This window comes from Pocillopora verrucosa, chromosome 1, assembly GCF_036669915.1.
Source record: "Pocillopora verrucosa isolate sample1 chromosome 1, ASM3666991v2, whole genome shotgun sequence".
Classification (NCBI taxonomy): Eukaryota; Metazoa; Cnidaria; class Anthozoa; order Scleractinia; family Pocilloporidae; genus Pocillopora; species Pocillopora verrucosa.
Window position 1 is genome coordinate 445,742 of NC_089312.1, and position 60,582 is coordinate 506,323.

A 60,582-nucleotide genomic window follows, 5' to 3' on the forward strand; every position below is an offset into this window, starting at 1 on the left:
CCAATTCTTTGTGAAATTTTTTTACACAGTCTGTCAACATAAGTGTTCATTGATAAATCGTGGTCAATGTCTATACCAAGAAGTTTAGCTGAGGGTACTTGTTCCAATGATACACCATTCATAGTTTTAAGAGATAAATTATAACCATCTGGTAGTTTCTTCCCAAGGCGTTTGCCTGTGACCAGTAGTGTTTTAGTCTTTTTTTCATTGAGAGGAAGTTTATTGGTGTGCGTCCAGCATTCAATTTCCTTCAAAGAAGCAGCTAGTGAATCTTGTAGAGAATCAACCGCTGAGATATCTGCCGATAATGTCAGTGTGGTGTCATCAGCATAGAGATCCAGGTCAGCACCATTAACATGTAGAGGCAAATCATTGATATAAATGACAAAAAGTAAAGGGCCAAGGATACTACCCTGTGGAACACCATGCCTCACAAGAGTAGAGTCAGATGTCACATTATCAATAGCAATAAATTGATGTCTATCAGTCAAGTATGAACTAAACCATTTACTTGCAACTGGAGTTAAACCATAGGCATTCAGCTTTTGCAAAAGAATTTCACGGTCAACCATATCAAAAGCTTTCCTGTAATCAACTAAAAGAAGACCGCTGACTTGATCATTGTCTAGATTAAATAACAAATTGTCTATGACTCGTATAAGAGCAGTGTCTGTTCCATGGTGTTTCCGAAAACCTGACTGTAAAGGGTACAATAGATTGTTTTCACATAAGTAATTATAGAGATGATCGTGTATATGACGTTCCAGAATCTTTGACAAAACAGGTAATATCGAAATGGGTCGATAATTGTCAGGATCCTCACGGTCCCCAGATTTAAACAACGGAATGACTTTCGCTATCTTCCAACAATCAGGGAATACACCAGAATTAATTGAAATATTCAAGATTTGAGTAATTGAATAAGCAATAGCTGGTCCTGCTATTTTCAGATATCTTGCACTTATCTTGTCAATACCCATAGCTTTGTTTGTTTTAAGTCCTAACAGAGCACCCAGCACAAAATCTTTGGTAACAGGAGGAATATTGAAAAGAACATCCGGATCTTTTCTTGAACAAACAAAGTTTTCAACCTTTGAATTGCAATAAGGTACATTAGGTAGTAGATTCCTCAGTGAATCAGCAATTGAAGTGAAGTGATCATTAAACTTTTCGGCCAAAACAACATTTGGCGTCTCAACTGATTTTGATACATCGCCCATTAGTGATTTTATGGTTTTCCACATCTTTTTAGAGTTTCCCTTGTTGTTGTTGAAACAGGTATTATAGTATTTATATTTCGCACTGCGAATCATGTTTACAACTTTATTCCTCGCGATTTTGAAGCAGTTCCAATCCGTGACACAACGACTTTGCCTTGCTTTACGTAGTAAAGAATCCCTTCTGCGAAGCGCTTGTAAAATATTCACAGTCATCCGAAACGAAACGAAATAAATAAATCCACGAATAAAGGTCCCCGGAGAAAAACGAATACGAAATATAGCTGAAGGTAACTAGAAGCACACAAGGGAAACTTGCAAACGCCGCACTCAAACCCACATCGGCGCCCGCCCAAGGAAATGAGCATTTGCAAATATAAAAATACGAACAAACTAAAGGTTAATCTATTAATGGTGACATGGACAAGCCCTTGAGATAAACCACGAATAGACCAGGGTTAGTTATTCACAGGGTGGATGACGCGATCTAATGGATAAATCGCTAAAACGCGTTGCGGTATCCACCGGATAGAGACTTATCCAGGGCAGTAGTGTTATCCACCCTTCCAACAACCGGGGCCAGGTTCATCATAAAAAAGCTCATACTAACTACAGAAATCATTGACGAGAAATGAGCATATTATGGCTGCTTCTAACGATATGCTTTGCTTTAGCTATAAGTCGGTCTGGGTTGATGCTATTGAAGGTATGAAAAAAATGTTTCTTTGATGTCGTCATACTTTAAGTGCCTAAGACACATTTTCCCCCGCATTTCTGGTTGATAGCTGTATTTAAATTAGAAATAATCGACCTTAGCGCTTAGTGAGTTCTCCTTGACCATTTTTTTGTGCATCGAAAGTACAATTTGGCGGCCAAAAAGTGTAACATAGCTATGATGTAGAAAACTGTGAAGACACGTCGACAATCATAGTGGAGAAAGGAGAAGTCTAAAAGAAAGGATGAACAGATTGGGTGGCCGGGGCCCCAAGTGATATTAGCTACAAGATTAATACACAAATGCCGAATATTTCTATACACTGCTTTCCAAAGGATATAGCTGTATAGCCAAAATGGACGCGTTTTGACCATCAAAATCGAGGCGATTTTACTCTTCAATGTCGTCGACCTTCTGCTCCGAAGGCACCTGTTACGAAGACATGTCACTAGTCAAATCAAGAGAAGATAACCAATGAATTCAGCTAAAAGGAATGCTGATTAAGGAGCCTGTTCCCACGTCGCACACGATTGTTCGTCATCCTCTTCGGCCGACATTTCGCAAGCCAAGAATGATGAACTCCTTATTGTTGTTTATTTAACGCTCTTGAGATGCAATCCTACTCCTTGTCTTTTCGCATAACAACATTTGCGCTTTTTTTTATCTTATAAAAATTCCACCAGATGTAGTTTCATCGTATTTTAATGACAGAATTACATCATTTGTAATGGAGTTCAAAACCTTTCCTGAGCTGACCGATATCCTGTTGCGTGAACAGTGCGAAACCTCTGGCGGATACTGGCATAAACACAAGCTCGAAAGGGGCCGTGTATTCTCCGAAAATCCATCCCACGAGCCATCAATCCTTCCCGCCCTCAAGAAACTAAAAGTAGCAACAGTAAATAAAGAAACACAAATCTTATTGAATTAGATGGTAGCGAATTCAAGTGCTGTGTGAAAGTCGATGCGTACGAAGTATTCATTTATAATACTAATGTCAGTTATTTCCTTGGAGCAGAATGGGTCATACGGCAATGCTGCACTAAAACTAAAGTAGTTTTTCTCTATTAAGAGACGTATTTGAGATTAACTTGAATCAGGTGACTATAAACTCACTCGTTTTCCGTTCGATTTGACTGGCTCAACGATAGCCTCTGTCTTTGCAATCTCTGAGGAAACCGAGGAGCAACTTGCAGTGACTTCTCGGTGAAAAATCATCGTGCCTCCTGATACATCTGATTCTTTCGTCAAAAGTTTAGCTTTCTAAGGAAATCTCTCTACAGCAGTGAAACTCTAGGGCACTGACCGGGGGTAACCTTCGCCGCCTAAGTTGCGGAATGAAATGTTATGGCAACAGAAACGAACACAGCTACCTATTCTTAACACAGATTTCGCCACGGAAAACAAAAACACAAACGCAGAAAACTAAACATTCAATGACGAGAATTTTTTGTTCTAATCTTGACCGAAACACCGCAGGCGAGAAACCGTCTTTCTCAGTCTTCGTCGAAATCTTTATTTGATGCGCGCGGTTCTCCTTTGTAGGGCTGAACCGCACTCGCAACTTCCATTTCTTCCGTACTGCTTGAGTACGATGTATCACGACTCTCGGTAGAGCTTTCTGAAGGTAGTTTTACATCTCTATCGGACGCTATATCAAGAGTATTTCAAGAGTATTTCAACACTGACTGATGTAAAATTACTAGAGATGTGAGAGGTTTGTAAATGTCAACTGAGAGTTTTCACAGTTTTCTACGTCATCACCTGCTAATTCGTTACCAGTCCATAGGACACTTTTAAGACAAAAAAAGAGCACTTTAGGGCCCGAAAAAACCGAGTTTTAAGTTTTTTGAAATTTTTCTTCTATCGGAATTGGTTTGCACATATGATAAGCTAAGTATTTAATTATTTACTTCGCAAAAAAATTTCGTTTCATAGGCACTTTAAGGTAATGTTTTGTCACCCCACGATAGAAACCATCTTATCCCTTGTTTTTTACTTTCATCTCAGTGCGTTTTAGTGAGTAGTGATGGTCTCGGAAAGTAATCCAGTTGACTCCTTCAGCAGAATATTGGCCATTCAAATATAATCCGTTTAGATTGGACCAATGGCATTCGTTGTACCACCAGGCCCCTTTAAAGAGTTGGGCACAGCTTGCACTAGATAGATCACTATCTTGATCTTTCGTGGAAAACTGCATTTGGCTGGAATAAGAATAAAACTTATGTTGCCTTCTTTCATTTCTGTTTAGCCATTGAGGAAAGAGATTTTCTCGTAAAACTTAGAAAACGAATTCTAATTAAGGGTACTTCTTTGACAAATTGCTTTAAAAAAAGAATAAAGAGACGCGAGGGAGACAGATAAAGAGGTAGATTTATAATACAATATCATGGAGTAGAATAGAATAGGATAGAATAGATTACAGTAGTTTAGGATAGGGCACAATAGGATTGAATATAATAATATCCTCAGTGAAAATAAGTTTTTTTTGCCAGGGAAATTAAAGCCACGAAAAATTTCAAGTGCGTGTTGGCTGTTCTTAATGTTAGATGACAAAGTTTTGACCATGGGTGCTATAATTTTGTCTAAATACATTCAACCCAACACATTCAACACCAATGTACTTGCTTAACTATTTATGTTACCTATGATACATGAAGGAATCTCCCGCTGTGCCATTGTATTCTTCGAGAGTGAGTCTGTAATTATCGGCTTCGTGTGCCACCTTAAATGTATTGTACTCAGCGTATGTGATGTTCCCCTCAAAGTCCTCCAAGTCAACTCTCAACATGACGTCATTAGCACTCGTCAAACGGTGAAGATTGTCGTTTCCGAGCCAGAACTCGCCGCTTAAACTTCCGAACCCCTCTTTGTAAGCTTTCCAGTCGCGATAGAAGTCAACGGAGCCGTCCATACGTCTCTGGAAGACGGTCCAGCCTCCACCGTCCGTGGTCATGTCACACAACACTCGTATTGGTTTACCACCATCTGGATTGATGGTGTACACGCCATTGGAAGTGAAACCATCTTTAAGTAGTTGGGTGCAGCTTTTTGCTTCTGTTTTTTATAGGAAAAATAAAGAATTTATAGAGCTCAAATTCATCATTTGACCAGAGTGACTAAACTATACTGAGTCATTTTATTTGATCCAAATAAGGATACAATATAAGATCTCACGCACGCACTCAGTCAATATAAAGTGGCAAACTAGTGAAAGCGATAGACATGATACTCACCGCATGGTTCTCCAGTATATCTAGAAGGATCACGACATTTGCATTCTGCAGTGTTGTCTTTATAGTTGGGAACACAGATCTCGTTTTCTTCACAAAGGGAAGAGCTGACCTCACAATCACTCTGTAAACACCAAAAACGCCTAATTACTTTTATTATAATATAGGTTTCCTATAAATTGATTAATTGGTAGACCTTTAAAATTCCACGGGTTTCATATTCTCAGATTGAATTAGATCATAAGATACCACAGCGGCGAACACTCAGGGTTTTAAAATAACTGAGGGTAATATGCTACTTTTGCTATGATATCTCCTACTGGCTAGATGTTCTCTAGTCTTTTCGGATAAGGACGATCGAGTATCACGGAATTGTTCTGAAATCTGCCAACCGGTGGGCTTTAAAGAAATTGGGGATCACTTCTCTGTCGCAAGAGGGGGAAAAATAGTGTCAGTAGAACACCTTAAGACCATCAGGCGTCTCTTTAACGTAGTCTCTCAATTACTTTTACTTATGTTTTTGTATCATATATATTCAAATAGATAGTACATAGATAATCTTAATCCTAATTTTTTCCTCAGGTGGAACGTTATTGGCCCAACCTCTGTTTCTTGCTTTTTTAGAATAAATCATTAGTTTTTGTCTTGTTGCGTTTGATTCGTTTACTTCGAATTTTTTATGATCTGTTTCTTTATTTGCCAACAAGTGAACCGATAAAGTACTCTTTTATTTTGAAATTTTTGTCACCAAAACAACTCATAATTCTCACGTACTGTCAGGGATTGAACGAAAGATTTAGTTCAGACGACAGGTCTTGAATCCTTCAAGAAAGAACTAGTTTACATGGCTTCATAATCAAAACAAACCTTTATTTATTTCATTTTATTTATCACGATTTTTTTGTGTTAAAGTTCTCCCATAAGTATTTTTTTACAGAAAGAGGTAGGGTAGTGAAGGAAGAATTCAAGGAACAATTTAGTTAAAACTTTTCTTTAACGAAATCACGCTCATATTTGTCACATCAGTGTCGTTAAAGAGAAATCTTTCTTTAAAAAAATTAAAGTCATATTCAGTATTGGAAATGGATTATACAATAAAACTTTAATGGCCTCACAGAAAAACAATCTTTTCATAACAAACTTGCTGATAAAAAAACCCATGTGACTGTTTTATCTCTCACAGAATCAAGTTGACATTTCTTATCAAAAATGAAAAAGATAACTCGTGCTTGAACTTACGAGTTCGACGAAATATTTTAATATAAAGGAACTTTACATGGAATTTTGTTCCGTAAAATATATTCGAACGAATCTATTTCTTTCACTAAGAGACGAGAACATGAAGGATATATGGTTTTAATAACAAGGTTGGTTACACTTAGTTTTACGCGTTACATCATATCTTTTCCGTCATTAAAAGTGAGAACGTTTAAGTTTTGTCTTTTATCCGTAGTTATTAAGAACCCTGAAACACTCAAAAGTTTACACATCATGTCAGCATACTCTTAAAGAGTTTGTTCTATTTGCTTACCTGCTTCATTCTAGAAAAACTAGATCTAAAGTTTCTTACCTTCACTCCTCGGTAGAGGAATTTATTGTCCTCGGTGAAATTCTTGAAGCTAGCAAAGCGATCGGAGTCGCTTAGTTGACATTTAAACTTCTTGTTGTTGTTTATTGTGGATCCAAAGTTGTATGACACACATGAAATTTCGTTGACGCAATGTAGTCGACAAGAACTCTCTGAATCCACCTGTATTTCTGTGATGACACTTCCATTGAGGCGTCGACCTCTTATTTCTCGGGCAAAGTTAACGGCTTGGAAGACGGGTGTCATCATTCGAGGGTCTCCGTTTGTAAAAGCAACCGTTAGAGACCCTAGAAGGAGTTGAAGCAGATACATACTTCGGAATCTTTCACTTGCATGCCTCGGCATCTTTCAGTTTTTTTTGTTTATCTCAAGTTTTTGGTTTTCAACTTCACGGTATTAATTATTAATCTTCACCTTGTTGACGTTTCAATGGATAGAAAATAAAAACAATCAAGTAAACAAAACTTGTAGAGTCACTGTGTGAAATCGAAAGCATTCCTACAGCTGGCGTTGGCATCTTCCAACAATATGTTTTGGTTGTTGCAATTGTATGTTTTTAGTTTTAGTGTTTTTATTGTATTTTTTTGTAATTGTATTTAGTAAATTTTAGAGTAGGAAGCATATGCAGGATAATAAATTATTTAATGGAGCTAGGGCCCTAAGCCATCATCCGTTAAATGAAATTCTGCCGAAGCCTAAACCCCAGCAATATAATTAACATCGCAAGGTTTGCCTCCGCCCAAAGATTAACACAGAACGTTTCATGAACACACTTGTGAATGGACTAATTTTTAAACACAACCTATTATAATTGCATAATTTTGGCCGTAGCATATTATGGTAATTATCATTACACAGTTTCTCGTTTATGTAACATAGGATATGTATCCTTTATGTTATGGTTTATTAAAACTTCAAAGACTTCAAAGAGTAGGGTTTTTACGGAGATTCAGAAACACGGACATTACGACAACTTTGATTTAAAGAAAAATCAAACTTTGATTTAATTTTAGAGCTTTGACTCCAACAGCCTGCTATCAGGTCTTCATTAAAAGAGCGTTTCTTCGCCTGCGGGAAAGTATGAGCCCTTGAGCAATGCGAGTCAGCGAGAGGGTCTTGCACTAACTATTAGTTTCAGACCCCTAGCAAACCTCTCCCGACTCGTCTCAAATCTTCCTGCGGGCGGAGAAACGCGCTTCCTGCAGCGCTAATAATTGGGAGGCGCAGCTCGAAGGCTATGACTCTAGTGTTCCCGTAAACGTTTCGTTGCCTCCAGTAACATCGACTTCCTCAACAAAAATTTACGAAAGAAGTTAGTGCTAGTCATTGACTGAATTATTTTTCTCGGGATCCGTTTGTGTTGTTCTCATTAATTAGGTCTTATTTATGCAGCTTAGTTATTTCGATCAGCCAGTAATGCAAAACGATAATTAACAAAAGAAATTACTATGTAGAGATCTCTGGCCGGATTAAAATCCAGGTTGTTCGAACATGATAAAACGACAAGAAAGGATATGTTGGAGGACATTTCAAATCTTCGGCCAATTACTGAGAAGCGAAGAAGATAAAAGACTTTAGGGTTTTTTCATATCATACCTTTTTTTTACTCCTACGAGATTCCATGTTACAATCATCACGGTTTACTAGTGATACTAAATTTAGTTTTCAACTCTGAAGGTCGTATTTCAAATTTATTAAACATTGGTTATACAACAATTTTGTATCAAGAGTGTAGACATACAACTTTCGTCAGTTAAAGTAAACGAGATTAAAGCACAATCAAAATACACTCTCAGGGGAGGGCTGGCGAGTAGGGAGGCAGAGCTGATCTCCGCTCCAATGGTAAACAAACATCGTGTGGGCTTAAACGGATACAAAGTGGATCCAAGAATTTTTATTGGGAGGGTGACAACTTTGATTCAGAGAACACCGAGTATTGTTTGAACTGGAGCCCTAACAATTTTAACACATACTTTAAGAAATTAAAATTCTTCATACTTCTAGTTGAGTAGTAGTAATGTGTAATCTCGTCGTTAAAAGAATTTTGGTTAAAGACAGGTAGTAAACTTACTCACGGGTTTAGGGATGAAAGGGGGGGGGAAGGAGAGAGGTGTGGAGGCCCTAGACCCTCCCCCCCCAAGTTGTCACTGAAGATTCAGCTAAATTCGAATTTTATGTCTGCTTCCTGCCTATCTTCGTTGTCTCTATCTATAAAAACTCTCACATTTAAGGTCGTGTTCCTTAAGACTTGGGCGTGAGTTTAAGCCTATCCACAACTTGATACTTTGTTTAAAAATCTAATTCGGTGACAAACACTAACTGAATAAACGAAATAAATAAATCCACGAATAAAGGTCCCCGGAGAAAACGAATACGAAATATAGCTGAAGGTAACTAGAAGCACACAAGGGAAACTTGCAAACGCCGCACTCAAACCCACATCGGCGCCCGCCCAAGAGATGAGCATTTGCAAATATAAAAATACGAACAAACTAAAGGTTAATCTAATAATGGTGACATGGACAAGCCCTTGAGATAAACCACGAATAGACCAGGGTTAGTTATTCACAGGGTGGATAACGCGATCTAATGGATAAATCGCTAAAACGCGTTGCGGCATCCACCGGATAGAGACTTATCCAGTGCAGTAGTGTTATCCACCCTTCCAACAACCGGGGCCAGGTTTACCATAAAAAAGCTCATACTAACTACGGAAATCATTGACGAGAAATGAGCATCTTGTGGCTGCTCCTAACGATATGCTTTGCTTTAGCTATAAGTCGGTCTGGGTTGAAGCTATTGAAGATATGAAAAAAAGTTTCTTGTCGTCATACTTTAAGTGCCTAAGACACATTTCCCCCCGCATTTCTGGTTGATAGCTGTATTTAAAATTAGAAATAATCGACCTTATCGCTTAGTGAGTTCTCTTTGACCATTTTTTTGTGCATCGAAAGTACAATTTGGCGGCCAAAAAGTGTAACATAGCTATGACGTAGAAAACTGTGAAGACACGTTGACAATCATGGTGGAGAAAGGAGAAGTCTAAAAGAAAGGATGAACAGATTGGGTGGCCGGGGCCCCAAATGATGTTAGCTACAAGATTAATACACAAATGCCGAATATTTTGCTTTCCAAAGGATATAGCTGTATGGCCAAAATGGACGCGTTTTGACCGTCAAAATCGAGGCGATTTTACTCTTCAATGTCGTCGGCCTTATGCTCCGAAGGCGCCTGTTACGAACACATGTCACTGGTCAAATCAAGAGAAGATAACCAATGAATTCAGCCCGACGATAGCCTTTGTCTTTGCAATCTCTGAGGAAACTGAGGAGCAACTTGCAGTGACTTCTCGGTGAAAAATCATCGTGCCTCCTGATACATCTGATTCTTTCGTCAAAAGTTTGGCTTACTAAGGAAATCTCTCTACAGCAGTGAAACTCTAGGGCACTGACCGGGCGTAACCTTCGCCGCCTAAGGTGCGGAATAAAATGTTATGGCAACAGAAACGAACACAGCTACCCATTCTTAACACAGATTTCGCCATGGAAAAAAAACTCAAACGCAGAAAACTAAACATTCAGTGACGGGAATTTTTTGTTCTAATCTTGACCGAAACACCGCAGGCGAGAAACCGTCTTTCTCAGTTTTCGTCGAAATCTTTATTTGATGCACGCGGTTCTCCTTTGTAGGGCTGAACCGCACTCGCAACTTCCATTTCTTCCCTACTGCTTGAGTACGATGTATCACGACTCTCGGTAGAGCTTTCTGAAGGTAGTTTTACATCTCTATCGGACACTATTTCAAGAGTATTTCAAGAGTATTTCAACACTGACTGATGTAAAATTACTAGAGATGTGAGAGGTTTGTAAGTGTCAACTGAGAGTTTTCACAGTTTTCTACGTCATCACCTGCTAATTCGTTACCAGTCCATAGGACACTTTTAAGACAAAAAAAGAGCACTTTAGGGCCCGAAAAAACCGAGTTTTAAGTTTTTTGAAATTTTTCTTCTATCAGAATCGGTTTGCACATATGATAAGCTAAGTATTTACACAAAAAAATTTCGTTTCATAGGCACTTTGAGATAATGTTTTGTCACCCCACGACAGAAACCATCTTATCCCTTGGTTTTTACTTTCATCTCAGTGCGTTTTAGTGAGTAGTGATGGCCTCTTAACGTGCCCCAGTTGACTCCATCAGCATAAGAGGCATGTTTGCCATTCAAATACAATCCGTTTAGATTGGACCAATGGCATCCGTTGTACCACCAGGCCCCTTTGTAGTGTTGGGCACAGCTTATATCCTTTAGATCATTATCTTGATCTTTCGTGGAAAACTGCATATCGCTGGAATAAGAAAAAAACTTATGTGGCCTTCTTTCATTTCTGTTTAGCCGTTGAGGAAAGAGATTTTTCCGTAAAACTTAGAAAACGAATTTTAATTAAGGGTACTACTTTGACAAATTGCTTTAAAGAAAGAATTAAGAGACTCGAGGGAGACAGATAAAGAGGTAGATTTGTAATACAATATCATAGAGTAGAATAGAATAGGATAGAATATAATACAGTAGTTTAGGATAGGGACAATAGTTAACAAATAAAGAAGCCTTGGCTGTGCTCTGTTCTGTTATAAAGCACGCAGGAAGCGGCTAGAGCACGAAAGAAGTGTAGGGAGAAACACGAGACATAGGTATAATAATATCCTCAGTGAAAATAAGTTTTTTTTGCCAGGGAAATTAAAGCCACGAAAAATTTCAAGTGCGTGTTGGCTGTCCTTAATGTTAGATGACAAAGTTTTGACCATAGGTGCTATAATTTTGTCTAAATACATTCAACCCAACACATTCAACACCAATGTATTTACTTAACTATTTATGTTACCTATGATACATGAAGGAATCTCCCGCTGTGCCATTGTATTCTTCGAGAGTGAGTCTGTAATTATCGGCTTCGTCTGCCACCTTAAATGTATTGTACTCAGCGAATGTGATGTTCCCCTCAAAGTCCTCCAAGTCAACTCTCAACATGACGTCATTGGCATTCGTCAAACGGTGAAGATTGTCGTTTCCGAGCCAGAACTCGCTGCTTAAACTTCCGAACCCCTCTTTGTAAGCTTTCCAGTCGCGATAGAAGTCAACGGAGCCGTCCATACGTCTCTGGAAAACGGTCCAACCTCCACCGTCTGTGGTCATGTCACACAACACTCGTATTGGTTTACCGCCATCTGGATTGATGGTGTACACGCCATTGGAGGTGAAACCAACTTTAAGTAGTTGGGTGCAGCTTTTTGCTTCTGTTTTTAGAAGAAAAAGAGATAATTAATAGAGCTCAAATTCATTAATTGATCAGGGTGGATAAGCTGTACTGAGTCATTTTGCTTGATCCAAATTGGGATACTTAAGACTTCACGCACGCACTCAGTCAATATAAATTGGCAAACTAGTGAGAGCGTTAGACATGATACTCACTGCATGGTTTTCCCGTATATCCAGAAGCATAACGACATTTACATTCTGCAGTGTTCTCTTTATAGTTGGGAACACAAATCTCGTTTTCTGCACAAAGGGAAGAGGTGACTTCACAATCGCTCTGTCAATACAAAAGCACCTGATTACTTATATTAAAATAAAGGTATCCTATTAATTGATTGATAGACTTTTAAAATTGTACGTGTTTCATATTCTCAGATTTAATCAGATCATAAGCTTCCAGACAGGCCAACATTAAGTTCCTTGACCAGACTAACCCTCAGGGATTTAAAATAACTGAGGGCAATGCGTTACCCTTGCTCTGATATCTTCAAATAGTTAGACGTTCTAGTCTTTTCAGATAAGGACGATCGAGTATCATTGAATTGTTGTTGAATCTGACCACCGGTGGGCTTAAAAGAAACTGGGGATCACTTCTCTGTCGCAAGAGAGGGAAAAATATCAGTAGAACAGCTTTAGACCGCGAGGCTCAAATTGTTTACAAGCACCTACATATCGCCATAACTTTTTCTGAAGTGAAGTTAAATCAACCAGGCAAACTTAATATTTTCGCTGCGTACTTTTTGGCTTGTTATGAATTGCACCCGCAGTGCATTTATAGCAGACAATTCGTTGAATAAGATAACTAAATATATTTCTTGTTTTCACGACTGACCTACACAAATCAAGACCAACGGATGTCCTTTTTAGACCTTCCGAAAACATTCGATTTCGTACCCCAAGGACGATTGCTGCCTTAGCTAAAATGGCATGGAATAGATAGACCTCGGTTGTTGTAGAAATCTCCTTGGGTGCCCAAAACGTGTCGTGGTGCGTGGCACTTACTCTTCCTAGACCCGAGTGTTATCCGGTGTTCTCCGTGGCACGATCCCTGTTCTTATTCTCTTCTTAATATGCGTCAATGAAATATCATCAAACATCTCCAACACTAATAAGTTAGTGTCCGCTGATGACACTAAGATATGAAAGGAACTGGAAAACGTAGAAAAAGAAAAACAGGAGCCACAATTCGATATCGATGAGCTAGCAGCATGGACTAAAAAATGGAATCTGCACTTCAATTTTGACAAGTTAGAAGTACTAGCGAATAGTCCACAGGCAGAACAAATCCTTGCCAACTTACATGTCGATTTCAAGTCTTACAACCTTTAAAAGTACTAAAAACCTACAATTGGCGACAGTATTGTTGACACATTGACTCCCCCGACCCCTAGCCCTTATTACTTCAATCTAATCCCTTTAGTCCTTGTTAAGGGGGAGGGGGTCTTTTGAATGATTTAGGGTATGGTAGAAACTGGAGTGTTACTCTGCACATAAATAGACTCTGAACTCTTCAAAATGATTTTTCAACTAATTTTGACGTGGATTGTTAGCGTTGTGATCGCCTTGGACCTGAAGCGAACGTAATTATACTCTAGTAATGAAAGCCGAAAAACGTATTAGGTTTAATTTTGTTAAAAGACAAAAGTGGCGTCTGGTAAGAATTTTCATTAAAGGTGATTTTTGACTTATTTGAGCGTGAAAATAAATGGAAATAATATATCTGCGTAAGCCATTCAGTAAACCTTGAAGTAAGATCGTTGATCGTTTCTTATTCCTTTTGGCGGGCAGTTTGATTGCCTTTTCCATATTAAGATCGTAAACTTGACATGGAGAAAGCTGTTTTTGCGTAAACTGCGGTTTGCGACTAGATATCAGTATATTTCTATTATGTTGCTAAAAGATGATTGATTGCTAAGAAAATGACTCTACTTTATAAAAAATTGATCCTGTACAGGAGTTTCCTGGAAATAACCTTTCTTTATACTTTTATCCATTTAATAATCTCGTTTTTAGGCTAAATCCATGTTGTATTTTCAATCAGGAAAATAGTTTTCAGTTTTTAATTAAGCACGTTCGACACCTCTTTTTCTTAGACGTGACTTAAAGTGTAAACATGTAGTTCTTTTCATCTTCCGCACTGAATTTGTAATTAGATAACTTATGCGGCTAGCACGTAGCTCGTTTAGGGGCAGTATCTTGGGTACGCCCTTTCTTCTCCGAATTTTGTCTTTATTCTGCTGTTATGCAACAGCCTTCAAAGACTATTTTCTCTTACGATATCTTTTAAGTATGATTTTAGTTGTTACTAAGTTTATTATAATTTTTATATTGTCAATCTTATTATTATTTTTTTTTTTAAGAATAAGAAATTTAAGTAAGAAAGACATTTCGTAAAACGTAAACATCGCGAAGGTATCTACTTAGTATGCGAACTCCGCTCTGCGTAGCTTAGCGTGATTCGCTAAGTGTGTAAGCATGACGAAGGAGAGAGATTGACAGCTCGGTATAAGTGTCACCTTTATAAGCGGTGACCCACACTTTCCTTGAGAGATCGGAGTTAGTCCCTGTTGCAATAACTTGAGTAGTAAGAGTGAATAAAGAAAGGGACAACAAAATAACGAGTGTTAGGAACTAATTTCTAACAATTTACAGAAACTTGGGTTCTTCGAATCCGGGCAACCCTTTATTTATTTATACGATTTTTATGTTTTAAAGATCCTCCACAAATATTTTTTTCTTAGAAAGAGGTGGGATAGTGAAGGAAGAGGAAGAATTCACAGAACATTTCAGTTAAAACATTTCGTTCAAAAAAAATCATGCGCATTTGTCACATCAGGCTCTTTCTTTAGCAAAATTAGTCGTAGTCACGATACCAAATGGATTATACGATGAAATTTTAAATTTTAATGGCCTCACAGATGAAATGTTTTCCAGTCATAATAAGCTTACTCATAAATCATGCATGTGGACTGTTTCCCAAGAAATGAATACATTTTACAGAAATTCAAACAATTGAAAACATTCTTTGTGTGCTGCAGATGTTTATCTCTCACATTAATAGAATCAAGTCGAAACTTCCTATCAAAAATGAAAAGGATAAATCGAACTTGATCTTACGAGATCGACGAAATGTTAAGAACTTTGTAAGAATTTTCGTCCCATATTCCCATTCTCTTTCCAATTATTTTCAGAATGATATTCGAACGAACCCTCCTCTTTCAATATAAGACAAGAACGTCAAAGATATGTGGTTTTAGTAACACAGTTGGTTACACAGTCTTTGTTTCATTAAAAGTGAGGAAATTTAGATGTTTAGAACCCTGAAACACTCCAAAATTTACACATCACGTCAGGATACATTTTAAAAAGCTTATTCTACAGGGTATATAATGCTTACCTACTTCATTCTAGAAAAACTAGATCTAAAGTTTCTTACCTTCACTCCTCGGTAGAGAAATTTGTTGTCTTCGGTGAAATTCTTAAAACTAGCAAAGCGATCGGAGTCGCTTAGTTGACATTTAAACTTCTTGTTGTTTATTGTGGATCCAAAGTTGTATGACACACATGAGCTTTCTTTAACACAGTGTAGTCGACAAGAACTCTCTGAATCCACCTGTATTTCTGTAATAACACTTCCATTAAGGCGTCGACCTCTTATTTCTCTGGCAAAGTTAACGGCTTGGAAGACAGTTGTCATTATTCGAGGGTCTCCGTATGCAAAAGAAATCGCTAAAGACACTAGAAGCAGTTCAAGCCGATACATACTTCGGAATCTTTCACTTAGATGCCTCGGCATCTTTCAGTATTAGATGTTTATCGCAATTTTTCGGTTTTTAACTCCACGGTATTAATTATTAATCTTGAACTTGTTGAAATTTCAATGGATAGAAAATAAAAACAATGAAGTAAACAAAACTCGTCATTGTAGCGTCACTGTGTGAAATGAAAAGTGTCCCTATAGCCGGCGTTGGCAGCTTCCAATAATATGTTTTGGTAGTTGCAATTTTATGTTTTTAGGTTTTTAGTGTTTTTATTGTATTTTTTTTGCATTTGTATTTAGTGAATTTTAGATTTGGGTTTTTATGGAAATTTAGACACGAACCTCAAGACAACTTAATTTAATTTTAATTTTTTGACTCTAAGCCTGCGACCAGGTCCTCTTTATAAGAGCGTTTCTTCGCCAGGGGGAAAGTATGAGCCCTTGAGCAGTGCGAGGCAGCGGTAGGGTCTTGCACCAACTGCTGGTTCCAGACCGCCAGCAAACCTCTCCTGACTCGTCTCAAATCTTCGGCCAATTGTTGAGGTGCGAAAAGGGTAAAAGACTTTAGGATTATTTTCATATCATACCTTTTTTTACTCCTACGAGATTCCATGTCACAATCATCACGGTTTACTTGCGCTAAATTTAGGTTTCATCTTTGAAGGTCGTATTTCAAGTTTATTAAACATTGGTCATACAATAATTTTGTTTCAAGAATGTAGACATACAGATTTTGTCAGTGAAAGAAGAAAGTAAACGAGATTAAAGCAAAATCAAGAATACACTCTGGCGAGGAGGGAGGCGGAGCTGATCCCCGCTCCAATGGTAAACAATTGTCCTGGGGGCTTAAAAGATACAAAGCGGATCTAGGAATTTTTATTGGTAGGGTTACAACTCTGATTCAGAAAACACAAAGTTGCGTCTAAACCGGAGCCTAAATAATTTTAACACATATTTTAAGAAATTTAAATTCTTAATACTTCTAGTTGAGCGGTAGTAATATATAATCCCGTCGTTAAAAGAACTTTGGTCATTAACGCATTAAGACATATTTTAAGAAATATAAATTCTTAATGATTGTAGTTGAGTAGTAGTAATATATAATCCCGTCGTTCAAAGAATTTTGGTGAAAACATGTAGTAAACTTTCTCACGGGTTAGATGGGGATGGAGGGAAGGGAGAGGTGTGGAGTCCCCAGACCCCCCCCCCCCAAGTTGTCACTGAAGATTCAGCTAAATTTAAATATCATGTCTGCATCTGCCTATCTTCGTTGTCTCTATTTATAAAAACTCTCACATTTACGGGATTGTTCCTTAAAACTTGTGTGTGAGTTAAGGCCTATCCACAACTTGATGCTTTGTTTAAAAATCTAATTCAGTGACATACACTAAATGAATAGATGAAGTAAATAAATCCACGAACAAAGGTCCCAGGAGAAATACGAATATGAAATATAACTGAAAGTAACTAGAAGCATACAAGGGAAACTTGCAAACGCGAAACCCACATTAGCGCCCGCCTAAGGAAATGAGCATTTGCAAATAAAAATTAAGAACAAACTAAATGCTAATCTAATAATGGTGACATGTACAAACCCTTGAGACCACGAATAGACCAGGGTTAGTTATTTACAGGGTGGATAACGCTATCTAATGGATAAATCGCTAAAACGTATTGCGGTATCCAATGGAGAGACATATTTGAGATAACTTGAATCAGGCGACTATAAACTCACTTGTTTTCCGTTAGATTTGACCGGCTCGATGATAGCCTCTGTTTTTGCAATCTCCGAGGAAAGGAGCAACTTGCAGTGGCTTCTCGGTGAAAAATCATCGTGCCTCTTGATACATCTGATTCTTTCGTCAAAAGTTTGGCTTACAGAGGAAATTTCTCTACAGCAGCGAAAATCTAGAGCACTTACCGAGGGGAACCTTCGCCGCACGTGGTGCGAAGGAATGAAATTTCATGGTAACAGAAACGAACACAGCTACCCATTCTTAACACAGATTTCGCCTTGGAAAACAAAACACAACAAACTAAACATTCAGTAACGAGAATTCATTTGCTACGCGCGGTTCACCTTCGTTGGGCTGAACCGTACTTGCAACTTCCATTCCTTCCCTACTACCTGAGTACGATGTGTCACAACTCTCGGTAGAGCTTTCTGAAGGTAGTTTTACATCGCTATCAGACACTATTTCAAGAGTATTTCAACAATATTTTAACGCTGACTGATATAAAATTACCAGAGATGTGAGAGATTTGTAAGTGTCAACTGCGAGTTTTCACAGTTTTCTACGTCATCACCCGCTAATTCGTTACCAATCCACGGGACACTTTTAAGACAAAAAAGAGCACTTGAGGGCCCGAAAAAACCGAGTTTTAAGTTTTTTGAAATTTTCCTTCTATCGGAGTGGGTTTGTACATATGATAAGCTAAGTATTTATGCAAAAAAAATTTCCGTGTCATAGGCATTTTAAGATCATGTTTTAAGGTCATCCCGCGATAAAAACCATCTTATCCCTTAGTTTTTACTCTCATCTCAGTGCGTTTTAGTGAGTAATAATTGTTCCTGAAAGTAACCCAGTTGACTCCTTCAGGAAAATTTTGGCCATTCAAATACAATCCGTTTAGGTGGGACTTATGGCAGCTTTTATACCACCAGGCCCCTTTGTAGCGTTGGGCACAGCTTGTAACCTTTAGATCATTATCTTGATCTTTCGTGGAAAACTGCATATGGCTGAAATAAGAATAAAACTTATGTTGCCTTGTTTCATTTCTGTTTAGCAATTGAGGAAAGAGATTTTCTCCTAAAACTTACAAAACTAATTCTGCTAAAGGGAACTACTTTGACAAATTGTTTGAAAGAAAGAATCAAAAGACGCGAGAGAGACAGAGATAAAGAGGTAGATTTATTAATCATAGAGTGGAATAGTTTAGGATAGAATGAAATACAGTAGTTTAGGATAGGACACAGTAGGATAAGATATAGCAGAAAGAAATATGAAAAGGTAACAAGAGTATAGAATAGAAAGGAATATGATAGAAAAGGTTATAATTGCATAGAATCGAAAAAATATAAAAGAAAAGGTCAGAATAGTATGAAATAGAAAGAAATGTGAAAAGGTAAGAATATTATAGAATATAAAGGAATACGGTAGAAAAGGTTAGAATAGTATAGAATAGAAAGGAATATAAAAAAAGTAAGAATAGTATAGAATAGAAATAAATATGAAAAGGTAAGAAGAGCATAGAATAGAAAGGAATATAAAAGAAAAGGTAAGAATCGTATAGAATAGAAAGAAATATGAAAAGGTTAGAATAGCATAGAATAGAAAGGAATATAAAAGAAAAGGTTAGAATAGTATAGAACAGAAAGGAATATTAAAGAAAAGGTAAAATAATATAGAATAGAAAGAAATATGAAAAGGTAACAAGAGTATAGAATAGAAAGGAATATGATAGAAAAGGTTATAATTGCATAGAATCGAAAGAAATACAAAAAAAAGGTAAGAATAGTATAGAATAGCAAGAAATATGAAAAGGTAAGAATACTATAGAATAGAAAGGAATACGGTAGAAAAGGTTAGAATAGTATAGAATAGAAAGGAATGAAATATAAATATCTAAGGGTGAAACAGAATAGACAAGGATGTAATACGTTAGAATGGGATAGGACTCAAAAGAATAGGATTAGGAAGAAGAATATGGTAGAAGTGATCAGAATAAAAAGGAATAAAAGGTAATAGGATAGAACAGAATAAAATAGGAAAGAATAAGATAGATTAGACTGAATCAAAAGTAAAAAAGCCTGGAATAGAAAAGAATGGGATTAGTATAGAATACGGTTGATCAAGATAGAATAGGAGAGAATAGAAAAGATTATACTTAAAAAAAATGTAATATAATAGGATCGGATGGAATAGAATTGAATAGAATAAAATCGAATAAAATCGAATAAAATAGAGTAAAATAGAATAGAATTTAACGGGGTAAAATAAGAAAAGAAGAGGACAAGCTCAGAACACAATTGAATATGATGGAATAGGATAAAATAGGATAGAATATGATAGAATAGAATAGACAGTATCTCTTTACTCTAATGTTTGTGCCAATCAAATGCTATTCATAACGTGCCCCTCTCCTGACTGATAATAGATACACTCTCTGTCAAAACGAATATCTCTCTTACTTGTGTGGTTTCATAGAGTCCCCAGCCGTGCCCTTGTATCCTTCAACTAAAAGCCTGTACTTATCAACTTCGTCTGCTATCTTAAAAGTCGTGTATTCAGCGTACTTGATGCTCCCATCAAAATCTTCAAGCTCAACGCTCAACATGACGTCATCAGCAGCTGTCAAACGGTGAAGATTGTCGTTTCCGAGCCAGAACTCGCCGCTCAAACTTCCGAACCCCTCTTTGTAATAGTTCCAGTCACGAAAGAAGTCAACAGAGCCGTCCAAACGTCTCTGAAAAACGGTCCAGCCTCCACCGTCCGTGGTCATGTCACACAACACTCGTATTGGTTTACCACCATCTGGATTGATTGTGTACACGCCGTTAGAAGTGAAACCATCTTTAAGTAGTTGGGTGCAGCTTTTTGCTTCTGATTTTGTGAGAAGAAGAAATAATTAATAGAGCTCAAATTCAGTATTTGACCAGAGTGGATAAGCTGTACTGAGTCATTTTACTTCATCTAAATTGGGGTACTTACTATTTTATGCACGCACTCGGTCAATATAAAGTGGTAAAGTAATGAAAGCGTTGGACATGATACTTACCACATGGTTCTCCAGTATATCCAGAAGCATAACGACATTTGCATTCTGCAGTGTTGTCTTTATCGTTGGGAGCACAGATCTCGTTTTCTGCACAAAGGAAAGAGCTGACCTCACAATGGCTCTGTTAAAACAAAAGCACCTGATTACTTTTATAAAAATAAAGGTATCCTATGAATTGATTGATTGATAGACTTTTAAAATTGCACCTGTATTATTTTCTTAGATGGAATCATAAGCTTCCAGAGCAGCCAACAGTAAGTTCAGTGACCAACACTTTAGGGTTTTAAAATAAGTGAGGGGAATGTGCTGCCTTTGCAAATGATTAGACGTTCTAGTCTTCTTGGATAATTAAGGGCGATCAAGTGTAACCGATTTGTTCTGAAATCTACTGTCTTGGCTTGTTACGGATGGCACTTGCCGTGCATTTACACCAGAGAATGTGCTGAATAAGAAAATTAAAAGGTTTTTCCTTGTTTTAACCACTGAGCGACATCAAGACCAACAGATATCATTTTTTTTTTTTACCTTTTGAAAAGCATCGATTCCGTAACCCACGAACGATTGCTGCTTAAGCTTAAATACCACGAGATTGATCGACCCCTTCTGTTTTAGTTTTAAAATTTCTTTACTGGCCGGCTGCAACGAGTCGAGGTGCGTGACACCCACTCTTTTTGGACCCGAGTGCTATCTGGTGTTCCCCGTGACACAATCTTTGGTCCTATTCTCCTCTTAATATGCGTCGATGACTTATCGTCAAACATCTCTACTACAACTAAAGATGTTCGCTGATGACGCTAAGATATAACAGGAACTGGAAAACACAGAAAAGGACTAACAGGAGCAACCACTCGATATCGATGAGGTAGCAGCAAGAAATTGAATCTACAACAAGTACGAGGTACTGCGAAACAGGCAGAACATAGCCCCACTAACTTACATGCTGATTTCAAGTGTTAACAGTACTAGAGACCTGGGCGTTGTGATCACGTCGAGCTGTCATGGAGCGAACAACGAGTAATATTCTCAATAAGGAGCGACTCCTAAAGGCAGTACAGTTACTATCTTTAGCATACTTACTTAAGCCCACTACAGTCTATATCTTAGCTCACGACTGACACAAACTCACAGTTGTTTCCAAAGTTCGTTGAAATGAACAATTTTCAACGGTAGCTCTCTATCGGTATAGCTTTTTAAATACTGAGTTGGTCACTCCCGACAACAACAACAACAACAACAACAACAACAACTTGTACAACTATTACCTCACGCCTGAGTTCTCATATACCTCTAAAAATTAACAATTTAGGGCGAGTGCAATTTGTGGTCTTTAAAAAAATTTACAAGTGCTTATTTATCCCAAAGCGCACGAGAAAAATTATGCGATTACGTATTAATAACATACATAAAAAATACGAGATAGCCTAGCAGAAGCAAAGCGCGTACATCGAGTGCAAAAATAATTTATTCAAACCTTACGTTCGGTCAAAACAACTGCGTACGATCAAAACAATAATATACAATAATATTTCACAACCCTTAGGCGCAAAAAAGCTCAAAGTTCGGCTAAACAGTTCAAGGAGTTGTCAAGTCTGTTTGCAAATCACTTTCGATGAAATGGAATCGCCGTCTGTGAGGTTTAACCATGTTTGTTTTTAATTTAGGCGTAGAATCGCTCGAGCAAGGTGTTAAGCTGGGTCGCCTCGTAATTTTCAATCTCCTCGGCAATTCCCTTCTCTAAACACCACTTTTTTCCAAAGCGTCAACCAACTATTGTTGTTGTGGTGGCGAAAGAAAACCTTCTTGAAACGCCAGTCATTGTTTCGCTCGCAAATTTCAGCGTATCCAGATGTTGCGACATCCAAGGCTCGCATTTGATTCGCTATCTGTAAGTTTCTTTGATTATTGACCAATCAGAATGTCTGGTTTGTTACTTCTTTGCAATGAATTAACCCTCTTCTGCATTGAATTACCTGAAAGCTGCATTTATCTTAACCAATCAGAACTGAGTAATATTTCCATGTATATTTTTACGTACTGTAATAAAAATCAAACACAGCTAACACTCGTATAGTATATATAGTTTCGTGTTCAAAAACCCGAACAGAACAAAACAGGAATGATGAAAAATAAAGCCAAACTGGCATAAATGTTAAAATTCATAGCAATCATGCCGGTGTCAGAGCGACTGCGATCATGCTGAGGTCCATCAAGAAGCGGAGAGAAACACTTTCTCTTTCGTGCCCTAGCCGCTTCCTGCGTGCTTTACAACAGAACAAAGCACAGCGAAGGCTTCTCTATTTGTTAATAAAAAAGTATTCCAGAACATTCCGGAAGTTTACAACACAACTATTTTGGTAGTATTACTTCATTAACATGTCACCCATCGGAATGTTCTAGAAAGTTCCATGGTATGCGTGCCAGCATGACTAAGAACTAGAAATCTATCTTACAGCTATTATCCATAACAAGAGAAGCAAGCATTTCAATTAAAACATAGTTTTTCATTGATGGCATTTTTTGAAAACATTAGATTAAGAAGATAAATCAGTCATCAGTACGCAATATTACTTCAAAATGTCCCTCAAAGGTGTAGAGTAACGTTTTCTCTTCTTCGCCAATATCGAATCAACACATTCATTTTCAAATCGAAACAGGTGCTTCAAGATAAAATTAAACTGGCTAAGATCTCGTTTCTGAGCCATCAAATTTACAGGCTCAATGAAAAGTTAAATTTTAACTCGTAGCCTTTCGAAATCAGACAATGATAAAAAAATTTTTACAGGAATTCTAGAATTGTATTTCTCTACAATTACCAAACGCACCATATAAACATCTGCGTCGTTCCTTAAATCAAATATAATATCCTCTTTGGAATGAGTTAAAGGACTTGCAAATTGCGATAAATTACCTACCTTTATGCCTCTATGAAGAACTTGGGGGTCTTCAGTAAAATTGCTCAGTCCAGTAAACCGACCACAATCGCTCAGTTGACATTTAATGTCAGCATACACTTTTAGAGAGTTTATTCTGTAGGCAATATAATGCTTACCTGCTCCATTTTAGAAAAGTTATATCTAAAATTTCTTACCTTCACTCCTCGGTAGAGAAATGTGTTGTCTGCGGTGAAATTCTTGAAGCTAGCAAAGCGATCGGAGTCACTTAGTTGACATTTAAACATCTTCTTGTTTTCACCGGGTCCAAAGTTGTATGACCGACATGAACTTTCTTCCACACAATGTAGTCGACAAGAACTCTCAGAATCCACTTCAATTTCCTTGATAACACTTCCATAAAGCCGTCCTCCTTTTATTTCTCTGGCAAAGTTAACGGCTTTGTAGTGGGATGTTGTCAATCGACTTTCTCCGTTTGTTAAAGTAATCACCAAGAAAGTTATAAGGAGTGTTGAGTACATGTTTTCGCGAGAAATGTTGTCAATTATAGTGATCTTTAGGGTTTTAGCTCTTTTTCATTAATTATTAACACAAAACCTTGGTGCAAGTAGAAAAACATCATATTGATTGATTTAAATGCTCTAACTGGCATGATAGGGCAACATTTATGAGGGAATGAATTCAAATCTTAAGAATAAATTCTGTGGTAATATATTAAAAAAATATATAGAGGGAATATTGGAACTATTTGAAACCACACACACGCACACGCACGCAGGTGAAGTTGATAAAATTTGAAACGAAAACTTAATTCAAACAGCAATCTTTTACAAAACGTTTCTGCCGATTAATAATTAATTTTGCAAGTGATGATAGGAATATCAGAGGAGAAGTAGAAAAGTATTAAAGGTGAATCGACGACATACAAACAAAGGCTATAAAAGGTGCAACATGATAAAGTATGGGTTGCCAGCTTGAACAGAATTTAGTTTAAATTATATAAGTAAAGGCTCTAACGGTATTTCCTCACTACAAACGGTTAAAAGTTAGATGTGATCTGAAGAGCGGGTAACCGAACAAACAGGAACCCCAGCTAAAACCTTTGGTACATCAGAATGACGTCTTAAGATAGGTCTCCATAAGAGGTGGGAAGACTCTCAAAACGAATCACACTGGTTAAGAACTATGAAATCTCTCAGACATTACATCATAAGGCGATTCAGTGGAATCAGAGATAAGTAGATTGGTACAATTTGGAGTAAATGACACGAAAATGACAATCTAATCTTAACGTAATTTATTGCAATCAAGTTTTACAGAAATCTGTGTTTAAATAACTACCGCTGCGCATTGCTAGAATTTCTGTAAAGTTTGATGGTGATACAACCCACAAAATAATAAGAACTAAACCATTGCTAATTATAGAGGTGTCTCCATCCTATTGAGTGTTAGAATAGACCTTTTTACAGTTCCCAGCGCCGTATTGGAAATGTAACCGCGCACACGTGAGAACGAGGCTGGGTTGACTCGCGTTGAATCTCTGTGAGAGCTTTTGGTGAAATTCGTACGTGAGTAGTAAAATTGTTCGATTTTTAAGGAAAATGGATGGTCCTAGCCGAAATCTCGATAAAGCTAATTTTTCTCCCAAAAAGAAAGGAAAGCAGTGTGCCGCTTTTGGTTGTTCAAATACATTTTATGGCCCCAATGGTTTGCCTACGAGCTTTCACTTCAAGTTTATGCACGGAGGCATGTATTTTTGCTAAGTATTTATCGTTCTATACTTATTCTCTGTGAATTATGGATGAGGATAACTATTGTTACAAAATAAGTAAAAATTTTCTAGTAGGTACCTAAATTGTTTTAAGTTCGGTAGAGTTTTTTTTATTCTGGCAGCAAGTCAAGAAGTTCAGTGCTGCTCACCTGTTTACTACATGGCTTGCCTAAAACACTCCTAGCAGAGAAACTCTTGGAAAGTAATTGCTTTTAACAAAATAACCACGACACTGTAGCTTCAGAGTTTTCACTTATTATGACAGACCCAGAAAACTGACCCAAATTTGGTAGCAATTGTGACAAAAGCAGTTTTCAGTAGTTGTTGTTTTTGTTTTTTATGATAGGATAGTAATCCACTATAGATGCCACATGGAACTCTCAAAAAATATTTTGTGTGCTTTATGTATCAATCAATTTGATGCTTCAAATTGAAAAAAAGGAAAAGTGAGTTTCTCCAACTAAAAGAGTTCTCGACACAAAGATGAACTATAGCACTAAATTTTATTATTCACAAAATTGTCCTCATGATAAAAAGTTTGATAGAAGTCTCGCAAAAAATAATTTCTCATACATTTCGATGGTCTGAAAGATTCTCTTTCAAACAAATCTTATGGTAACTATAACAGGATAAAATAAATATCTTGATTTGGATATATTTCTCAATCTTTTAAGTATCTTCTTTACATCTCAAAATTATATCATAACATTGGTTAACACAATGCAGTAAGAACTAGTATAGCAAACCTTTGCGTCAGAAAGCCTCTGAGTGCTAAGAATGGGAATATTAATTCACTGAATGTTTATCACTGACAGAAACTTAAGTGTGCGTAAAGGACTAGCATTGTTGAGATCAGTAGCTGAGAGGAAACATTTCTGTTCTCTTCCTTTAACCCTTAAATACCCAAGATCTGATTGTCAATTCTCCCTTCTAGTTGCTACACATATACTTGTAAATAAGTCATGAGAATTTGATGTAAGATCAAGATAATTTTTGCCTGATAACTTTCAGTATTAACATTATCTGTTTGCTGGATAGTGTTTGGAGAAGTTACATGAATCAGTCACTTCTGTGAGTTTTTAAATTGTCTAATATTTTGGTCTGATTCTTTCAATGAACCTAATAAATTACCATGAGTCGCGAACTGAAATGGTTTTCAATGTATCACGAGCATAAGTTGTCCTGGGCCAGATGGGTATGAAAATATTATGACATCTGTTAGTAACAGTTTTCCTCGTGGGTTGATAGAAACAAGGGTTATAATGAAGTGGTTCTACAGGCTCTATTGTATAGTTTCCCATAAGATAAAATGTACAAATGGCAAACTAAAAGACATCTTGGTGAACAAAATGGGAACAACTTTAACTGAAGAATATGATACAACAACAAGTACCACACCAACAACAGCAGCAATAACAAATCTCCTCTACCTAGAGGGCTGCAGCCTTTGCCTCGCTTTCTAAGCCATACTGAACAGCTTCTGTGGTACTTCCTGTAATGCGTTCCTCTCAACACGATGTGGCGATATTCTCGTGAAACAACGGGGTAATCGTAAAGCTGACTGAAATTCATCTCAGGTAAATTACGGAGATTGCTCACCATCCAAGGGCTGAAATCCTTACCATAGTTACTTCGTATCTGAAGTCGCTCTGGTTTTGTTCTAGGTCCTGGACATCTGTAAGAAGTTCTCGGTTTTCTCCACTACTCGATGGAAGGACGTGTCATGTCAGCAAAGCATAAACTTTCAACACTAAGTCGGCTCTAATTCAGCCCGTCGATTTTAAATTATATTTAAAATCTCCCTGAGATCTCTTGCTTCGAGTTTCTGGATGTCGTCTAACGACGAAATTTTTATATCGTTGTGTTAAAGAACTATTTTGAAGGGAGAAATCGCATTGAAAAGTGCATTAGATCGTGAAATGTCAGCAGATCAGCTGTTTGAAAGAACCGCCGGGTCAACCCCAGCCTCGTTATCGTGTGTGCGCGGTTACTAATCCAATATGGCGCCGGGAACTGTAAAAAGGTCTATTGTTTAGTCTCACAGGTTAACTGTCTCAAGTTGCAAGTTCGCAAGTTAATTACAAGTTCCACTGCTCGCAGTTAACTAAAACTAGTCGAGACGAGCCGTGGTTGAACGCATAACAGAATTAGGCCTCGATCTTCAAAGCCTCCCGACACATGTAGGTGAGGCGGACCAAAGTGGCCAGGTATTCTGGAGTTTAGCCGAAATTTACATTACAGTAGCTAGCAAGTATCTTAGATATAAAAGAGTCTTAATGACAGAATAATTTATTTAACATTTTTATTACCATTGATTACAACAAATAAGCGATTGACTAACTATACACCTTACATGAAAAAGAAGAGAGATCTCCGTTAACTTAATCGACCAATATCTCGGTCTTGTTGAGTGAAATTTGAGTCAAGATATCTTGTATTGTGTTGAATCGAATATTTCTTACGTCAAATGCAATGGTATTTTCTAACAGAAAACCTTTAAACCTCCTTTTAAATCTAAAGAAAGCGACAAAACTTTTAACTTTTTCCACAGGTGTTAGAGAGCACTTAGTCAGTGACAGTGCCTCTCACATTTTCAAGCATCTGAAAGATTCTGCACATTGTCGCTCTTTGTGTTCAGCAGATAACTTCCATGTTTCAGATCACGCCTCTACCGGTTTTCAACTCAAGATAAAAGAGGCTATTCATATTCAAAGAGAACAACCATCCTTGAATCAACAATTACCCCATGTAAATCTAAAGCTATCCTTTTAGTTATCACACTTTCATGCTTTACCTCTTTTCTTGTTGTCATTATTTATCATAATTAGCATTGTTCTATTTATTATATTTCAACTTCCAACGCTTTGTACATGAATTAACTGAAGATGACAAAAGCTTCTGTCGAAACATGTTTTACAGACTTAAAAGTTTTGTTGCTTTCTTTCAATTCTTGACTTGCCTGTTAATATCAAGATCCTTTTAAATCATCATTATATAAAACAGAGCCCGTGCCGGCGTGATCTTGTGAGCTACTCCATAAACTAGATCGACCAAGACAATCCGCTAAATTTCCAACTGAGTATCGAAAGTGATCTTTAATTGCTTAAGTTTTGCCTTACGCCGTTATGTGATTGGTCTAGATTTCTCGCTTGTGTTTTCTTGCTCTTCAAGCAGTTTGCTTTATACATCTGGCTCGTAACGTTAACGTAATTACATCCCTTGTGAAAGTTTATATTTGCAGATATAAGTAAAAGTTGTTGACAATTGCTAAAAGCAGAGGGTGATATTCTCAAATTCTGTGGCTATATAATCTATCAAATGTTACTTTATTATTAGTGCGAGCTGAGTAACTCTAGATACCCTATACTCCAGCCTTTCGACACTTCAAGTTGCACGTGAGAAGCCATTTACGCTAATTCAGGGTTACAAATTCAACTTGGTTGTGCATTTCTTCTTGTGAAACCATTCATTCGTTATCTTGAAGTTATGTGGGGTTGTTGTCATCATGCCAGGCAAAATTGAACATGATGAAATGTGATCAAGAACTACGACTAAGGCTATTTTGCGAAACAAAAAAAAACGAGACGAAGCCAAGCGAGATATAGAAAAACTAAAAGGAGTAATGCAGATATATTTTGTAGTAAGGTAAAGATAACTTTCACGAGGATTTTGGAGTAATCGTTAATAAACAAGAGGGTTTGTTTTTTCAATTGGCAGAGTAATTTAAGAAGAGTTATTATTTTGCGAAATCGACTAGTAGTCCATTTCGCAAAATAGTATCTCGCCTAAAATTACTATTGGCGAAATATATCTAAGTACGGTTTAAGAAATAAGAGGAGACCAAAATCTTTGGTGGTATACTAATTTGTTTTGTTTAGATGTATTTTTGTGACATGAATAAGGGGTCACGTTGTCACCGCAAAGTGAAAATAGTCGATTCCGCAGAATAGTAACTCTTTTGAAATTACAACTTTGCGAAATGAATAAAAATCCTTCTTATCAAATGACGATTACTCCATAATCCTTGTGAAAGCTATCTTTACCTAATTAGAAAATATTTCAGTCTGCATTATTCTTTTCGTTTCGTTATATCTCGCCTGATTTCGTTTCGTTTCGCAAAATAGAATAAGCCCAAGAAAACCTGCAGAGCTGCTAAGGCAAAATAAAAATCTACTCTGATCCCTGGCCTGCATGCTTCATTGGGTTTTTAACGATCCGGCCCTGATGTGGATGTCTTTAATGAGCTGTTTTGTATCCCTGTAGTAATCCCCCTCAGTTTTACTTTTGATTCAAGTGCTTAATTCAGAGTGTTGCCTAATTTTCACTCTTTTCAAAAACTGTTTCTGAACTGATGAACGCTAATACCTTCAAGACTAAAAAGGACATAGCTTTGTCACACCACTGGCAAATGATTGTGCTGGTTTAAATAAACGACGTTAATATAAACGACATTTTCCTAAACAGTAACTCCATGATTCCTATGACTTTTCAGTATCAGAGGAAACTTCACTTTTAAAGAATGTCAAGAGAGAAGCAGAGTAAAGCGTGCTTGATACTTTCTTAAAACCTCTTTGGTTGATCATTAATTCGGCCCAAAACAAAGAGAGAGAACACAACACTTTCAAAACTAATGAAGTTCTCTACTATTTACGGTACCTATGATTTACGAAGGAATCTCCCGCTGTGCCAACAAAAGTGTTAACAAAAGAAAGCACTTTGAAGAGATCTCTGAGCGGATTTAAATCCAGGTTGTTCGAAAATGATGAGACGACAAGAAATGATGTGTTAGAGGACATTTCAAACTCTTTGGCAAATTATTTAGATGCGAAAAGGGTAAAAGACTTTAGGATTATTATCATATCATATCTGTTTTCAGTCTTACCAGATTTCATCTTACAATTATCTCGATTTACGAGTACTAAATTTAGGTTTCAACTTTCAAGTTCGTGTTTCAAGTTTATTTTACATCGCGTATACAATAATTTTGTATCAAGAATGTAGACATACAGCTTTCGCTAGTAAAAGAAGAAAATAAACGAGATTAAAGCAAAATCTAGTGGTAAACAAACTTCTCGTGGGCTTAAAAGATACAAAGCGTATCCAGGAATTTTTGATTGGGTGGGTTACAACTTTGATTCAGAGAACACAGAGTCTGGTTTTAAACTGGAGCCCTAATAATTAAACACGTATTTTAAGAAATTCCGTCATTGAAATAATTTTGGTGAAAAACATTTAGTAAAATTACTCACTGGTTTGATGGGGAGAGGTGGGAGAGGTGGGAGAGGTGGGAGAGGTGGGAGAGGTGGGGAGTCTCCAGACCCTCCCCACTCGAGTTGTCACTGAAGATTCAGCTAAATTTGAATTTGATGTCTGCTCCCTGTCCATCTTCGTTGTCTCTATACATAAAAACTTGCACATGCAAGGTTTTGTTCCTTAAGACTTGTGCGTGAGTTTAAGCCTATCCACAACTTGATGCTTTCTTTAAAAATCTAATTTGGTGACAAACACTACATGAATAAATGAAATAAATAAAGTCACGAATAAAGGTCCCCTGAGAAAAACGAATACGAAATATAAGTGAAAATAATTAGAAGCACATGAGGGAAACTTGCAAACGCCCGCCTAAGGAAATGAGAATTTGCAAATATAAAAATACGAATACAAATTAAAGGTTAATCTAATAATGGTGACCTGGACAAGCCCTTGAGATTAACCACGAATAGACCAGGCTTAGTTATTCACAGGGCGGATAACGCTATCCAACGGATAAATCGTTAAAATGTACTTTAGTATCTACCGGATAGAGATTAATCCAGTTGATATCGTTCTCCACCCTTCGAACAACCGGGGCCAGGTTCGCCATAAAGAACTCATACTAACTACGGTACTTATTGACAATAAGTGAGGATGTTATGGTTGCTTCTAGCGATAGACTTTGCTACTGCTATAAGTCGGCTGGATTGATCCTACTGAAGTAATAAAAAAAAAAAGATTCTTTGATGTCGTCATACTTAGAATCATGTTTTGTTACCCCGCGATATAAACCATCTTATCCCTTGGCTTTTACTTTCATCTCGGTGCGTTTTAGTGAGTAGTGATGGCCTCTCAACGTGCCCCAGTTGACTCCATCAGCATGAGAGGCATGTTGGCCATTCAAATACAATCCGTTTAGATTGGACGCATGGCAGCTTTTGTACCACCAGGCCCCTTTGTAGAGTTGGGCACAGCTTGCAGAATGTGGATCACTATCTTGATCTTTCGTGGAAAACTGCATATGGCTGGAATAAGAATAAAACTTATGTTGCCTTCTTTCATTTCTGTTTAGCCATCGAGGAAAAAGATTTTCTCTTAATACTTATAAAACCAATTCTGCTTAAGGGAACTACTTTGACAAATTGCTTTAAAGAAAGAATAAAGAAACGCGAGAGAGACAGAGATAAGGAGGTAGATTTATGATACAGTATAGAGCAGAATACAGTAGTTTAGGATAGGACGCAATAAAATAGAATATAATGATATCCTTAGTGAAAATAAGTTTGTTTTGGCCAAGGAAATTAAAGTCACAAAACGTTTCAAGTACGTGTTGGCTGTCCTTAATGTAAGATGGTAAAGTTTTGACCATAGGTATTATAATTTTATCTAAATAGCTGAAAATAAGTTGGGTGGGACAACTGCCTATAGAAGCTTATCACGAAGCTACGCCAGGAAATCGTAAGTTACCTTGTTCCTTTTCCTCCTATTAGTAAAGATCTAGCATTCCGTTTAGCCATTCTTATTGTAGCCATATCCATTTCATTAGCCGTTACCTTCATTCCAAAGTTACTCCTAAGGGTTTTCGCACCAATTTTCAGGCATCTTCTTTTCCTCATTCTAATAAATGTCGTCACCAAATTCAGTGCGCCCATAACGCTTTTTCACGCTAGGTGATATTATGAGAATTACAATCCGTGCTATGTGCTAAAAACATAACGAACTCAATGAAAAAATTCTACATTGCCGCTTTGAACTTTCCAAAATGTGTCCAGCTGTTTTAGTACAATCTGTTTGTGCCAAAATTCAGGATGCCATTTCTAAACCTTTTTAACCATTTTCACCAAATTAAGGCCCAAAAACTCGACCAACTTATCGGTCCTCAAAATACTAGCGACTCATCGCCTGAAAGCCTCAAAACTGCAATTAGCATTCCAGAAAAATTACCAATTTCGGATTAAAAAAAATCAGTTCGCAGTTAGAGGTTAAATTTTGTTCCCATTTTTAAAAAAATCGACGAATTTTCAGTCAAGCAAGACCTTAAAAAATCCTTCGCCGCGTTTAATTGAAAGCTATTTTTTCACGACAAAGAGGATGATTTTTCGAACAAAGATTCTTTCGAAACACTTCAGATTCGAAAGTCTAAATGGACTCCCCCAGAGGTCCAATTCACATCTTTAGATTTTTTCATCAAAAAATATCGCCACGATATTAAAAGACTCAAATAATCGTAACACCAAATTTCCAACCTTTCTTCAAAAGAGTGGTCGACATTAAGAAGACTAAAAAACTCAAAGACATAGTTATTAAAGCGGCCAACACAGGCTGTGCAGTCTTTGTTCGGCTGACCGACCTCTACCAAAAAGAAGCTTTGCGTCAACTTTCTGACACCTCTTTTTATGCCAAGTTGACAAAGATCTCACTTCGATCAATCAAAAATTTGTGAAAAACACTATTAACAATCTTCTAACTAAACAAGAATTGCTCGCCACTGCAAAAAATCTTACCATCAACACTCCTAGAACTTCATGTATTTACTTTTTACCTCAAATCCACAAACCTTACCACCCAGGCCGACCGACCCATCGTTTTTTCCTGCAGTTGTCGAACGAACTTATTTCCAGCTATTTAGATAAAATTATGGCATGTACGTCAAAACTTTACTATCTTACATAAAGGACAGCCAACACGCACTTGAAGTTTTCGTGACTTTAACTTCCTTAGCCAAAACAAACTTATTTTTACTATGGATATTACATCTCTTTGTAGTCATTCCCAACAATGGAGGTCTCGGAGCCCTCAAATATTTTTTCGATCAACGCATTGTTAAGGAACCTAGCTCTGAAACACTACTCCGTCTAACCGAACTAGTACTTATACTCAATTACTTTTCACTCGATGGCAACTAGTCCAAACAAACTGATGGCGTAGCCGGCATGGATACAACTATGGTACCTAGCTAAGCCAATCTTTTCGTAGGTTTTATCGAACACCAATTTTTTTTAGTCAATACCACGGCCCCACTGAACCTGAACTTTACGACCGCTACATTGATAGCTACATCGGTGCTACCTCTTCTACCAGAGAGGAGCTCACTTAATTTGTAATCGTCGTCAATTCCTTTCATCCAGTTCTTAAATATACTTGGGAAGTTTCCGCACTTCTTTGGCTATTTTAAACACCATAATTTCAATTGAAGGCAACGTTCTATGCACTAGTGTTTACTAGCAAGATATAGGTACTTGTTATATTAATCTTCGCATCCACCACACGTCAAGAATTTCATACCGTGCCCAACAAATCGATCGACAGTCAGCATTAAAAACGGCTGAGAAGGAAAACACCGATTGCATTCCATTCACTCTCACATTTCACCCTCACAACCACGCAGTCAAATCTATCATTCTTAAAAAAGTTTCAATTAGTCCAAAACCATTCAGAGACTGGTACTGTCTTTTCGCAACCTCCACTAATTTCATTCAAACGTTACAAAAACATGGGCAACTTTTTTTGGTCAAAGGTTCATCTGAAACCAAAGACCAACCTGAAACTTTCAAATGTGCTCGCTCACAATGCAAAAACTGTCCTTTCATTCATAACGTAGAGAAAATGACGGGACCTAAGGGAGCCATTAAGATCACTGATCACTTAACGTGCACCTCCGGCAGGTCATTAACTGCATAACTTGCACTTATTGCAAAAGTTATACGTTGGTGAAACAGGAAGACGATTCGGTGACCGATTCCGAGAACACCTTCGCGACGTAGAAAGAAATGACCCTGACGCATCCAAACCAGTCGCTAGACAGTTTAATCTCCCTAATCATTCTAGGCAGCATATGGCAGTTTGCGGCCTTTCCCTACATGTAGGCAGTTCGGAAAGCCGCAAAACTGTAGAACAAAAAGTTATCTTTCAAATCGGCATTCTTAATCTCCAGGGTATCGACGAGCGCTTTTCATTCAACTGACTTATTTTTGTTTTCTCGTTACGGAGGAAAGCGCGCGTGATCTTCGACCAATGAGAGTCTTCCCGTTTACGCTTCGCCGCTAATATCAGAGATCTATAATATTTTCGCCACTGCGAGAACAATAGGCATTCTACCCAATGACCTCTACAATTCCTATATCTTTCATTTTCAGAGGGAACTTCACTCTTAAAGAATATCAAGAGAGAATATAAGAGTTAAGCGTGCATGAGACATTCAACACCAATGCATTTCTTAACTATTTATGTTACCTATGACCCATGAAGGAATCTCCCGCTGTGCCTTTGTATTCTCTGAGAGTGAGTTTGTACTTATCAGCCTCGTCTGCCACCTTAAATGTCTTGTACTCGGCGTATGTGATATTCCCCTCAAAGTCCTCCAAGTCAACTCTCAACATGACGTCATTAGCATTCGTCAAACGGTGAAGATTGTCGTTTCCGAGCCAGAACTCGCCGCTCAAACTTCCGAACCCCTCTTTGTAAGCTTTCCAGTCACGATAGAAGTCAACGGAACCGTCCATACGTCTCTGGAAAACGGTCCAACCTCCACCGTCCGTGGTCATGTCACACAACACTGGTATTGGCTTACTGCCATCTGGATTGATGGTGTACACGCCATTGGAAGTGAAACCATCTTTAAGTAGTTGAGCGCAGCATTTCGCTTCTGTTTTTAGAAGTAAAAGAAATAATTAAAAAGAGCTCAAATTAATTAATTGACCAGGGTAGATTAGCTGTACTGAGTCATTTTACTTGATCCAAATTGGGATATTTTAGACTTAACGCATGCTGTCAGTCAATATAAAGTGGCAAACTAGTGAAAGCGTTAGACATGATACTCACCGCATGGTTTTCCCGTATATCCAGAAGCATAACGACATTTGCATTCTGCAGTGTTTTCTTTATAGTTGGGAACACAGATCTCGTTTTCGGCACAAAGGAAAGAGCTGACCTCACAATCACTCTGTTAAAACAAAAGCACCTGATTACTTATATTAAAATACAGATACCCTATGAATTGATTGACTGATAGACTTTTAAAATTGCATGTGTTTCATATTCTCAGATTGAATCAGATCATAAGCTTCCAGAGAGGCCAACATTAAGTTCCCTGACCAGACTAACTGTCAGGGTTTTAAAATAACTGAGGGCAATGCGTTACCTTTGATCCGATAACTCCAAACAGTTAGACTTTTTATTCTTCTCAGATAAGGACGATCGAGTATCATTGAATTGTTCTGAAATCTGCCCACCGGTGGGCTTAAAAGAAACTGGGGATCATTTCTCTGTCGCAAGAGAGGGGAAAATATCAATAGAACGGCTTCAGACCGCGAGGCTCAAGTTGTTTAAAAGCACCTGCATATCGACATCATTTTTTCTGAAGTAAAGTTAAATCAACCAGGCAAACTTAATGTTTTCGCTGCGTACTTTCTGGCTTGTTATAGATTGCACCCGCAGTGCATTTACAGCAGACAATGTGTTGAATAAGATAACTAAATATATTTCTTGTTTTAACGACTGACCGGCACCCAGACACAAATCAAGACCAACGGATGTCATTTTAAGACCTTCCGAAAGCATTCGATTTCGTACCCCATGAACGATTGCTGCCTTAGCCAAAATGGCATGGAATAGATAGACCTCAGTCTTCTATCTTGGTGTAGGAATCTCTCTGGCTGCCCAAAACGTGTCATGGTGCGTGGCACTTACCCTTCCTGGACCCAAGTGTTATTTGGTGTCTCCGTGGCACGATCCTTGTTCCTATTCTCTTCTTAATATGCGTCAATGAAATATCATCAAACATTTCCAACACTATTAAATTAGTGTCCGCTGATGACACTTAGATATGAAAGGAACTGGAAAACGTAGAAAAAGAAAAACAGAAGCCACAACTCGATATCGATAAGCTAGCAGCATAGACTAAAAAATGGAATCTGCGCTGCAATTTTAACAAGTTAGAAGTAATGGCGAATAGCGCACAGACAGAACAAATCCTTGCCAACTTACACGTCGATTTCAAGTCTTACAACCTTTAACAGTACTAAAGACCTACAATCTGCGACAGTATTTTTGACTCATTGACTCCTCCAATCTTTTATTACTTCAATTTAATCCCTTTAGTCCTTGTCAAGCGAGAGGGGATCTTGTGTTAAGTGTAAAATTTACTATAACACTCGTTCTGTTGACTTTTTCTTAATTCTTTCCTTTTACACTAGTTGTCACAACGCGGACTAGCTCTGATCTCTCGAGGAAAGTGAGGGTCACCGTCCCAACTTTCTATAAATTATTGGAAAATAGTTCCTAACACTCGTTATTTTGTTGTCCCTTTCTTTATTCCCTCTTACTACTCAAGTTATTACAACGGGGACTAGCTCCGATCTCTCAAGGAAAGTGTGAGTCACCGCTTATAAAGGTGGCACTTGCAGAGCTGTCAATCTCTAACCTTCGTCGTACTTTTACACTTAAATAGCGAATAACGTTGGGTTACGTAGGACACGGTTGGGCTTTCCGAATTCCGAGCAAACCTTTCTTCAATTTCATTTCATTTATCACGATTTTTTATGATTTTAGATATATGAAATTCGTATATTTGCATTGCGGTAAAGAAAAGAATTTAAGTGATCCTTGCAGCTAAGAACACTAGTGAACTAGTAGTTGAAAATAGGACCTGAAAAAATTCAGGTCCGTACGGGATTTGAACCCATGACCTTTGCGATACCGGTGCAGCGCTCTACCAACTGAGCTAGCTTTTCAGGTCCTATTTTCAACTACTAGTTCAATGGTGTTCTTAGCTGCGAGGATCTCTTAAACTCGTTTCTTCACCGCAGTGCAAATATATAAATTTCATATATCTAAAATCATTATTCATCACTTGGATGGTTTATTTGGACCCAACATATAGACCAGCTCCCAGTTGGCTTGTTAGCTCAGTTGGTAGAGCGCTGCTCCGGTATTGCACAGATCCTTGGTTCAAATCCCGTACGGATCTGAATTTTTTCAGGTCCTACTTTCAACCACAAGTTCGGTTGTGTTCTTAGCTGCGAGGATCTCTTAAATTAATTACGATTTTTTATGTTTGAAAGATCCCCCATAAGTATTTTTTTTGTTAGAAAGAGGTTGGCTAGTGAAGGAAGAAGAAGAATTCAAGGAACATTTCAGTCAAAACGTTTCGTTCAAAAAAATCATGCGCATTTGTCACATCGGCGTTGTTAAAGATATCTCTTTCTTGAGCAAAAGTCAAATGGATTATACAATGAAGTTTTATATTTTAATGGCTTCAAAGATGAAATATTTTTCAGTCATAATAAGCCTGCTCATAAAGCATGCATATGGACTGTTTCCCATGAATTGAATATATTTTCAAATTCAAATAATTGAAAACATTCTTTGTATGCTGCAGATGTTTATCTCTCACATTAATAGAATCAAGTCGAAACTTCTTATCAAAACTGAAAAGGATAAATCGAACTTGATCTTACGAGATTGACGAAATGTTAAGAACTTTGTAAGAATTTTCGTCCCATTTTTTTCCATTCTCTTTCCAATTCTTTTCAGAATGATATTCGAACGAACCCTCACCTTTCAATTTGAGACAAGAATATCAAGGATATGTGGTTTTAATAACACAGTTGGTTACACTGTCTTTGTTTCATTAAATGTAAGGAAATTTGAGTTCTTTCCTATAATTTGAAGTGGTTTAGAACCCCACTCAAAGTCACGTCAGCATACATTTTAAAAAAGTTTATTCTACAGGGTATATAATGCTTATCTACTTCATTCTAAAAAAACTAGATATAAAGTTTCTTACCTTCACTCCTCGGTAGAGAAATTTATTGTCTTCGGTGAAATTCTTAAAGCTAGCAAAGCGATCGGAGTCGCTTAGTTGACATTTAAACTTCTTGTTGTTTATTGTGGATCCAAAGTTGTATGACACACATGAGCTTTCTTTCACGCAATGTAATCGACAAGAACTCTCTGAATCCACCTGTATTTCTCTAATAACACTTCCATTAAGGCGTCGACCTCTTATTTCTCTGGCAAAGTTAACGGCTTGGAAGACAGGTGTCATCATTCGAGGGTCTCCGTATGTAAAAGCAATCGTTAGAGACACTAGAAGCAGTTTAAGCAGATACATACTTCGGAATATCTCAGTTAGATTCCTCGGCATCTTTCAATGTTTGATGTTTATCGCAATTTTTTCGGTTTTCAACTTCACGGTATTAATTATTAATCTTTAACTTGTCGAAATTTCAGTGGATAGAAATTAAAATCAATAAAGTAAACAAGACTCGTTATTGTTGAGTCACTGTGTAAAATCAAAAGCGTTCCTATAACCGGCGTTGGCAGCTCCCGATAAGTTTTTTTTGGTAGTTGCAATTGTATGTTTGAATTTTAGAGTCAAGTTTTTACAGAAATTTAGACACGTACCCTGGGACAACTTTGATATAATTTTAGTGTTTTGACTGCGATCAGGTCTTCATTATAGGAGCCTCCAATCAGCACGTGCGTTTGTTCCCGCGGGAAAGTGTGAGCCCTTGAGCAACGCGAGTCGGCGAGAGGGTCTTGCACCAACCATTGGTTCCAGACCTCTGGCAAACCTCTCCCGACTCGTCTCAGATCTTCCCGCGGGCGGAGAAACGCGCTACCTGCAGCGCTAATGATTGGGGCGTGCTGCTCGCAGGCTATGACTCTAATGTTCTCGTAAACGTTCCTTCGCCTCCAGTAACATCGACTTCCATAACAAACGTTTAGAAAATAAGTTAGTGCTAACCGTTTTTCTCGGGGTCTTTTTGTGTTGGTCTCAGTAATTGGGTCTTATTTATGCAGCTTAATTATTTCGAGAGCCAGTAATGCAAAATGATAATTAACAAAAGAAGCATTATGGATAGATCTCTGGACGGATTTAAATCTAGTTTATTAGGACATGATAAAACGACAAGAAATGATGTGTTGGAGGACATTTCAATCTCTTTGGCCACTTTGTTAAGATGCGAAAAGGGTAAAAGATTTTAGGATCATTTTCACATCATATCTGTTTTCAGTCATACCAGATTTCATCTTAGAATTATCTCGATTTATAGATGCTAACTTTAGGTTTCAACTTTGAAGTTTATATTTCAAGTTTATAAAACATTGCTTATACAATAATTTTGTATCAAGAAAGTAGACTTACAGCTTTTTCCAGTAAAAGATAAAAATAAATGAGATTAAAGCAAAATCAAGAATACATTGTCAGGGGAGGGCTGGGGAGGAGGGAGGCGGAGCTGATCCCCGCTCTAATGGTAAACAAACGTCCTGTGGGCTTAAAACTTACAAAGCGGATCCGGGAATTTTTGATTGGGTGGGTTACAACACATTGATTCGGAAAACAGAGTCTAAACTGGAGCTCAAATAATTTAACACATGTTTAATGAAACTTGAACTCTTAATTAATACTTCTAGTCCAGCAGTGGTAATATGTGATCCCGTCGTTAAAAGAATTTTGGTTAAAGACATGGAATAAACTTACTCACGGGTTTTATAGGGAGGGGGGGGGAGGTGTGGAGTCCCTAGACCGTCCCCTCCCCGAGTTGTCGCTGAAGACTCAACTAAATTTAAATTTGATGTCTGCTCCCTGCCCATCTTCGTTGTCTCGCTATATAAAAAGTTGTACATTTAAGGTTTTTTTTCCGTAAGACTTGCGCGTGAGTTTAAGCCTATCCACAACTGGATACTTTCTTTGAAAATCTAATTCGGTGACAAACACTAAATGAATAAATGAAATGAGTAAATCCACGGATAAAAGCCCCCGTATAAATACGAATACGAAATATAAGTGAAAGTAACTAGAAGCACATAAGGGAAACTTGCTAACGCGACACTCAAACCCACATCAGCGCCCGACCAAGGAAATGAGCATTTGCAAATATAAAAATAGGAACAAACTAAAGGTTAATCTAATAATGGTGACATGGACAAGCCCTGGAGATAAACCACAAATAGATCAGGCTTACTTATTCACAGGGCGGATAACGCTGTCCAACGGATAAATCGCTAAAAACGTTTTGCGCTATCTACCGGATAGAGATTTATCCAGTGAATAGTGTTCTGCACCCATCGAACAACCGGGGCCAGGTTCAACATAAAAACCTCATACACATCACTATCTTGATCTTTTGCGGAAAACTGCATATGGCTGTAATAAGAATATAACTTGTGTTGCCTTCTCTCATTTCTGTTTAGCCAATGAGGAATGAAATTTTCACTTAAAACTCAGAAAACCAATTCTGCTTAAAGGAACTACTTTGACAAGTTGCTTTAAAGAAGGAATCAAGAGACGCGAGAGAGACAGAGATAAAGAGGTAGATTTATAATATAATATCGTAGAGTAGAATAAAATAGAATAGAATAGAATACAGTAGTTTATGATAAGGCACAATAGGATAGAATATAATGATATCCTCAGAGAAAATAAGTTTGTTTTGGCCAAGGAAATTAAAGTCACGAAAAGTTTCAAGTACGTGTTGGCTGTTCTTAATATAAGATGGTAACGTTTTGACCACAGGTGCTATAATTTTATTTGAATAGCTGAAAATAAGTTGGGTGGGACAACTACCTATAGAAACTTACGAAGGAACTACGCCAGGAAATCGTAAGTTACCTTGTTCCTTTTCCTCCTATTTGAAAAGATCTAGCATACCGTTTAGCCATTCTTATTGTAGCCATATCCATTTCATTGTCCGTTGCCTTCATTCCAAAGTTATTCCTTATGGTTTTCGCTCCAATTTTCACGTATCTTCTTTTTTTCAATGTCGTCACCAAATTCAGTGCACCCACAATGCTTTTTCACGCCAGGTGATATTATGAGAATCACATTCAGAGCAATGTGCCAAACAAACGAACAAATTCTAAATTGCCGCTCTAAACTTTCCGAAATGTGTCCAGCTGTTTTAGAACAATCTATTTGTGGAAAAATTCAGGATGCCAGCTCTAAACTTTTTAACCATTTGTACCAAATTAAGGTCCATAAACTCGACCAACTTATCGGTCCTCAAAATACTAGCGACTCATCGCCTGAAAGGCTCAAAACAGCAATTGACATTTCAGAAAAATTACCACTTTCAGATTCAGAATAATCAGTTCTCAGTAAGCGCTTAAATTTTGTTCTCATTTCCAAAAAAACCGTGTCAGATCTATAATCTTTTCGCCACTGCAAGTAAATGTCGCGAGAACAATAAACATTCTGCCCAATGACCTCCACGATTCCTATGACTGTCAACCTCAGAGGCAACTTCACTTTTAACTTAAAGAATATCAAGAGAGAAGATAAGACTAAGTTAAGAAAATTCGGCCCAAGACAAAGAGAGAATGAAACACATTCAACACCCATGTATTTCTTGACTATTTACGATACCTATGATACATGAAGGAATCTCCCGCGGTGCCATCGTATTCTCCGAGAGTGAGTCTGTACTTATCAGCCTCGTCTGCCACCTTAAATGTCTTGTACTCGGCGTATGTGATGTTCCCCTCAAAGTCCTCCAAGTCAACTCTCAACATGAAGTCATTAGCATCCGTCAAACGGTGAAGATTGTCATTTCCGAGCCAGAACTCGCCGCTCAAACTTCCGAACCCCTCTTTGTAAGATTTCCAGTCACGAAAGAAGTCAACAGAGCCGTCCAAACGTCTCTGAAAAACGGTCCAGCCTCCACCGTCCTTGGTCATGTCACACAACGCTCGTATTGGTTTACCACCATCTGGATTGATTGTGTACACGCCGTTAGAAGTGAAACCATCCTTAAGTAGTTGGGCGCAGCTTTTTGCTTCTGATTTTTTAAGAAGAAGAAATAATTAATAGAGCTCAAATTCAGTATTTGACCAGAGTGGATAAGCTGTACTGAGTCATTTTACTTCATCTAAATTGGGGTACTTAATATTTCATGCACACACTCGGTCAATATAAAGTGGCAAAGTAATGAAAGCTTAGACATGATACTTACCACATGGTTCTCCAGTATATCCAGAAGCATAACGACATTTGCATTCTGCAGTGTTGTCTTTATCGTTGGAAGCACAGATCTCGTTTTCTGCACAAAGGAAAGAGCTGACCTCACAATGGCTCTGTTAAAACAAAAGTATCTGATTACTTTTATAAAAATAAATGTATCCTATGAATTGATTGATTGATAGACTTTTAAAATTGCACCTGTTTTATTTTCTTAGATGGAATCATAAGCTTCCAGAGCAGCCAACAGTAAGTTCAGTGACCAACACTTTAGGGTTTTAAAATATGTGAGGGGGAATGTGCTGCCTTTGCAAATGATAAGACGTTCTAGTCTTCTTGGATAATCAAGGGCGATCAAGTGTAACCGATTTGTTCTGAAATCTACTGCCTTGGCTTGTTACGGATGGCACTTGCTGTGCATTTACACCAGAGAATGTGCTGAATAAGAAAATTAAAGGTTTTTCCTTGCTTTAAACACTGAGCGACATCAAGACCAACAGATATCATTTTTTTTTTACCTTTTGAAAAGCATCGATTCCGTAACCCACGAACGATTGCTGCTTAAGCTTAAATACCACGAGATTGATCGACCCCTTCTGTTTTAGTTTTATAATTTCTTTACTGGCCGGAAGCAACGAGTCGAGGTGCGTGACACCCACTCTTTTTGGACCCGAGTGCTATCTGGTGTTCCCCGTGACACAATCTTTGGTCCTATTCTCCTCTTAATATGCGTCGATGACTTATCGTCAAACATCTCTACTACAACTAAAGATGTTCGCTGATGACGCTAAGATATAACAGGAACTGGAAAACACAGAAAAGGACTAACAGGAGCAACCACTCGATATCGATGAGGTAGCAGCAAGAAATTGAATCTACAACAAGTACGAGGTACTGCGAAACAGGCAGAACATAGCCCCACTAACTTACATGCTGATTTCAAGTGTTAACAGTACTAGAGACCTGGGCGTTGTGATCACGTCGAGCTGTCATGGAGCGAACAACGAGTAATATTCTCAATAAGGAGCGACTCCTAAAGGCAGTACAGTTACTATCTTTAGCATACTTACTTAAGCCCACTACAGTCTATATCTTAGCTCACGACTGACACAAACTCACAGTTGTTTCCAAAGTTCGTTGAAATGAACAATTTTCAACGGTAGCTCTCTATCGGTATAGCTTTTTAAATACTGAGTTGGTCACTCCCGACAACAACAACAACAACAACAACAACAACAACAACTTGTACAACTATTACCTCACGCCTGAGTTCTCATATACCTCTAAAAATTAACAATTTAGGGCGAGTGCAATTTGTGGTCTTTAAAAAAATTTACAAGTGCTTATTTATCCCAAAGCGCACGAGAAAAATTATGCGATTACGTATTAATAACATACATAAAAAATACGAGATAGCCTAGCAGAAGCAAAGCGCGTACATCGAGTGCAAAAATAATTTATTCAAACCTTACGTTCGGTCAAAACAACTGCGTACGATCAAAACAATAATATACAATAATATTTCACAACCCTTAGGCGCAAAAAAGCTCAAAGTTCGGCTAAACAGTTCAAGGAGTTGTCAAGTCTGTTTGCAAATCACTTTCGATGAAATGGAATCGCCGTCTGTTAGGTTTAACCATGTTTGTTTTTAATTTAGGCGTAGAATCGCTCGAGCAAGGTGTTAAGCTGGGTCGCCTCGTAATTTTCAATCTCCTCGGCAATTCCCTTCTCTAAACACCACTTTTTTCCAAAGCGTCAACCAACTATTGTTGTTGTGGTGGCGAAAGAAAACCTTCTTGAAACGCCAGTCATTGTTTCGCTCGCAAATTTCAGCGTATCCAGATGTTGCGACATCCAAGGCTCGCATTTGATTCGCTATCTGTAAGTTTCTTTGATTATTGACCAATCAGAATGTCTGGTTTGTTACTTCTTTGCAATGAATTAACCCTCTTCTGCATTGAATTACCTGAAAGCTGCATTTATCTTAACCAATCAGAACTGAGTAATATTTCCATGTATATTTTTACGTACTGTAATAAAAATCAAACACAGCTAACACTCGTATAGTATATATAGTTTCGTGTTCAAAAACCCGAACAGAACAAAACAGGAATGATGAAAAATAAAGCCAAACTGGCATAAATGTTAAAATTCATAGCAATCATGCCGGTGTCAGAGCGACTGCGATCATGCTGAGGTCCATCAAGAAGCGGAGAGAAACACTTTCTCTTTCGTGCCCTAGCCGCTTCCTGCGTGCTTTACAACAGAACAAAGCACAGCGAAGGCTTCTCTATTTGTTAATAAAAAAGTATTCCAGAACATTCCGGAAGTTTACAACACAACTATTTTGGTAGTATTACTTCATTAACATGTCACCCATCGGAATGTTCTAGAAAGTTCCATGGTATGCGTGCCAGCATGACTAAGAACTAGAAATCTATCTTACAGCTATTATCCATAACAAGAGAAGCAAGCATTTCAATTAAAACATAGTTTTTCATTGATGGCATTTTTTGAAAACATTAGATTAAGAAGATAAATCAGTCATCAGTACGCAATATTACTTCAAAATGTCCCTCAAAGGTGTAGAGTAACGTTTTCTCTTCTTCGCCAATATCGAATCAACACATTCATTTTCAAATCGAAACAGGTGCTTCAAGATAAAATTAAACTGGCTAAGATCTCGTTTCTGAGCCATCAAATTTACAGGCTCAATGAAAAGTTAAATTTTAACTCGTAGCCTTTCGAAATCAGACAATGATAAAAAAAATTTTAAAGGAATTCTAGAATTGTATTTCTCTACAATTACCAAACGCACCATATAAACATCTGCGTCGTTCCTTAAATCAAATATAATATCCTCTTTGGAATGAGTTAAAGGACTTGCAAATTGCGATAAATTACCTACCTTTATGCCTCTATGAAGAACTTGGGGGTCTTCAGTAAAATTGCTCAGTCCAGTAAACCGACCACAATCGCTCAGTTGACATTTAATGTCAGCATACACTTTTAGAGAGTTTATTCTGTAGGCAATATAATGCTTACCTGCTCCATTTTAGAAAAGTTATATCTAAAATTTCTTACCTTCACTCCTCGGTAGAGAAATGTGTTGTCTGCGGTGAAATTCTTGAAGCTAGCAAAGCGATCGGAGTCACTTAGTTGACATTTAAACATCTTCTTGTTTTCACCGGGTCCAAAGTTGTATGACCGACATGAACTTTCTTCCACACAATGTAGTCGACAAGAACTCTCAGAATCCACTTCAATTTCCTTGATAACACTTCCATAAAGCCGTCCTCCTTTTATTTCTCTGGCAAAGTTAACGGCTTTGTAGTGGGATGTTGTCAATCGACCTTCTCCGTTTGTTAAAGTAATCACCAAGAAAGTTATAAGGAGTGTTGAGTACATGTTTTCGCGAGAAATGTTGTCAATTATAGTGATCTTTAGGGTTTTAGCTCTTTTTCATTAATTATTAACACAAAACCTTGGTGCAAGTAGAAAAACATCATATTGATTGATTTAAATGCTCTAACTGGCATGATAGGGCAACATTTATGAGGGAATGAATTCAAATCTTAAGAATAAATTCTGTGGTAATATATTAAAAAAATATATAGAGGGAATATTGGAACTATTTGAAACCACACACACGCACACGCACGCAGGTGAAGTTGATAAAATTTGAAACGAAAACTTAATTCAAACAGCAATCTTTTACAAAACGTTTCTGCCGATTAATAATTAATTTTGCAAGTGATGATAGGAATATCAGAGGAGAAGTAGAAAAGTATTAAAGGTGAATCGACGACATACAAACAAAGGCTATAAAAGGTGCAACATGATAAAGTATGGGTTGCCAGCTTGAACAGAATTTAGTTTAAATTATATAAGTAAAGGCTCTAACGGTATTTCCTCACTACAAACGGTTAAAAGTTAGATGTGATCTGAAGAGCGGGTAACCGAACAAACAGGAACCCCAGCTAAAACCTTTGGTACATCAGAATGACGTCTTAAGATAGGTCTCCATAAGAGGTGGGAAGACTCTCAAAACGAATCACACTGGTTAAGAACTATGAAATCTCTCAGACATTACATCATAAGGCGATTCAGTGGAATCAGAGATAAGTAGATTGGTACAATTTGGAGTAAATGACACGAAAATGACAATCTAATCTTAACGTAATTTATTGCAATCAAGTTTTACAGAAATCTGTGTTTAAATAACTACCGCTGCGCATTGCTAGAATTTCTGTAAAGTTTGATGGTGATACAACCCACAAAATAATAAGAACTAAACCATTGCTAATTATAGAGGTGTCTCCATCCTATTGAGTGTTAGAATAGACCTTTTTACAGTTCCCAGCGCCGTATTGGAAATGTAACCGCGCACACGTGAGAACGAGGCTGGGTTGACTCGCGTTGAATCTCTGTGAGAGCTTTTGGTGAAATTCGTACGTGAGTAGTAAAATTGTTCGATTTTTAAGGAAAATGGATGGTCCTAGCCGAAATCTCGATAAAGCTAATTTTTCTCCCAAAAAGAAAGGAAAGCAGTGTGCCGCTTTTGGTTGTTCAAATACATTTTATGGCCCCAATGGTTTGCCTACGAGCTTTCACTTCAAGTTTATGCACGGAGGCATGTATTTTTGCTAAGTATTTATCGTTCTATACTTATTCTCTGTGAATTATGGATGAGGATAACTATTGTTACAAAATAAGTAAAAATTTTCTAGTAGGTACCTAAATTGTTTTAAGTTCGGTAGAGTTTTTTTTATTCTGGCAGCAAGTCAAGAAGTTCAGTGCTGCTCACCTGTTTACTACATGGCTTGCCTAAAACACTCCTAGCAGAGAAACTCTTGGAAAGTAATTGCTTTTAACAAAATAACCACGACACTGTAGCTTCAGAGTTTTCACTTATTATGACAGACCCAGAAAACTGACCCAAATTTGGTAGCAATTGTGACAAAAGCAGTTTTCAGTAGTTGTTGTTTTTGTTTTTTATGATAGGATAGTAATCCACTATAGATGCCACATGGAACTCTCAAAAAATATTTTGTGTGCTTTATGTATCAATCAATTTGATGCTTCAAATTGAAAAAAAGGAAAAGTGAGTTTCTCCAACTAAAAGAGTTCTCGACACAAAGATGAACTATAGCACTAAATTTTATTATTCACAAAATTGTCCTCATGATAAAAAGTTTGATAGAAGTCTCGCAAAAAATAATTTCTCATACATTTCGATGGTCTGAAAGATTCTCTTTCAAACAAATCTTATGGTAACTATAACAGGATAAAATAAATATCTTGATTTGGATATATTTCTCAATCTTTTAAGTATCTTCTTTACATCTCAAAATTATATCATAACATTGGTTAACACAATGCAGTAAGAACTAGTATAGCAAACCTTTGCGTCAGAAAGCCTCTAAGTGCTAAGAATGGGAATATTAATTCACTGAATGTTTATCACTGACAGAAACTTAAGTGTGCGTAAAGGACTAGCATTGTTGAGATCAGTAGCTGAGAGGAAACATTTCTGTTCTCTTCCTTTAACCCTTAAATACCCAAGATCTGATTGTCAATTCTCCCTTCTAGTTGCTACACATATACTTGTAAATAAGTCATGAGAATTTGATGTAAGATCAAGATAATTTTTGCCTGATAACTTTCAGTATTAACATTATCTGTTTGCTGGATAGTGTTTGGAGAAGTTACATGAATCAGTCACTTCTGTGAGTTTTTAAATTGTCTAATATTTTGGTCTGATTCTTTCAATGAACCTAATAAATTACCATGAGTCGCGAACTGAAATGGTTTTCAATGTATCACGAGCATAAGTTGTCCTGGGCCAGATGGGTATGAAAATATTATGACATCTGTTAGTAACAGTTTTCCTCGTGGGTTGATAGAAACAAGGGTTATAATGAAGTGGTTCTACAGGCTCTATTGTATAGTTTCCCATAAGATAAAATGTACAAATGGCAAACTAAAAGACATCTTGGTGAACAAAATGGGAACAACTTTAACTGAAGAATATGATACAACAACAAGTACCACACCAACAACAGCAGCAATAACAAATCTCCTCTACCTAGAGGGCTGCAGCCTTTGCCTCGCTTTCTAAGCCATACTGAACAGCTTCTGTGGTACTTCCTGTAATGCGTTCCTCTCAACACGATGTGGCGATATTCTCGTGAAACAACGGGGTAATCGTAAAGCTGACTGAAATTCATCTCAGGTAAATTACGGAGATTGCTCACCATCCAAGGGCTGAAATCCTTACCATAGTTACTTCGTATCTGAAGTCGCTCTGGTTTTGTTCTAGGTCCTGGACATCTGTAAGAAGTTCTCGGTTTTCTCCACTACTCGATGGAAGGACGTGTCATGTCAGCAAAGCATAAACTTTCAACACTAAGTCGGCTCTAATTCAGCCCGTCGATTTTAAATTATATTTAAAATCTCCCTGAGATCTCTTGCTTCGAGTTTCTGGATGTCGTCTAACGACGAAATTTTTATATCGTTGTGTTAAAGAACTATTTTGAAGGGAGAAATCGCATTGAAAAGTGCATTAGATCGTGAAATGTCAGCAGATCAGCTGTTTGAAAGAACCGCCGGGTCAACCCCAGCCTCGTTATCGTGTGTGCGCGGTTACTAATCCAATATGGCGCCGGGAACTGTAAAAAGGTCTATTGTTTAGTCTCACAGGTTAACTGTCTCAAGTTGCAAGTTCGCAAGTTAATTACAAGTTCCACTGCTCGCAGTTAACTAAAACTAGTCGAGACGAGCCGTGGTTGAACGCATAACAGAATTAGGCCTCGATCTTCAAAGCCTCCCGACACATGTAGGTGAGGCGGACCAAAGTGGCCAGGTATTCTGGAGTTTAGCCGAAATTTACATTACAGTAGCTAGCAAGTATCTTAGATATAAAAGAGTCTTAATGACAGAATAATTTATTTAACATTTTTATTACCATTGATTACAACAAATAAGCGATTGACTAACTATACACCTTACATGAAAAAGAAGAGAGATCTCCGTTAACTTAATCGACCAATATCTCGGTCTTGTTGAGTGAAATTTGAGTCAAGATATCTTGTATTGTGTTGAATCGAATATTTCTTACGTCAAATGCAATGGTATTTTCTAACAGAAAACCTTTAAACCTCCTTTTAAATCTAAAGAAAGCGACAAAACTTTTAACTTTTTCCACAGGTGTTAGAGAGCACTTAGTCAGTGACAGTGCCTCTCACATTTTCAAGCATCTGAAAGATTCTGCACATTGTCGCTCTTTGTGTTCAGCAGATAACTTCCATGTTTCAGATCACGCCTCTACCGGTTTTCAACTCAAGATAAAAGAGGCTATTCATATTCAAAGAGAACAACCATCCTTGAATCAACAATTACCCCATGTAAATCTAAAGCTATCCTTTTAGTTATCACACTTTCATGCTTTACCTCTTTTCTTGTTGTCATTATTTATCATAATTAGCATTGTTCTATTTATTATATTTCAACTTCCAACGCTTTGTACATGAATTAACTGAAGATGACAAAAGCTTCTGTCGAAACATGTTTTACAGACTTAAAAGTTTTGTTGCTTTCTTTCAATTCTTGACTTGCCTGTTAATATCAAGATCCTTTTAAATCATCATTATATAAAACAGAGCCCGTGCCGGCGTGATCTTGTGAGCTACTCCATAAACTAGATCGACCAAGACAATCCGCTAAATTTCCAACTGAGTATCGAAAGTGATCTTTAATTGCTTAAGTTTTGCCTTACGCCGTTATGTGATTGGTCTAGATTTCTCGCTTGTGTTTTCTTGCTCTTCAAGCAGTTTGCTTTATACATCTGGCTCGTAACGTTAACGTAATTACATCCCTTGTGAAAGTTTATATTTGCAGATATAAGTAAAAGTTGTTGACAATTGCTAAAAGCAGAGGGTGATATTCTCAAATTCTGTGGCTATATAATCTATCAAATGTTACTTTATTATTAGTGCGAGCTGAGTAACTCTAGATACCCTATACTCCAGCCTTTCGACACTTCAAGTTGCACGTGAGAAGCCATTTACGCTAATTCAGGGTTACAAATTCAACTTGGTTGTGCATTTCTTCTTGTGAAACCATTCATTCGTTATCTTGAAGTTATGTGGGGTTGTTGTCATCATGCCAGGCAAAATTGAACATGATGAAATGTGATCAAGAACTACGACTAAGGCTATTTTGCGAAACAAAAAAAAACGAGACGAAGCCAAGCGAGATATAGAAAAACTAAAAGGAGTAATGCAGATATATTTTGTAGTAAGGTAAAGATAACTTTCACGAGGATTTTGGAGTAATCGTTAATAAACAAGAGGGTTTGTTTTTTCAATTGGCAGAGTAATTTAAGAAGAGTTATTATTTTGCGAAATCGACTAGTAGTCCATTTCGCAAAATAGTATCTCGCCTAAAATTACTATTGGCGAAATATATCTAAGTACGGTTTAAGAAATAAGAGGAGACCAAAATCTTTGGTGGTATACTAATTTGTTTTGTTTAGATGTATTTTTGTGACATGAATAAGGGGTCACGTTGTCACCGCAAAGTGAAAATAGTCGATTCCGCAGAATAGTAACTCTTTTGAAATTACAACTTTGCGAAATGAATAAAAATCCTTCTTATCAAATGACGATTACTCCATAATCCTTGTGAAAGCTATCTTTACCTAATTAGAAAATATTTCAGTCTGCATTATTCTTTTCGTTTCGTTATATCTCGCCTGATTTCGTTTCGTTTCGCAAAATAGAATAAGCCCAAGAAAACCTGCAGAGCTGCTAAGGCAAAATAAAAATCTACTCTGATCCCTGGCCTGCATGCTTCATTGGGTTTTTAACGATCCGGCCCTGATGTGGATGTCTTTAATGAGCTGTTTTGTATCCCTGTAGTAATCCCCCTCAGTTTTACTTTTGATTCAAGTGCTTAATTCAGAGTGTTGCCTAATTTTCACTCTTTTCAAAAACTGTTTCTGAACTGATGAACGCTAATACCTTCAAGACTAAAAAGGACATAGCTTTGTCACACCACTGGCAAATGATTGTGCTGGTTTAAATAAACGACGTTAATATAAACGACATTTTCCTAAACAGTAACTCCATGATTCCTATGACTTTTCAGTATCAGAGGAAACTTCACTTTTAAAGAATGTCAAGAGAGAAGCAGAGTAAAGCGTGCTTGATACTTTCTTAAAACCTCTTTGGTTGATCATTAATTCGGCCCAAAACAAAGAGAGAGAACACAACACTTTCAAAACCAATGAAGTTCTCTACTATTTACGGTACCTATGATTTACGAAGGAATCTCCCGCTGTGCCAACAAAAGTGTTAACAAAAGAAAGCACTTTGAAGAGATCTCTGAGCGGATTTAAATCCAGGTTGTTCGAAAATGATGAGACGACAAGAAATGATGTGTTAGAGGACATTTCAAACTCTTTGGCAAATTATTTAGATGCGAAAAGGGTAAAAGACTTTAGGATTATTATCATATCATATCTGTTTTCAGTCTTACCAGATTTCATCTTACAATTATCTCGATTTACGAGTACTAAATTTAGGTTTCAACTTTCAAGTTCGTGTTTCAAGTTTATTTTACATCGCGTATACAATAATTTTGTATCAAGAATGTAGACATACAGCTTTCGCTAGTAAAAGAAGAAAATAAACGAGATTAAAGCAAAATCTAGTGGTAAACAAACTTCTCGTGGGCTTAAAAGATACAAAGCGTATCCAGGAATTTTTGATTGGGTGGGTTACAACTTTGATTCAGAGAACACAGAGTCTGGTTTTAAACTGGAGCCCTAATAATTAAACACGTATTTTAAGAAATTCCGTCATTGAAATAATTTTGGTGAAAAACATTTAGTAAAATTACTCACTGGTTTGATGGGGAGAGGTGGGAGAGGTGGGAGAGGTGGGAGAGGTGGGAGAGGTGGGAGAGGTGGGGAGTCCCCAGACCCTCCCCACTCGAGTTGTCACTGAAGATTCAGCTAAATTTGAATTTGATGTCTGCTCCCTGTCCATCTTCGTTGTCTCTATACATAAAAACTTGCACATGCAAGGTTTTGTTCCTTAAGACTTGTGCGTGAGTTTAAGCCTATCCACAACTTGATGCTTTCTTTAAAAATCTAATTTGGTGACAAACACTACATGAATAAATGAAATAAATAAAGTCACGAATAAAGGTCCCCTGAGAAAAACGAATACGAAATATAAGTGAAAATAATTAGAAGCACATGAGGGAAACTTGCAAACGCCCGCCTAAGGAAATGAGAATTTGCAAATATAAAAATACGAATACAAATTAAAGGTTAATCTAATAATGGTGACCTGGACAAGCCCTTGAGATTAACCACGAATAGACCAGGCTTAGTTATTCACAGGGCGGATAACGCTATCCAACGGATAAATCGTTAAAATGTACTTTAGTATCTACCGGATAGAGATTAATCCAGTTGATATCGTTCTCCACCCTTCGAACAACCGGGGCCAGGTTCGCCATAAAGAACTCATACTAACTACGGTACTTATTGACAATAAGTGAGGATGTTATGGTTGCTTCTAGCGATAGACTTTGCTACTGCTATAAGTCGGCTGGATTGATCCTACTGAAGTTATAAAAAAAAAAAGATTCTTTGATGTCGTCATACTTAGAATCATGTTTTGTTACCCCGCGATATAAACCATCTTATCCCTTGGCTTTTACTTTCATCTCGGTGCGTTTTAGTGAGTAGTGATGGCCTCTCAACGTGCCCCAGTTGACTCCATCAGCATGAGAGGCATGTTGGCCATTCAAATACAATCCGTTTAGATTGGACGCATGGCAGCTTTTGTACCACCAGGCCCCTTTGTAGAGTTGGGCACAGCTTGCAGAATGTGGATCACTATCTTGATCTTTCGTGGAAAACTGCATATGGCTGGAATAAGAATAAAACTTATGTTGCCTTCTTTCATTTCTGTTTAGCCATCGAGGAAAAAGATTTTCTCTTAATACTTATAAAACCAATTCTGCTTAAGGGAACTACTTTGACAAATTGCTTTAAAGAAAGAATAAAGAAACGCGAGAGAGACAGAGATAAAGAGGTAGATTTATGATACAGTATAGAGCAGAATACAGTAGTTTAGGATAGGACGCAATAAAATAGAATATAATGATATCCTTAGTGAAAATAAGTTTGTTTTGGCCAAGGAAATTAAAGTCACAAAACGTTTCAAGTACGTGTTGGCTGTCCTTAATGTAAGATGGTAAAGTTTTGACCATAGGTATTATAATTTTATCTAAATAGCTGAAAATAAGTTGGGTGGGACAACTGCCTATAGAAGCTTATCACGAAGCTACGCCAGGAAATCGTAAGTTACCTTGTTCCTTTTCCTCCTATTAGTAAAGATCGAGCATTCCGTTTAGCCATTCTTATTGTAGCCATATCCATTTCATTAGCCGTTACCTTCATTCCAAAGTTATTCCTAAGGGTTTTCGCACCAATTTTCAGGCATCTTCTTTTCCTCATTCTAATAAATGTCGCCACCAAATTCAGTGCGCCCATAACGCTTTTTCACGCTAGGTGATATTATGAGAATTACAATCCGTGCTATGTGCTAAAAACATAACGAACTCAATGAAAAAATTCTACATTGCCGCTTTGAACTTTCCAAAATGTGTCCAGCTGTTTTAGTACAATCTGTTTGTGCCAAAATTCAGGATGCCATTTCTAAACCTTTTTAACCATTTTCACCAAATTAAGGCCCAAAAACTCGACCAACTTATCGGTCCTCAAAATACTAGCGACTCATCGCCTGAAAGCCTCAAAACTGCAATTAGCATTCCAGAAAAATTACCAATTTCGGATTAAAAAAAATCAGTTCGCAGTTAGAGGTTAAATTTTGTTCCCATTTTTAAAAAAATCGACGAATTTTCAGTCAAGCAAGACCTTAAAAAATCCTTCGCCGCGTTTAATTGAAAGCTATTTTTTCACGACAAAGAGGATGATTCCTCGAACAAAGATTCTTTCGAAACACTTCAGATTCGAAAGTCTAAATGGACTCCCCCAGAGGTCCAATTCACATCTTTAGATTTTTTCATCAAAAAATATCGCCACGATATTAAAAGACTAAAATAATCGTAACACCAAATTTCCAACTTTTCTTCAAAAGAGTGGTCGACATTAAGAAGACTAAAAAACGCAAAGACATAGTTATTAAAGCGGCCAACACAGGCTGTGCAGTCTTTGTTCGGCTGACCGACCTCTACCAAAAAGAAGCTTTGCGTCAACTTTCTGACACCTCTTTTTATGCCAAAGTTGACAAAGATCTCACTTTCATCAATCAAAAAATTGTGAAAAACACTATTAACGATCTTCTAACTAAACAAGAATTGCTCGCCACTGCAAAAAATCTTACCATCAACACTCCTATGTATTTACTTTTTACCTCAAATCCACAAACCTGACCACCCAGGCCGACCGACCCATCGTTTTTTCCTGCAGTTGTCGAACGAACTTTTTTCCAGCTATTTAGACAAAATTATGGCATGTACGTCAAAACTTTGCTATCTTACATAAAGGACAGCCAACACGCACTTGAAGTTTTCGTCACTTTAACTTCCTTAGCCAAAACAAACTTATTTTTACTATGGATATTTCATCTCTTTATATAGTCCTTCCCAACAATGGAGGTCTCGGGGCCCTGAAATATTTTTTCGATCAACGCATTATTAAGGAACCTAGCTCTGAAACACTACTCCGTCTAACCGAACTAGTACTTATACTCAATTACTTTTCACTCGATGGCAGCTAGTACAAACAAACTAATGGCGTAACCGGCATGGATACAACTATGGTACCCAGCTAAGGCAATCTTTTCGTAGGTTTTATCGAACACCAATTTTTTTAGTCAATACCACGGCCCCACTGAACCTGAACTTTACGACCGCTACATTGATAGCTATATCGGCGCTACCTCTTTTACCAGAGAGGAGCTCACTTAATTTGTAATCGTCGTCAATTCCTTTCATCCAGTTCTTAAATATACTTGGGAAGTTTCCGACACTTCTTTGGCTATTCTAGACACCAAAATTTCAATTGAAGGCAACGTTCTATGCACTAGTGTTTACTAGCAAGATATAGGTACTTGTTATATTAATCTTCGCATCCACCACACGTCAAGAATTTCATACCGTGCCCAACAAATCGATCGACAGTCAGCATTAAAAACGGCTGAGAAGGAAAACACCGATTGCATTCCATTCACTCTCACATTTCACCCTCACAACCACACAGTTACGGGACCTTAGGGAGCCATTAAGATCACTGATCACTTAACGTGCACCTCCGGCAGGTCATTAACTGCATAACTTGCACTTATTGCAAAAAGTTATACATTGGTGAAACAGGAAGACGATTCGGTGACCGATTCCGAGAACACCTTCGCGACGTAGAAAGAAATGACCCTCACGCATCCAAACCAGTCGCTAGAGAGTTTAATCTCCCTAATCATTCTAGGCAGCATATGGCAGTTTGCGGCCTTTCCCTACATGTAGACAGTTCGGAAAGCCGCAAAAATGTAGAACAAAAAATTATCTTTCAAATCGGCATTCTTAATCTCCAGGGTATCGACGAGCGCTTTTCTTTGAACTGACTTATTTTTGTTTTCTCGTTACGGAGGAAAGCGCGCGTGATCTTCGACCAATGAGAGTCTTCCCGTTTACGCTTCGCCGCTAATATCAGAGATCTATAATATTTTCGCCATTGCGAGAACAACAGGCATTCTGCCCAGTGACCTCTACAATTCCTACATCTTTCATTTTCAGAGGGAACTTCACTCTTAAAGAATATCAAGAGAGAATATAAGAGTTAAGCGTGCATGAGACATTCAACACCAATGCATTTCTTAACTATTTATGTTACCTATGACCCATGAAGGAATCTCCCGCTGTGCCATTGTATTCTCTGAGAGTGAGTCTGTACTTATTAGCCTCGTCTGCCACCTTAAATTTCTTGTACTCGGCGTATGTGATATTCCCCTCAAAGTCCTCCAAGTCAACTCTCAAAATGACGTCATTAGCATTCGTCAAACGGTGAAGATTGTCGTTTCCGAGCCAGAATTCGCCGCTCAAACTTCCGAACCCCTCTTTGTAAGCTTTCCAGTCACGATAGAAGTCAACGGAACCGTCCAAACGTCTCTGGAAAACGGTCCAACCTCCACCGTCCGTGGTCATGTCACACAACACTGGTATTGGCTTACCGCCATCTGGATTGATGGTGTACACGCCATTGGAAGTGAAACCATCTTTAAGTAGTTGAGCGCAGCATTTCGCTTCTGTTTTTAGAAGAAAAAGAAATAATTAATAGAGCTCAAATTAATTAATTGACCAGGGTGGATGAGCTGTACTGAGTCATTTTACTTGATCCAAATTGGGATATTTAACACTTAACGCATGCTGTCAGTCAATATAAAGTGGCAAACTAGTGAAAGCGTTAGACATGATACTCACCGCATGGTTTTCCCGTATATCCAGAAGCATAACGACATCTGCATTCTGCAGTGTTGTCTTTATAGTTGGGAACACAGATCTCGTTTTCTGCACAAAGGGAAGAGCTGACCTCACAATCACTCTGTTAAAACAAAAGCACCTGATTACTAATATTAAAATACAGGTACCCTATGAATTGATTGACTGATAGACTTTTAAAATTGCATGTGTTTCATATTCTCAGATTGAATCAGATCATAAGCTTCCAGAGAGGCCAACATTAAGTTCCCTGACCAGACTAACTCTCAGGGTTTTAAAATAACTGAGGGCAATGCGTTAGCTTTGATCTGATAACTCCAAACAGTTAGACTTTTTAGTCTTCTCAGATAAGGACGATCGAGTATCATTGAATTGTTCTGAAATCTGCCCACCGGTGGGCTTAAAAGAAACTGGGGATCACTTCTCTGTCTCAAGAGAGGGGAAAATATCAGTAGAACGGCTTCAGACCGCGAGGCTCAAATTGTTTAAAAGCACCTGCATATCGACATCATTTTCTCTGAAGTAAAGTTAAATCAACCAGGCAAACCTAATGTTTTCGCTGCGTACTTTCTGGCTTGTTATAGATCGCACCGGCAGTGCATTTACAGCAGACAATGTGTTGAATAAGATAACTAAATATATTTCTTGTTTTAACGACTGACCGGCACCCAGACACAAATCAAGACCAACGGATGTCATTTTTAGACCTTCCGAAAGCATTCGATTTCGTACTTCATGAACGATTGCTGCCTTAGCTAAAATGGCGTGGAATAGATAGACCTCATTCTTCTATCTTGGTGTAGAAATCTCTTTGGCTGCCCAGAACGTGTCGTGGTGCGTGGCACTTACTCTTCCTGGACCCGTGTGTTAATTGGTGTCTCCGTGGCACGATCCTTGTTCCTATTCTCTTCTTAATATGCGTCAATGAAATATCATCAAACATCTCTAACATTATCAAATTAGTGTCCGCTGATGACACTAAGATATGAAAGGAACTGGAAAACGTAGAAAAAGAAAAACAGGAGCCACAATTCGATATCGATGAGCAAGCAGCATGGACTAAAAAATGGAATCTGCGCTGCAATTTTATCAAGTTAGAAGTAATGGCGAATAGTGCACAGACAGAACAAATCCTTGCAGCGAAGAACACTAGTGAAGTAGTAGTTGAAAATAAGACCTTAAAAATTAAAAAAAAAAAAAAAAAAACAGGAGCCACAATTCGATATCGATGAGCTAGCAGCATGGACTAAAAAATGGAATCTGCACAGCAATTTTAACAAGTTAGAGGTAATGGCGAATAGTGCACAGACAGAACAAATCCTTGCCAACTTACACGTCGATTTCAAGTCTTACAACCTTTAACAGTACTAAAAACCTACAATCGGCGACAGTATTTGTGACACATTGACTCCTCCAACCTTTTATTACTTCAATTTAATCCCTTTAGTCCTTGTTAAGCGGGAGGGGGTCTTGTGTTAAGTGTAAAATTTACTATAACACTGGTTCTGTTGACTTTTTTTTTATTCTTTCCTTTTACACTAGTTGTCACAACCGGGACTAGCTCTGATCTCTCGAGGAAAGTGAGGGTCACCGTCCCAACTTTCTATAAATTATTAGAAACTAGTTCCTAACACTCGTTATTTTGTTGTCCCTTTCTTTATTCACTCTTACTACTCAAGTTATTACAACGGGGACTAGCTCCGATCTCTCAAGGATAGTGTGAGTCACCGCTTATAAAGGTGACACTTACAGAGCTGTCAATCTCTAACCTTCGTCATACTTTTACACTTAAATAGCGAATCACGTTGGGCTACGTAGGACACGGTTGGGCTTATTCCGAGCAAAATAGGACCTGAAAAAAATTCAGGTCCGTACGGGATTTGAACCCATGACCTCAGCGATACCGGTGCAGCGCTCTACCAACTGAGCTAGCTTTTCAGGTCCTATTTTCAACTACTAGTTCAGTGGTGTTCTTAGCTGCGAGGATCTCTTAAACTCGTTTCTTCACCGCAGTGTAAATATATAAATTTCATAAATGTAAAATCATTATTCATCACTTGAATGGTTTATTTGGACCGGTATCGCCCAGATCATGGGTTCAAATCCCGTACGGACCTGAATTTTTTCGGGTCCTACTTTCAACCACAAGTTCAGTAGTGTTCTTAGCTGCGAGGATCTCTTAAATTAATTACGATTTTTTATGTTTGAAAGATCCCCCATAAGTATTTTTTTGTTTGAAAGAGGTGGGGTAGTGAAGGAAGAAAGAGAATTCAAAGAACATTTCAGTTAAAACGTTTCGTTCAAAAAAATCATGTGCATTTGTCACATCAGGGTTGTTAAAGATACCTCTTTCTTGAGCAAAATTAGTCACGATAGTCACGATACCAAACGGATTATACAATGAAATTTAAATTTTAATGGCCTCACCGATGCAATATTTGTTAATCACAATAAGCTTGTTCATAAAGCATGCACATGGACTGTTTCCCATGAAATGAATATATTTTACATAAATTCATACAATTGAAAACATTCTTTGTATGCTGCAGATGTTTATCTCTCACATTAATAGAATCAAGTCGAAACTTCCTATCAAAAATGAAAAGGATAAATCGAGCTTGATCTTACGAGATCGACAAAATGTTAAGAACTTTGTAAGATTTTTCGTCCTATTTTTTTCCATTCTCTTTCCAATTCTTTTCAGAATATTCGAACGAACTCTAATCTTTCAATTTGAGACAAGAACATCAAGGATATGTGGTTTTAATAACACAGTTGGTTACTCTGTCTTTGTTTCATTAAAAGTGAGGAAATTTGAGTTTTTTCCTATAATCCGAAGTTGTTCAGAACCTTGAAACACTCAAAAGTTTACACATCACGTCAGCATACATTTTAAAAAAGTTTATTCTACAGGGTATATAATGCTTACCTATTTCCTTCTAGAAAAACTAGATCTAAAGTTTCTTACCTTCACTCCTCGGTAGAGAAATTTGTTGTCTTCGGTGAAATTCTTAAAGCTAGCAAAGCGATCGGAGTCGCTTAGTTGACATTTAAACTTCTTGTTGTTTATTGTGGATCCAAAGTTGTATGACACACATGAGCTTTCTTTCACGCAATGTAGTCGACAAGAACTCTCTGAATCGACCTGTATTTCTCTAATAACATTTCCATTAAGGCGTCGACCTCTTATTTCTATGGCAAAGTTAACGGCTTGGAAGACAGGTGTCATCATTCGAGGGTCTCCGTATGTAAGGGCAATCGTTAGAGACACTAGAAGCAGTTTAAGCAGATACATACTTCGGAATCTCTCAGTTAGATTCCTCGGCATCTTTCAATATTTGATGTTTATCGCAATTTTTCGGTTTTCAACTTCACAGTATTAATTATTAATCTTGAACTTGTTGAAATTTCAAATTAAAATCGATCAAGTAAACAAGACTCGTTATTGTAGAGTCACTGTGTAAAATCAAAAGCGTTCCTATAACTGGCGTTGGCAACTTCCCATAAGATGTTTTTGAATTTTAGAGTCAAGTGTTTACAGAAATTTAGACACGGACTCTAAGACAACTT

At 37.6% G+C, this 60,582-nt stretch overlaps 6 protein-coding genes across 6 annotated transcripts; all 6 read right to left on the reverse strand.

The window, feature by feature from the left end:
* Positions 1-3,913: 3,913 nt before the first annotated feature.
* LOC131785433 (microfibril-associated glycoprotein 4-like) lies at positions 3,914-7,065 on the reverse strand. Its single transcript, XM_059102323.2, has 4 exons — positions 6,736-7,065; positions 5,169-5,289; positions 4,578-4,989; positions 3,914-4,136 (listed from the first exon to the last, which is right to left on the reverse strand). Exons 1-4 carry the CDS (start codon positions 7,063-7,065, stop codon positions 3,914-3,916), a joined length of 1,086 nt encoding a protein of 361 aa, XP_058958306.2.
* A 2,546-nt stretch (positions 7,066-9,611) lies between these two features.
* On the reverse strand, positions 9,612-15,849 carry LOC131785421 (microfibril-associated glycoprotein 4-like). The gene is made up of 4 exons (XM_059102307.2): positions 15,498-15,849; positions 12,218-12,338; positions 11,631-12,042; positions 9,612-11,096 (listed from the first exon to the last, which is right to left on the reverse strand). Exons 1-4 carry the CDS (start codon positions 15,822-15,824, stop codon positions 10,868-10,870), a joined length of 1,089 nt encoding a protein of 362 aa, XP_058958290.2. The 5' UTR covers positions 15,825-15,849; the 3' UTR covers positions 9,612-10,867.
* Positions 15,850-18,338: 2,489 nt separating this feature from the next.
* On the reverse strand, positions 18,339-24,012 carry LOC131785434 (microfibril-associated glycoprotein 4-like). The gene is made up of 4 exons (XM_059102324.2): positions 23,689-24,012; positions 20,601-20,721; positions 20,014-20,425; positions 18,339-18,561 (listed from the first exon to the last, which is right to left on the reverse strand). Exons 1-4 carry the CDS (start codon positions 24,010-24,012, stop codon positions 18,339-18,341), a joined length of 1,080 nt encoding a protein of 359 aa, XP_058958307.2.
* A 7,299-nt stretch (positions 24,013-31,311) lies between these two features.
* Positions 31,312-38,628, reverse strand: LOC131785422 (microfibril-associated glycoprotein 4-like). Its single transcript, XM_066173384.1, has 4 exons — positions 38,302-38,628; positions 35,337-35,457; positions 34,749-35,160; positions 31,312-31,540 (listed from the first exon to the last, which is right to left on the reverse strand). The coding sequence occupies exons 1-4, from the start codon at positions 38,626-38,628 to the stop codon at positions 31,312-31,314; spliced, it is 1,089 nt and encodes a 362-aa protein (XP_066029481.1).
* A 1,796-nt stretch (positions 38,629-40,424) lies between these two features.
* On the reverse strand, positions 40,425-45,885 carry LOC131785435 (microfibril-associated glycoprotein 4-like). Its single transcript, XM_059102326.2, has 5 exons — positions 45,562-45,885; positions 42,473-42,593; positions 41,887-42,298; positions 40,551-40,668; positions 40,425-40,454 (listed from the first exon to the last, which is right to left on the reverse strand). Exons 1-5 carry the CDS (start codon positions 45,883-45,885, stop codon positions 40,425-40,427), a joined length of 1,005 nt encoding a protein of 334 aa, XP_058958309.2.
* A 7,308-nt stretch (positions 45,886-53,193) lies between these two features.
* On the reverse strand, positions 53,194-60,307 carry LOC136283889 (microfibril-associated glycoprotein 4-like). Its single transcript, XM_066173444.1, has 4 exons — positions 59,981-60,307; positions 56,995-57,115; positions 56,408-56,819; positions 53,194-53,422 (listed from the first exon to the last, which is right to left on the reverse strand). Exons 1-4 carry the CDS (start codon positions 60,305-60,307, stop codon positions 53,194-53,196), a joined length of 1,089 nt encoding a protein of 362 aa, XP_066029541.1.
* Between the last annotated feature and the right edge of the window lie 275 nt (positions 60,308-60,582).

Coding starts and splice junctions, on each gene's coding strand:
- LOC131785433 (XM_059102323.2), bottom strand. CDS start 7,065: ATGTATCTGCTTCAACTCCTTCTAGGGTCTCTAACGGTTGCTTTTACA. Junction 4,990..5,168: donor ATATACTGGAGAACCATGCG/GTGAGTATCATG, acceptor TATAAAAAACAG/AAGCAAAAAGCTGCACCCAA. Junction 4,137..4,577: donor GATTCCTTCATGTATCATAG/GTAACATAAATA, acceptor TTCTTATTCCAG/CCAAATGCAGTTTTCCACGA.
- LOC131785421 (XM_059102307.2), bottom strand. CDS start 15,824: ATGTATCGGCTTGAACTGCTTCTAGTGTCTTTAGCGATTTCTTTTGCA. Junction 12,339..15,497: donor TTCTCTACCGAGGAGTGAAG/GTAAGAAACTTT, acceptor TTGTATTGACAG/AGCGATTGTGAAGTCACCTC. Junction 12,043..12,217: donor ATATACGGGAAAACCATGCA/GTGAGTATCATG, acceptor TTCTAAAAACAG/AAGCAAAAAGCTGCACCCAA.
- LOC131785434 (XM_059102324.2), bottom strand. CDS start 24,012: ATGTACTCAACACTCCTTATAACTTTCTTGGTGATTACTTTAACAAAC. Junction 20,722..23,688: donor TTCTCTACCGAGGAGTGAAG/GTAAGAAATTTT, acceptor TTGTTTTAACAG/AGCCATTGTGAGGTCAGCTC. Junction 18,562..20,013: donor GACTCTATGAAACCACACAA/GTAAGAGAGATA, acceptor TTCTTATTTCAG/CCATATGCAGTTTTCCACGA.
- LOC131785422 (XM_066173384.1), bottom strand. CDS start 38,628: ATGTATCTGCTTAAACTGCTTCTAGTGTCTCTAACGATTGCTTTTACA. Junction 35,458..38,301: donor TTCTCTACCGAGGAGTGAAG/GTAAGAAACTTT, acceptor TTGTTTTAACAG/AGTGATTGTGAGGTCAGCTC. Junction 31,541..34,748: donor GATTCCTTCATGGGTCATAG/GTAACATAAATA, acceptor TTCTTATTCCAG/CCATATGCAGTTTTCCACGA.
- LOC131785435 (XM_059102326.2), bottom strand. CDS start 45,885: ATGTACTCAACACTCCTTATAACTTTCTTGGTGATTACTTTAACAAAC. Junction 42,299..42,472: donor ATATACTGGAGAACCATGTG/GTAAGTATCATG, acceptor TTAAAAAATCAG/AAGCAAAAAGCTGCGCCCAA. Junction 40,455..40,550: donor ACTGGATAAATCTCTATCCG/GTAGATAGCGCA, acceptor GTTTATCTCCAG/GGCTTGTCCATGTCACCATT.
- LOC136283889 (XM_066173444.1), bottom strand. CDS start 60,307: ATGTATCTGCTTAAACTGCTTCTAGTGTCTCTAACGATTGCCCTTACA. Junction 57,116..59,980: donor TTCTCTACCGAGGAGTGAAG/GTAAGAAACTTT, acceptor TTGTTTTAACAG/AGTGATTGTGAGGTCAGCTC. Junction 56,820..56,994: donor ATATACGGGAAAACCATGCG/GTGAGTATCATG, acceptor TTCTAAAAACAG/AAGCGAAATGCTGCGCTCAA.